Genomic DNA, 63,199 nt, shown 5'->3' with positions numbered 1-63,199 from the left:
CCAAGTCAAAACTTGTAGAGAGTGTTTAGGATATTATAATTGTAAGGAGGGGCATGTGATTAGGGGAATAAAAAAGGAGGGAGAATCTGAATTTATGGGGAGGGTGAAATAAGAGGGGTAAAAATTTCAGCCCCTATTTTTTTACCTCCTTTTTTTCCCACCAAACAATTAACTTTATTTTCAACTCAAATTTTTTCCCTCCAAACATTTCATTCTTTTTTTTTACCCCAAATTTTTTCCCTCCATTTCAAATCAGCACTCTTGGAAGAGTACTTAAAGACCCTGCCAGCAGAACAGTAACACGCTTATGAAACATCAAATTTTTCCCCCAACTTGACTTTTCCAATCAAGTTAGGGTATTTAACAAACAACCTGCCATAAATCTCAAGTACAAGTACAAAATTACAATCCAAAAGTCAGAAATCTTAATTACAGCAATTGTTTAACAAATCAGGCTACCATCCTACGCCTAATTAGTCCTAAGTTAGAAGCAGCATCTTCCTTCCTTTGAATTGATCTAGTTCAGCACAGCAAAGCCCAAAAAAAAACAGCCACCAACTTCATTACCAGTTCCAAAATCTGTGGAACTCAGGGTCATTAGTTTATCAAGCATGGCAGACAATTTCAATGATGCTTTTTTCAGCATTGACCAAATGCTCAACGATGAAGGCAACATGGAAGACCAATATTCAAGCAATGAAGGAACTCAAAACAATCAACACAGTCAACAACAAGAAGAAACAACACATAATCCCAGAGCCAAGAAAGAGCTGACTGTATCCCAGAAGAGACAGATTGTTGATGATTTTTTATTACAGCAAGAAGGTGGGGAAATACCAAGAGGATTTTTAACAAAGCAAGCAATCAAGTTTCATGTACACAGGTCAACTATTCACAGACTAATCAAAGACATTAAGTCACAAATGGCAGTGGGGAATGTGATAGATGTCAGAAGCAAGAAGTTGGGCAAAATTGGACCCAAACCAACAGAATACACACACAGATGAGTTCCTGCAATCAGCCCCATTGTACAAGAGGGTAACCACAAGATAACAAGACTGAAATGGGTGTTAAGTCATCTACTGCCAGCCGAAGATAATAGGGACCCACAATTTTTGGATATGCAGCAAGTAGTGCATATCGATGAAAAATGGTTCTACTTGAAGCCCAATGAGCCTAACCCATATATGTGCCAACGGTCCAAAAGGTTCAAGGTAAAAGCCATGTTTATGGTTGCCATTGGGAAGCCAATTTTTGACCCCCAAGGAGTTGTCTTGCATGATGGAAAATATGGAATTTTTCCATTTGTGTATGAAAGCACAACAAAGAAAAAAAGCAAAAACAGGGAGGCAGGTGTTGTGGAAACAAAGGCAATACAAAATGTCAACAAAGAGGCAATCAGGGCAATGCTGCTGGAAAAAGTGATTCCTGCATCAAACATAAATGGCCATCCCATCTGTCCAAGGACATATGGATTCAGTGGGATAATGCTTGACCCCATCAAATCCCTAGGGATGAGGAATTTAATGCAGCATGCAGTCAGATGATTTCAATATCCAATTCATTTACCAGCCAGCTCAATCCCCTGACCTTAATGTGCTAGATTTGGGGTTGTTTAATGTCATTCAATCCATACAATACCAATCATTTCCTAGGAACTTAATGGAACTCATTGAGAAAGTGAAAGAGGCTTATGACTTGTTTAATCCAATTTCAAACAAGCATTGTTGGCTAACATTGCAATGTTGCATGGAAGAAATACTCAAACATCTTGGGGGGAATCATTTTACCCCTCCACACAAAGGGAAGAAAAGGCTGGAAAGACTAGGCATGGTGCCAGAAGTACTACATGTGGACAGGACTTTGGTTCAACAAGCTGTTGATCACATCAACAGTATGTTCATAGAAATAGGTCAAGGCAATGACAATGATGAAGGAATGGAAGTTGATGCAGACTAAACACAGCAAAGACAAATGAGCAAGGTAACAATGAAGATCAAGGAAGCCACTAGGTAGTGTTTATTGGTTTTTTTTTTCCAACTTTATTTGTGTTATTGGTTATGTGTATTTTGTTTACATTGAAGGTCAATTAGGTAAGGCAGTCTTGACTAGCTTTTGTTCAACATGTGTAATCTTTTGAAAGACCATATGATATGAAATGTGATGATTTTATGTACAAAAAGCAATTACAGTAGTATTAAACTGTGAAACATAGGCAGAAACAGTATTTTAAATCCATCAGATGGGTGTTGTTTTTTCACATAAACTGCATAATTGGTTACCTCAACAACAACTTTTGTATTAAAGTTGTTGGAGCAATTCCAATGATGCAATTTTTTTTTTTCAAACTGAGTCCCTTCATCACTTGGATTTTTCCCACCTAATAACACTAGATCAAAGGACTCCTAGATCAGGTAGGACCACACATTTAGGCTACATTGTGATCTGAATGCACAAAACAGAAGGGACTCAGCATCAGGTAGGTTTCAAAGGACTCATTTATCACCATTTAAAGTAGGCTACAGTCATCATCATTCATCAGATCACAAACCCCAAAGCCATTAGTGCCAAATAGGTACACAACCTGAAGGATCCTATCTCACATACACAAGCAATTGGCTACAATTGAGGGCCTAAAATTGCCAACATCATGCAGAGATTACCAACAAGGCACAACATTAAGTATTCATCAGCCAGAAAATAGGATAATCATGCACAAATTACTAACAACCACGCCCACCATTAACAAAATCATGCCACAATTTAGTAGTAATAAGCCACAAATTACTAACAACACCAACAATTAACAAAACGCCAGAATTTAGTAATCATAAGCCAGAAAATAGGATAATCATCCACAAATTACTAACAACCACGCCCATCATTAACAACATCAAGCCACAATGTAGTAGTAATAAGCCACAAATTACTAACAACCACGCCCACAATTAACAACCCCCCAGAATTTTATCCTCATAAACCAGAAATTAACTAAATCATGCACAATCTACTTCCAATCAACACGAAATAGCAAAAAGGGGCTTTTTTTCACAACCAACAACCAATTCACAGAATCAACATCATTGAACGAAATAGTATAAACTATAAAGGGTCAGAAAAGAGTTACGCTACGTGATTAGTTAGAAGGGTTGTCATTCACAGCACCATTACCACCATCGCCAACAGGGGACCCAGATCTAGCCCTTTTCTTGCCAGAGACCACTCTAGCAGGCCCAAATCTACCAAGATCTTCTTTATTTTCCGGGATAGGGACTACCGAAAGACTTTCAGCAACTTCAATGCTAACCACATCAGCAGGACCCTTATTCTTCGAACCCTCATCTTTGTTGGCCACATCTGCACCCTTAGACCCTTCACCTTCCTCATCAGAGTAGTAAGGCTTAAGTTTCGCACCCACACCGTACATACGGCACATATCCAGGTAGGTGGCCCTTCGAGTTCCAATCAACCTCATCTTCCCAGTACGACGTTGGCATTTGTAGGTCGCAATAACGTCGTCATCCGGCTTCTTCTCATTTGGAGAACTCATTTTTTGGGTTTTTTCACAGAAAAAACTGGGTAAACCAGATCTGGAGGAATTAGGGTTTGAACGAAGAGAGAGAGTGAGGTGAACCAGACAGTCAGAGGAAAATAGAGAGTGTTTGGTAAAATAATCAAGAGAAGAGCGAGAGTGTTGCAATCTGGAATGACTTCCAGAGTTAAATCAGAGAACAACCTCATTAATGGAGGTAGGAGAGGGATCAATTGACTGAGGTGCACAAGAACCAAAGAAGACAATTGACTGAGGTGAAATCTGTAATTGATGAGGGTTTGAAGAGCCTCATTAATGGAGGTAGGTGAAAGGACGAACTCAGTGAGGAGAAGATGAAAGGAGGGTGTGATGAATGACGGGGAAGAAAGATCTAGAAGAGGGTTGGTTTGGGTGGGAATCATTAGGTTAGATCTTTAGATAATAAGGTTTTTTTATTTTAATAAAAAAAAGAGGTTAGTGTATAATCAGATTTTAATAAGGGTATGATGGTAACTTTATCAATAAAAAAGTTTCTTAAAAAGGGAAAAAAAAATTGTTGCAACTAATAGGTAGCACCTATCTATAGTATTTGTTGCAACTAACCGTTAACGGAGGGAGTATATAGTTGTACAATAGTGGGGTTTAATGGAAAAAAAAAACATTTCTATTCATGGTGTTGATTAGAAATTTTTTGAAATAATAATAATTAAGTTAGTTTTCTATTAAATATTTCTGTAATACTTTTACCAACTTATAACTTTTTTTCTACTCAAAAAATCTATTAACTATTACTAAAACAAGTCATGCTTACATCGATCATTTTTTAACCTATGTCAAGCTATCATTAAAAAATTTCCTGCCAATACAATATATATGATGTGAGCTTTAAGTTTTTTATTTATTTATTTTTTTTTTAAAAAAAAATTCTACTTAGCTTATTTTTTGGAAGTATATTGTATAGTATTTTTTGAACTAAATTAATTCATTAATAAAAATTCATACGACATCTACATTGATAGTTTTATTGGGAATAACTTGCATCATTAATGTAATATAATGTATACTATTTTTAAATTTTAACACAACTAATCAAAAAAATTTTTTTTTTTTTCTCAATTGTAGTTTTAAAATTTTTTGCCTTATTATTTCTTTTTTCTTTTATGCATTACAGTTGTTTATTCCACAAGAGTTTTCTCATTTTTATATTATATCACAAACTAATTATGAAAATAAAGATTATTATTACCGTGCATTGCACGAGCACTAATCTAGTTAGCATATATATTACTCTGCAATTCTGCATTACAAAACAAAGATAAATCGTAGACTTGTATAGTTAATTAGTTATAATCCTTTCATACCATTTTAGTTGATTTGTTTAGCGTATAAGAAAAAGTAAGGAATGTCTGTCATGGGACATAGGGGTACTAGTCGTACTACGTTCTTACGCTTAACTAATTTAAGCGATGTTAGTGTCACTACCATTACACTTTATACGTTTATATCAAAATTGAAATTTTGCAAAAAATGAAATAAAATAAAATCTACAGTTTTCTTTCTAATTACAAGTAATCACAAATACCTTTTTAACAAGTTAGCTTCATATATATATATATATATACACAAACAAATCAAATTAAATCAAATATGAAACATATTTAATATGTGCAACAATTTATCTTTGATCTTATATACATCTAACCTAATTACTGTGGTTTACAATCTAGATCAGAAATAAGGCTGGTCAACCAAACTGAATCAGCTGCTTTAGGCAGATTATCCTCATTTCTATGCCATGTCCACTGAGCATGGGTTGAGTTGACAACTTGTAATTGTCCATGCCCAAAACTTGCTTCTCTGTAAATGGAGATCTCTGGCTTTGGATCCATAAATCTGTGAATATTATGTAATTAAGATTAATTAACCATAAGCTCAACAAGGCAAACTCATATATACTCCATTTACACAAATTTACAAATAAATCAAGAGAAAAATCTTAAGTTTGTAATTGAGCTAGTTGTAAGAAGATGCACTCTTTTTTATAAATGCATTCTTTAAGGGTGGTATCGAAGATCAAGACACAAAACTTATTCACATTAAGTGTTTGCAAAAATCCACCTCATATATCAGTAGTGTTAGCACATCTACTTCTGAAATAAAAATCCAAGTATATACTACCTCCGTTTTAAATTATTTGCAACGATTAGACATTTTCTATTCACACTTTATGTTAAATCGTTGCAAATAATTTAAACGAAATTAGAGTATATACATCAAGGCATAGCTTAGTGTGCATAGGTATCAATCAATTAACACCCGAAAAATGTACTTTTTAAAGTGTATCCGAGTAATCCTTTTTTACTCGCTGTGAGTGGATTCTTAAAAACACAAACTTTCGTAAATGAATCAGTCCTTCAAACATAACAAACTCTATTTTAAAAAAGTAATAAGATATCTCATGCATGGTAATGAGAAATATATACATATTCATATAAATTGAGATAAAGGTTAAGAGAAAATTACTTTCTGGCTAGTCCTTCTCGATTGCCTCCATCCCCTATAGTCTGTTTAACAATCAAAGTGAAGATGTAAACATCATTAGAAATAAATAACTTGTCTTGTCAATTTGTCATAGACATAATTGACATAACCAATCAATTTTACAACTATGTTCGTTCATGAATCATGATACATTGATCTCTTAAAATGAGATTAATATACTCCATAACACTTAGGGATCGAATTAATCTTTTCCATCTCTTTCAAATTCAATACCATCCTAAACGTTGCAAAATTAAGTTGTGACCTTTTATCATGTAGATAGATTAATACGAAGTATATGATTTGGATGACTAATTTTAAACTTGTTCTATGTCAAACTACCCGATATTAAGGCTTTGTTCACTTCACCTTATTTTTACTGAACTGAAATCGTTTTTTGTTGAACTTAAATTATTTTTACGGAAGTGAAATTATTTTTAATGAAGTGAAATTATTTTTACTGATCTGAACTTAATTTTACTGAATTGAAAAAATTTCACTTACAAATCTTTCATAAGCATGCACATGCCCAGCAAAAACAATATCAACCCTTGCATCATAGAGTAATTGTTCCATGGCCTTTCTCATATCCACTGATTCATACTCTCCGACGTGAGCCATGTTGGAATTGTACCATGGCGTGTGCAAAACCACAATAACCCACGATGTCTTCTTTCTGTTGACTTTCTTCAAGTCACCCTCAAGCCATGTATATTGGCTCGAGCCTTGATCAAAGTCGGTATAGGACCCAAGCATGATGACATGAACCTCACTTGCCACATCAAAGGAATAATATAGGTTCGAGGGAGACTCACTCTCCTCGAAAGGCATGTGCCATCGAGCATTGTAGGAGGTAAAGGGAGTTGGATGGATTATCGGTATCTTTTCAACCTCGTGGTTGCCAATGGTCACCATCCAAGGCCTTTGGCTAGCCAAAGTTTCCACGAGGCGGCCAAATGAGTCCCAATATGGTTGCCAAAAGTCTGCATAGGATAAGTCTCCCGGTAGTAAGAGCATATCGTACTCTACTTGTGATATGTGTTGGAGTGTTGATTCTGTCCACTTTGTCTGTCCTAAATCACCTGTATTATTTATATTGATGCATACTTATTTAACCACCATGATAAGTAGTGAAATAAATCTAACAATGGTAAAAAAAAAATAATAAATAAATAAATAAATATTTGGGCTAGTCTAGCATGGCGTACAAAATTTACGAATTGGGATGAATTAAGAGTAAAGACAGTGAAAAGTGAGGTGGAAAACATAGAAAATTATCAATGTAGAGAGTTAATATGAAATTACTCGACATTAATGCGAAGTTAAGATCAGAAAAATCTAAGGGGTAAGAAAGAGAAATTAAATATTGTGCAATTTTTGCATTGTGGATGCTTTAAATGAGACTAATTGGCTTGCCAAGCTATTTGAGCTTGGCTATAGATTTAATGAATCAAGCAAAGTCATGCAAGTTCTTTATTACTCCAATACTTATAATGAAATTAATTTTATTGTTATGGCGTTTCAATTAGTTTTAGGATTGTACCATATAAGTATCTATAAATTAAAGTAGAATATTAAATTAAAACGAGTTTAACTTGAATCTAGAAGAGGCCCAATACTCGTCTCGAGCTAGAATCCAAATGTTACAAGCCTAGCAACTATAATCTCGAATTTGGCTCATCTTTTTTTAGGCCACACCCCACATTCATATTAAAGGTTATACACAAACGTAAGCATATAAAGGCGTAGAAATATACCTATAACAATAAATTTGAGGGGCAACTGAGGTGGTGTAGTCTTAAAATTGAACTCGCGAGACGAATGACCACTACAACGATAATAATAAACCGTATTAGGGTTGAGGGGGCCAATGACTACCTCGTGGATATGGCCAGACTTGTAGAGGAAATATCTATAACTTGTACAACTTCCAATGGCATAACTATCATATTCTGCAGATGACATGCCATACTCTACTTTAGATGGAGCTGGTTTTTTAGTTATCCATGATATTCTCATATGGTCTCTTCCCACCATGGAGATATGTACCTATAAATATAAAGTTACATCAATTAGCTTATACTTCGTATATTTGTTCTTCACCTTATAAAATATGTCCAGTAAATGATCATTGTTTACACCAACTCTACTAGTATGTATTTTTTGAGAAGAACATAGCTCCAATGATCCCATCCTAAGACAAGCAAAGCAAAACAAGAAAGACTACAAAAACATAAATACAGTATAAGAATCAACCGACGTGAAATCAAATGCATAGAAATATATAAACCGCCACCACCATTGATAATTAACTAGCTAATGTCTCATTATTAAGGTCCTTCAATAAAACAATACACTTCTCCTGGAGTCTTTGGCCACACTCGCCACTCCATCTCAACAAAGTATCACGCTGCCACTCGTGGTATCTTCGTCTTACCATTTATCAATATTTATTGAGATATTGGTTAAGGATTTAAATTCAAGTTAGCCAAGCCTTGCCAGAATGAAGTATATTTGATCGTTATATTATTTCTCCATTTCCACGAGAAATATACAAGTATATATGAAAATAACTATTCACGTAGAGAAATTATTTGAATTTAGCTTAAACCGACCTTTTTTAAAAATTTATTTATCTGAACATTACTCATACATTTGATTTTAAATACGTGAATTTAAGATGAGAAATTGAATACGCACATATTTAACAAGTCAATTCAACTGAATTGGATAATTATCATCCTACTACTAATAATTCACAACTATACATGAGTACATGACATGAATAACTCATTTGTTTAAATTAAAGAACAAAATACACCGTCAAAACCCACCTGGTTGTTGACTTTTACATGTATTGTGTAGGGTTGACCTGTAAGTTTCATGATCCCTTCCAAATGTACATGTGCAATAAAGAATTTAAGACTCGAAAATAATATGCCAAATGTAACGAATTAATACGATGACCACGTCTTAGATTATCCAATCGTAACCAACAGAGACAGCATGTACTTAGGCGAATTTCATGCATTCAAACATCATCTTCAATGAATATATTTGATGTTAGTTCTGTAATTAATTAATAAGGTGAGAAAATCTACAAGCAAAAAATTAATGAGAATTACTATTTAATTTCCCATGTAAGAATGGCCTTAGAAGACTTTCCAATAATGTATGTAATGCCAAATTCCCTCAAAAATTAGCATGTAAAGCCAAATTTATTTGGATTTTCCAAACTGTTACTCCGTACTTATTAATTAATAACAAAAATAGTGCTCTTTAAATTATTAGTACACACTTATATATAACGAATGGTTTAATTTTAATTGGGGTGAATTATATTCGGGCTATTTAAATTCAGTTTTTGGGAAGGATTGAATTTCTATCAATGACTTAGGGATGAGTTTAGTAAGGTTAAGGATTGTTTGCTCTAAGTTTAAGCATCATTATATTGTGAAGGAAATTTCCAAGACTCCAAGTATTAATTAGATACATTAACATGTACCATAACCAATTTAACACCCAATCACCCCAACCATCAATAAAACTAAAAATTCGAAACCAAGATGGAAAAAAATTAGGAGAAGGGAATAAAGTTAATTACCTGCTGAGGAGTGGTGGAACTATGAGAATCCGTTGTAATTGAGCGTGTTTCTTGTGGTGGTGGACGGATGTTTGACACCACATCACTGTTAAAGGCAGCCCAAATGATAGCTGAGATTGCCATTAAAAGGCTCGCATTTGCCATTGACATGGAAGATATCATCTTGTTACCACGCATATTGTATATGAAATGAAATATATTTTGTTTGATATTTGATAAGAAGGCGTATAAATAAGATCATCAAAAGGAATAAAAATGCGTAGTAAGTTAACAAAGGTTATGGTGCAAATGTCAGAAATGTGGTATATATATTTGTTACGTCCAAAATCATCTACTCGTATGAAGTAGTGCTACAACTTTAATGCAATGCTTTCACAACTTTAATTCATACGTAGCTAAACTACGTTATTTTTATAGGTGGGGTCCACTTCTTATGTTTCGTGAGAGGAAGAAAGTGTTCAATACGTAGAAATGCAAGATAAATGACTTTAGGCATTTTTAAGGAAACCTAGCATGTTTTTAATTATTTTTTAGAATATGGAATGTGTGTAATTTCACATATAAATGGTAAAGTCGGGTTGAATGAATCTATTTCTCCTATTCGATGTTTAGGAGTTTTCATTTGTTGGTGAAATACTTTTTTCTCTAAAACAATTATGTGCATTTGTATTCGTTATGTTATAAAGCATAAAAAGAAGCTATTATTGAAATTACAACGTAATTAAGATACATAGTCCGCTTAAACATCTAGTTTAATCTTATGCTAAGTGTTTATGTTGTTGAGCTTACTACTATTTCTAAGGTATGTACATTCATACACAGATACACTTGCAATGGCACGAGGGGTAGGTGTGCATACATATACATATGGACCGAGCTTGATCCCATCCTTAGTAGTACAAATTTATATTTCTACCTAATTATTTATCATTTCCATCAACATTCATCAATTTCTTTAATTATAATCCCTTTACTTGTAAAAGAGAAGAAAGAAACAAATAGAAGGAGAAGAGGAAAGAGAAGAGCTGCGAAAGGAGGAGAACAGAGAACGAAGAAGAGGAGAGAGAAAGAGAAGGAGAAGAGGAGAGAAGAAAGAGGGGCGCTTGGGTTGGAGAAGGGGAGTAACCGGGTTTTATTTAGGTAGGGTTTGGAAAATGAATTTTTTTTTTTTATTGTATTCCGACGGAAAATTCCGTTGGAAAATTCCGACGGATTAGAAATCCGCCGGAAAATGTAAATTCCGTCGGAAAGCACATATATTCCGACAAAATTTATTTCCTTCAAAAAGTTCCGACGGACTTTCGACGGATTTTTTGAATTCGTCGGAAATATCCGACGGAAAATAATTCCTTCGGAAATATCCAACGGAAAATAATTCCGTCGGAAATTATGCTTTTTCCGACGGAATTTCGTATCCGTCGGAACAAGTCCGTCGGAATCAAGCTAAGCAAGAAATACCGCACCTTTGAGCTCCAAGAATGTTCTTTTCATTATAAAATCATTAATTAGGGTGTGCATTGAGAAATTTCTCAACAAGTGGCCCAAATAGATTCCAGGTACAAGGTAGACTGCAAGATAGTACTTAAAGGGGAACTTGTCCCTGTCATAGGTAAGGCCAATACCCCAACAAAGTAGAATTGGTTACAAATATCTCCCTAACAGAGAAGTGGAAGGTGTTCATAGCATCCTAGATGCACCCTATCAAGCTCCACAGAAGACTGAATCACGAATAAGAGAAAGGACCACCAGCTTATCCACCATGAACCGATATCAAAAATTTGGTTAGCCTGATCATCAGAGCTGTGTAGATCACTTTATTTTATTATTTTAGGGTTTATAAAATTGTTACTGGCATGGCTATCTAATTACTAAACTTTGTCAAATAAGTGAACCAATCACAAGTAAGGGAATGTTAGTGCACACCATATCAAATCCATACAATCGCCCTTGAATAAAATATTGTATTTCAATCATCGCTATGGCCTTGGAGTCATTCCCTAAGAGTTCAAGGGGAAAATAATAGCTTGGATGGGTCCTTAATTGTCCCATTGGTGTCCCTAAATTATTTATTTATGGTATAATAGGCTCTTGGTGCTTCTCTATGAATCCATTTTGGTTCCCATCAACATCTCTTTAATTTCAAAACTTCATTCTCCTTAAAAACAAGCTTACCATAGCCTAATCTTATGTGGAGCTTTGGCCCATGGTAGATTGGAATGCTTATATAGACAATACTAACTTCTTTACACATTTAGGTCCAATGAAACTAACAAAAGTTAAAGTTGTTACTACCTATTCCCTATTTTCCGTTAGGCTTCTTTTCTGAAGTTAGGATGTTGTGTTTGATATGGCTAAGGCCTAAGGGTACATGAGATGAGATTCTGGTGCTCACCCATGCTGTGTTAAACAAATCTCACATAATGATGTAGAAAGTGGGAAAAAAAAATGATATAATGATTGGCTGTGTTATATGGAGAGAAAATCAGGTGTATATAAGTACATTCTCTTGTAAGAGCTTTTATGTAGCTCAGCACAGTATGGCATCATGCACAGTTTTGCAGTGAAATTACATGTTTATGTTTTAATTTTCACATATAACAGCATTGGCACAAGACATTCAAATGGGAATAGATGATGAACGTACATACCAGGTTAGATGGCTCGGATGCAGAGCTGCAGTCCAAGGATTCCACTCTAGATCATAGAAAGAGTAACAAAAGGTCTTTTAACTTGACTTTAGCATCCACCTGAAATACTATAGTGTTCAGATTCACTAAAAAAATAAGACAAGCCTGTATAAAAAAAGCATAGACTAGAAGAGGATACCTTGGAAATGGCAGAAGCTAAATTTCTCATCTGCAGTCCAATTTAAGAAGTCAGCCTCTTGTCCAATTGATCTTATGACAAGCGCCAAAACTTACAGACAATTAAGCCTCTCTAACACCAGGACATCAGAAGATTGACGAGCCTTATTTATAATATCTACCCCTTATTCGATCCAATAACCTTAATTCTTCATCCCTTTGAAGATAAGGATCAAGTTTGCGAAGGTTATTTACAAACATAGCAGCCTCATCTGGACGATTAAATTTACAGAAAAAATCGACTACAGAATTGTATGTGTTTGAGTTAGGTCTACAATTATGGTTGATCATACAGCGAATCATATCAATGGCCTCCAGAAACATATCATTTGCAGCATAATATGCAATGAAAATATTGTAAGTAATTACATCAGGAATAATCCCAGAGCACCTCATCTCAGAAAATATTCTACAAGCATCTCTCAATCGACCATTTTTGCAATAAGCATATATAACAGTATTATATGAAATGATATCAGGCTGCAGTCCATTACTAGCGATTTCTTCCAGAATTTCTTCTGCTCTAAGAAATGATCCAGACCGGCTATACATGTACATCAGAGAATTATATGTTGTCAAGCTAGGAGTAAACTGACTCTGCTTCATGAAATCCAAAATTTCATTTACTTTTTTGACCATCTGTCGGCGGCCATATATAGATACCAGGGAATTCAAAGTTGTTATATCCATAGAGTAGCCTCTCCTCCTCAACTCCTGAAAAGCACGTTCTGTTTCCACTAAAAGGCCAGTTTTGCTATTGACAAGAACTAACGTCTTCAGTAGCACAGGATGAAGTGTAATTTCCCCAGAATACACCTCTTCCGCAAGAGTGCACATACGTTCAGTTTGCTTTCCATTAGCATAAGCATGAAGCAAACAAGAGTAGCTCAGCTCATTAGGCTTACACTGACCACTTCTCATTTCAGTAAGTACCTTTTCAGATTCTTCCCAAAGACCACCTCGAGCTAATGCTGCCAAAATAGCATTGTAGGTTGAAAGATCTGGCATGACACCAGTTTCCAGCATCATCTTATAAACAGCCAACGATTTTTTAAAGGAGCCACATCGACTGTAAGCACTTATTAAGGTGTTGAAAGTATCCCGCTCTGGTACAAATCCTGCCTTCTTCATCTCACTGAACAGACTAGAGACTTCAGTATCCATTCCATTCTGTCCAAACACGGCCAAAAGAGAGTTCCAAGTGACAATATCAGGGGAACAATTGCAATGCTTCATCTCCTCAAATGTCCGCATCATTTCCGAAAATCTCTTGCGATTACCATGCATTTTAATGAGGGCATTAAAGGTGCAAATATTGGGCTTGCAACCTGCACTTCTCATCTCCTCAAAAACCTTCATTGCACATTCATCTTTACCAGCCTTCTCAAAACCAGAAAAGAGAGTAGTGTAAGTAAAAACATCAGGTTTGATCCCTTTCTTAACCATCTGAGCTTTAATCACCATAGCCTCTTCTAATAAACCACCCCTCACATAAGCAGAAATCAAGGAATTAAAAGTCACATCACTCGGTGCATATCCACGAATCTCCATCTCCCGCAAAACCCCCATTGCTTCTTCAGGACGCCGAGACTTTCCATAAACATCCAGCAAGACATTGTAAGTGACATTATCAGGCACAAAGCCAGCTAACTTCATCTCCTCAAAAACTCCGGCTGCCTCCTCATACAAAGACCCACGACGACAACAACTAATAAGTGTATTATAAGTGTACAAATCTGGAGCGATTCCATCACGCTTCATATTGTCTATAACTTTAGCAACTGTAATCCAAGGCATACCCATCTTTCCATAAACATTCAAAATCACATTATAAGTAACCAAAGTAGGTTTACACCCAACATCCTCCATTTTCTTAAAAATCGTCACTGCCTCCCTATACCGTCCATTACTAGCATACGCGCTTACCATTGCAGTATAAGCATAAACATCAATGTCAAAACCATCCTTATCTAGCTCATCAAACAAGCAAGCCGCAATCGAAACACGGCCTTCCTTACCAAGAATACTAATCATAGCAGCAACAACAGGCCCATCTAACAAATTTTGATAATCATTCCGACTACGAACCCAATTAAACACCCTGAAAGCCAAATCACACTTACCCAAAAACCCTAAACCCTTAATTATCCCCAAAATGTCAGCATTTACAGACCACAAACCAAGACTACCCACTTCCTGATTTTCACAAATTCCTTGATTTTCAAACAATCTAATCAAAATACAGCCTAAATTAGATGAATGTAAATCAGTACCAACAAGAATTTGAAAAATTTGCTGACCTTGAGGGGAGAGACTATGATGAGTCCAGGGTTTACCCTTGTTAGGATCCCGGTGTTTACCGAGGCGGCGATGCCGTCTAGGAAGACGAAGAAGAGATGGGTTCAAGGCACTGCTACTGCGATGACGGGTATTGATAAAGTTTGAGTCTTGGGGTTGTTTAATGATGGGTTTAAGGGGAAAAGAGGATGATGATTGTGGCAGAACTGATGGTGGGGGTGGCGGTGAGGAGAGAGAATGGTGGCGGTGAGTGGGTGTATTAGGAAAAGGAGCAAGTGGAAGAAGTGGAATAGCTAGTTTTTCTGCCATGGTTGGAGGAGAGAGAGAGATAGAGAGGGAGAGAAGGCGGGAAGAGAGAGTGTTGCAGGATAAGTAGAGGAATGTTAGACTGTTATACTTGTCTTGGACCGTTTATAATTTAGATAAGTTGTAAATCATCATCTTAACTTTTAGTTAGAGTGAGAAGATGATTATATAAGCCAATTTTTGAAATTAATGGTAGTTGAAATGAAAACTTTGTGTACACACAATCACTCATATTACATTAATATTAGTAGAGAGTGAGGGATAGCTCAAGTGATTAGAGTTAAAGATGGAAATATTTAGTAGATCACCCGCTCCATCCATCTTATTGGATGGGTGAAAAACTCGATTTAAACGGATGATGGGTGGGTGATGAATTAACGGATGCGGGTGACGAATCGGATTCGGGTGGAAAATTTTCACCCATCACTCGACCCGTTAACCCGATCTATCACCCGAATATTTCAAAAAAAAACAATTTTTTAAATTTTTCTGAAATTTTTCTGAAATTTTTTATATTGGGCTAGGCCCAATGAAGCTAATGTCCTAACTCCTATGGGGCGTTTGGCAAATGGAAATGGGAATTTGGGGAATATAGGGTGGGAGTGGGAATGGGAATTAATAGGTGGGAATAAAAGTGTGCATCGTATCATGTCGTGCCGCCGCGGGTCGTGCCGTGCCGTGCCACCATGCCGGAGTAGACGTGCTGTGCCGCCTAAAGTCACAGGCCAGCCCACGGCACAGCCCACGTGCCATTCCGGCTCGTGTCGTGCTGGCCTGGTGGGTTGGCCTACTGGGCTGGCACGCTGCTGGCTTGGCGGGCTGGGCTGCTTGGCTGCTGCCTTCCTCCCTTTATTTATTTATTTATTTATTTATTAATAATTTATAACTTATAATCTTATATTATTATATTTCTAAAATAAATTAAGTTTAATATTTATGTTTTATTATTTTTTATATTTAATATTTAAATTTATATATTTAGTTTATACTATTACTTTATAGTTTAATGTTTATAATTTATTACATTTATTTTTGTATTATTAATTATTATAATTTTATTTTTGTTATATTAATTTACGAATTATAACTTAACGGAAAAAAGGCAAATTGGACTTTGGATGTGAATAATGCATACTTCATATTATTATTATTACTTGAAAAAATTGTACAATGATAATAATGATAAAAATCGTACAAGGATATTAAACAAAAATTGGATAATGATAAAAATCATAAAATGATAATATTGATAATGATAAAAATTGTACAATATACAAAAATTATCTATTCTTCTTCTTCTTCTTGTGCGTCTTCGTCTTCGTCTTCGGCTTCAAGGTCATCGGCTAGTTGCATAGATTGGGAACTAAGCCGAACCCGAACGGTCGGAAGCGGAGGTTCCTTCATCGTTGTCGTTGTCGTCGTAAGAACGGTCTTGTGACCGATTTTCCGCATCCAACCAATCTTTGAAACACACACACATTTCAAGTGTTTCGGGTTTTAGACTTGTTCTTCTATCGTCTAAAACCCTCCCGGATGCGCTGAAAGCTCGTTCGGAGGCAACAGAGGAGACTTGGATACCAAGAATGTCTCGTGCCATTGCCGCCAAAGTTGGATGCTTCGTGCTTTGTTGTTTCCACCATGCAAGGAGGTCGAGGCTGGTTATCTCATCGTCATCTATGCTCTTGGTGAAGTCGTAACTCAGGTACATTTGCAACTTCGAGACATCGCTTTGCGTTCTCCTTATTGATGAATCACCTGAAAACCTTGAAATCAAGTTAGTAGCTTGTGAAAATAAATGTTTGGCCTTCTTACTTACGTTTTTGGATGGTTGGGAAGGCCCTGAGCGATGAACGGTGCCATATTTGGCTTCATAGACTCTATATAAAGCAAAAAACTGATCCTTCACATTAGTCTTATAGGTATCTACATCATCGTCCAGAAGCATGCATTGAAAGTAAATGTCAAGTAACATAGATGTATTTTCATACTTTTGCCTAGGATCTAATATGGAAGCAAAAATATAAATCAAAGGAATTTCACTATAATATTTACGCCCCTTTGTTTCCATTGCCGGAAGATACTGATTATAATCACTTTGGTTCGATGATCAACGAAAAGTTGGGCGAGTAAACATGCATTTGAAAGAAAGTTTTGAGCACAAGGATTATAAACAGAAGAAAAACAATACGTTATGTTATATAATAATTGTAAAAATTGCATATATCGTTCACATTTAGCCCAATCATCCTCATATAGAGCATTGTTTGGAAATTTTTGGTTGTAAAAAATTGTCAACGGATTCTTGTACTCAATTGCGTTGGTTAACATGTCATAGGTGGAATTCCACCTAGTTGGGCAATCGGTTTTGATTTTTATTGCCCTTATCTTTTGTTGTCTTAGAAAACTCTTCCATTCTTGGTATCTCATGTTTGAACTATTAATAGACATAATAGCTTCTCTAATTTTGTTATAGTATGGACCCATTGCTCTAAGTCCATCCTATACACACAAGTTAAGAACATGGCAAACACATCTAGTATGGAGTGCATCACCATCTAATATTACATCGGTCAAGTTTTGTTTAACATAATTAGCAGTATATGTCATTGCGGTTGCATTGTCAAATGTCATAGACATCATTTTATCTCGAAGGTTGTATTCATTTATTGCTTCCATTAAATGGTGAGCAATGTTAATACCGGTGTGGGGGTATTCCAGCATTTTGAAATGGATTATTCGTTTTTGTAACAACCATTGATTATCTACCCAATGGCAAGTCACACATAAATAGTGATATTTATAACCACTATCCCAAGAATCGGCAGTCAAAGACACTCTACAGTTAAGGTTACTCAATTCGTCTTGTAACTGCATTTGTACTCTAGGATGTTTTTCATGGCTGCGGAACGAAAGGTTTTCCTAGACATTCTTTTATGTTGGGGTTGTAATGCTTTGTTAATGTAAGTGTTAAATGGGTCACTTTCGACGAAGAGAAAAGGTTGTTCGGCGTGTACTATCATTTTCCCTAGTTTATCCCTATCCCTCTCATAGTTGTAGGTAAAGCCGTGTGGATGGGATTGAGAAATTTTTGGCTGGGTTGGATCACTAGCTGGTTTTGCACAACTTCTCATGTGTCTACTTAAGTGTCCCGTCCCCGATGTGGATTTTCCCGAGAATGGATGACCACATGTTTTACATTTTGCTCTTTGGTGGTCTCTACTTAGGAGGAAATAACGTCATACCTCACTTTTGCGACTTTTGATAAGTACCATCTCACTCTCGGTTAACCATTCCTCATGTGTGTTTGGGAATTAGGTGTCCGTAGAATCGGGGGTTTGTTGGTTAGTAGTAGAACCGAAGGCATTTACGGTTTGTTGGCTACCTTGGCTAGAATAAAAATTTTGTGGGTCAAAGTAATTTAGTGGGAATTGACCGAATTGTGGAAATTGGTTTGGTGGTGGAAATTGGTTTGGTGGTGGAAATCCGGGCATATTGTAGAATTGAAAACCGGAAGTACCATCGTGCCTAAATTGTTCAAAGCCTAGGGGGACGTTATCGGGGTCATTAGTTGGAATGGCCGAACTCGAAATTTGGGGGCTTGTTGGATTAGGTGATTCCCTAGAACTACTACCACGAACAAGTCAACCTTTCCCCTTCCCCCTAGATGATGGGCTGTTCGATGCCATAATTAACAATAATAATTTTAATAATAATATAATTAATAACAAAAATTTTAACAATAATAATAATTAATAACAACAATTATAACAATAACAATAACAGCAGTAATAATTAATGACAATAATTGTAATAATAACAATAACAACAATAATAATTAATAATAACAATAACAACAATAATAATTAATAACAACAATTTTAACAATAATAATAATTAATAACAACAAATATAACAATAACAATAACAACAATAATAAATTGAAGATTAGTTTAGATCTTACAACCGTACTTCAACGCTTTCCACTAATTACGATTACAAACTTTTAATTTTTTTCGATATTAAGAAATAATATTTAGAGAATTTAAGAGAATTAATAGAGAATATAAGAGATTAAGGATTATTAGAGAATATAAGAGATTAAGAGAGGAAGATTGTGAATTTGTGATTTGGGAAGTGAATGAAATTGGGTATTTATAGGGAATTTGGGAAAGAAATGGGAAAAAAGAGTCGTTTATGGTCGTTGCTCCAACGGAAAAAAATGGCAAAAATAGTCGTTTATGGCCGTTGGCACGATGGGCCAGCAGCGGGCTCGTACCGGGCCGTGCTTCAAAATTCAAAACGCTGTCCGTGGCACGGCCCACGGCACGCCCGTCGACCACCGTGCTAGGCCGGGTGTTAGAATCCGCCTCTTTCTCTATGTATCCCCCTTCCTTTTTCCTTGTATTTTCCTTATGTAGTGTCTTCTAAGTCTTTCTTTTTGCTTTCTAGGCTCTAGGGAAAATTATTGTGTTACTGTAGTTTCAGCGTTCATTAGTATTTCTCCATGTAATCAATATAAAGCTTTTGATGGGGCGAATGGTTGAATGAATGAAAGCTCCTATCCGGGTTGCCTTTGCTTTAAGACTTGTGTGTTGATTTAAGCCTTTATAGATATTGTGCTTGCCTTGTTTTAAAGCCTCCCCACCAAACCAAGAGAACCTCAAAAGACGCCTTCCTTATCGTCGGTCCCGCTTGTGCCCGCTTCGAAATATCGGCCGTCACAAGCCCCGACTCAGCACTCGTTGTTGACAAGTGCTTCGTTGAGATACCTTTGGTCCGTGCTGCTGTGTGCCACGAACCCCCCCCTTTCGCTCTAGGCTTGCGTCCTTGTCGTCAATAGACAAGTGCGCGTCGCACGATCCAGTGTCAAAACTCTCGGACCGTGACACCGGGCCGGGCCGCTCGCGGGCCACACGGCCCGTGCCCACCTTTAGGTGGGAATTCATGAAATAATCTCAATCCCTTGTTTGGCATATTTTGGAAATAAGATTGAGAAATTTTAAATCCTATGTTTGGTATGTGGGAGTAATAGAGGGATTAAAAGCATAATTTACAAGATTACCCTTTGCATATTAAAAAAGTGTAAATATATGTCACAAAAGAGGGGGTAGTATTGTCTTTTTAACAATTCAGTGAATTCCCCCCAAAATATTACCTGTCCCCCCCACCCCCCAAATAATAAAATGTAGGGAATACAAGCTAATTATTCCCAAGCCTATTCCCATTTTATATCATAATTCCCACCAATAAAACATGGGTTTATAAAGATTAGGGATTATTATTCCCATTCCCAACCCATAATCCCACTTACCAAACAGCTTGCTAATTCAATACTCTATTGTAATTCCTAAACCCTAACATTCCAAAAAAAAAAAAAAACACCGCTCTCTGCCTCTCTCTCTCTCCGCTCTCTACGACTCTGCCTCAAGGTGGCAGCACTACTACAACGACAAGTCGACGGTAGCAGCAACTTTAGCAAGGAACACGACGCCTCCATTCTAAATTCTAAACTCACTCCATTTTTAAGTAATTTGTTCATACGAATTTTGTAAGTAATTTGTTCATACGAAAATGAAATTAATTTAGTCATATGAATTTTGTTTGTTACTTGTTTAATTCAATTATATATGTTGTTGAGTTAATGTAATTGTTGTTGCTAATTTCTGCATTTTTCATTCGAAATTAATTCGAATATTGCTGCTTGTTGTTTCGGGGTTTTCTGATGTCCTGCGGGAGAGTTACAATTTCGAGACTGGAACCGGACGCCTGTACCTGCAAAACAAACGGATGCTCCGGATGATTGGAGATCCGCCTCCAACGGTCAAGTTAGTACTTGATTAAAGAGTAATTAATGCGGAAATGTAATTTAGTCTCTCTAGGTGAGAGTGTTAAATGTGCGTAATCCCCCTTAATGAGGATTAATGGGCATATTTATATTCCTTGGGATGCGTGCCAATACTAGGTTTAGGTTAAACCTAAGGCTGACTGGGCTTCCCAAAGATTGGGCCTTGTTGGCTGATTTATCCTTTTGGCATGAATGGACACGTGTCGTGTCGCAATTGGTCCACGGAGGACGAATATATGGTTGACACGTGGCAGGCTCCTATTGGCCCATGTGGCGGACACATGGCGGTACCTGACTGTTCCACTTGTCAGATGGTGATTGGTGGATAAAAATCCCTTAATCATTTGCCCCTCACAGGTGGCACGTGATTGGTCACGTGTGACCTGTGACAGGTGTCACACCGTAACAGGCAACGGCCTGCTACAGGTGTCACTCGGTGAAAGGCAAAGAGGTTCTCCCGCCCAAATTTTGAATTTGGGAGTGACCCTTCGCCTTCTCATTTTCGCCTATATAAGGGTGTGTTGACTTCAGTTATTTTCACACTTGAGAACTTTTGAAGAGAGCATTCGGACCCCTGAACTTGCTCTGACATTCCGGACTCTTTCTGCCTACCGCCTGCTCTGACAAGCCGGCTGCTCAGAATTTTTCAGAACTTCGTCAATTTCACTCGTTCAGGTAACCGTCGGTTCTCTCACTCTTTTAACTTTTCTTTATTTGTTTTTCTTTTTGAAATGGCACCACGGAAGCACACGACACGACCTAGGTTAGTGATCAGCCGGTCACCGGGGACGGCTGAATCTAAGACTAGGAGTGCCGCCTGCCCTTTTTCGAACCAATCTTTGCCTTTTATACAAAGTCCGACTGTCTCTGTGTCTATGTAGAACATAATGGCCAGAACAAAAAGAACTGCTAGGATCACAAACTCAGACGGCTCCTCCTACCAGGTGCCGATTAGTGAGACATCTGACCAGGCGCCAGATGCTGAAGTAAACCAAGGCGGCTTGACCGCCGACAGCTCTGAGGGAGGGGTCAAGGTAGGGGTGTACAAAAATTGGCCCGGACCTGAAACCGGACCTGAACCGACCTGAACCGGACCGGACCTGACCCGGACCTGTTGATTCAGGTTCGGTCCCGGTTCTTAAAAATCCAGGTTCCCGGTCCCGGTCCGGTCCCGGTCCAAACCCGGGGTTTTCAGGTCCGGACCTGAAACCCGGGAAATCGTAATTAAAAAAAAAAAAAAAAAAAAAAAAAAACAAGAAAATATCTGATTCTCTGCCTCCCTCAATCTCTTTCAATTTCATATTTTGAAGTTCTAACCCTAACTCCCTAAGCCCAAACTCTCAGCCTCCCTCAATCTCAACTTCTCAACGCGGCTGTCCGGCTGTCCCAACTCGCTCCGGCCACCGCCCACTGCCGACACCTCCCTCATTCTCTCAGGTGATGCACACCGATAATATCTGGTAAGTATTTGCTTATAATTTTGGTATTTTTAATTCGAAATAATAAATTAAGTGTGAGAATTTATATGTTTATTCTTGTTTCAAATTTTCAATTGCTTTTAATGATTGTTTGATATTTGCATGTTGAATTTGTTGGGTCAATAAATGTTGGTGTGTTCGTCTGGAATTGTATCAACTGCAAGTTTCCAATAGTAAAATTACTTTGTTATCCTAGCTAACATACATGAATTTATGTGTGAATTTGTGAAGAAAATTGTATGTCATCATCAAACCTTTTATTTATTTATTTATTTATTTATTTTTATGTTTTGGTAATGGGATTGTAGCAGAGGACAATTAGTTTTTCATCATGATTGCATTGTTTATTTTTGTCAAGTACCTGAATTTCTTAGACTCCTTTTGGTTGGACTTTGAAATTAGAGAAAATGCAATTATTTTGATTTCAAAATTAGAAATTGAGAGAAAGGTAGAAATTAGCTTGGTTGATATATGATAAGTTGGAATGTGCCTCTGAAATTGAGTGTCTTTGGTTATAACTTTAGTCTTTGGGTTCGTATTTGTACCCCCTGTTCCGATTTCTATCCTATATTACTCGATTCCTTTTATCTTTTTTGTTTATTTACTTTACGCTTCAGACTACGATGTTGAATGAGGAGTTCTATGCTGAATTGGATGGCATACTCAAACGTGATGACAAAGATAGTTTTGTGGAGCTCCTTGATATTAACATAGCAGCCTTAAATGAGGAAAATAGGGGGGCTGCTACTGCCTTTACTATACACTCAAGGGCTGCTATTCCTCTAGGAGATCCTTATGCCCCCTTTACTGCAATTCGAACACAATCTCAAGTAGGGGGTGGATTCAGAATGTCTGTTGCGCTCGAGGACAACCTTTTCTCAGACTCTTCAAGTTCTAGTGCCTCCCTGCATCGTGCAAGTAGCTCTACTGCCGACTCCTCAAATTCAGAAAATCAGCAGCTCGTGTCTCCAACTGTCCAGCTACCTATTGTGGGGTGGATTCCATGGTTGGAGTGTCAGGGAAGGCGGCTAGGGGTGGGGCTGCCAATGAAGCTGGTTGTGTTGTCTTGTGTGGGCAGTGGTGGATCTGGGTATTGACATAAATTTCAGAAAGTTGGTTGTGTTGTGTTGTGTTGTGTTGTGTGGGCAATGCCTCTCTCATTTTTTTCTTAACATAAATTTCAGAAAGTTGAAAGTATTTCTAATGTGTATTGATATTTCTAATGTGTATATATGGACACTTTTTAAGCTAACTTATACTTTAAAATTTGTGTTTATTCCTGCTAGGCTGCTAAAAGTATGGACTCAGATTATTAAGATTAAATAAGTTGGCTAACCTGTGTGTAGTTCAGGGGTTCTTATTTTTGTTTTTATTCTTGCAGGGAGTGAAGGAAGTCAAGGAACCACGGATTCTTATTCTTGCAATGTAAGTTGCTCTTAAATTTTTTTATAAAATGGTATGTGTATATAATTGTTACTTTAAAATTACTTATATTGTATATAATTATATTGTAGATGGAGAGCTCTCAATCCAAACGGTCTGCTTCTTTTTCTGAACAAACGTCACAGCCACTTTCTGAAAAGGATATGGAAGAATTGCAATCTACTTTGCCTCCTGATAAGAAGCTAAAAGCGGGGCGGGAATATATATGGAACAGAAAAAGTAAGAGGAAAGCTGAGTATTGGAAATATTACTTAGAGTACGTCGAGAATGGAAAACTACGAGCTGAATGTAAGTTCTGTCCTAAAACTTTTGTTGCTGATGGTAATCTTAATGGTTCAAAAAATGTTAAAAACCATGCAGAATCATGTCTCGGTAATCCTATTAATATAGAAAAAGAAAAGGGCAAAGAAAAGCAAACTAAATTGTATTTTGATCAAGAACATGAGAGTAGTGAATTAAAGTGTGGGAGTAGGATTATTAACTTGAATGATGTTAGAGAGGCATTGATTCACATGATTATTGTTGATGAGTTACCATTTAAGCATGTGGAAAAACCCGGTTTTAGGCACTTTGTGCAAGTTGCATGTCCACAATTTCACATTCCATCTCGTGTTACCATTGCTCGTGATTGTTTAAAGTTGTATTATAGTGAAAAAGAGAAATTGAGAGAAATGTTTAAGACATGTCAAAGAATTTCTGTGACCACTGATACTTGGACTTCAATACAAAGAATTAATTATATGTGTCTTACAGCTCATTTCATTGATAATGACTGGAAATTGAATAAAAAGATCATAAATTTTTGTCCAATTTCTAGTCATAAAGGAGAGGCTATTGGAAAAGCAGTTGAGGCATGTTTAGAGTATTGGGGTATTGATGATAAACTTTTTACTGTCACTGTTGATAATGCTTCTTCAAATGATGTTGCTTGTGCACACTTGAGTAGAATGGTTAGAAGAACAGGATGTATAAATGATGGAAAAAATCTTCATGTTAGATGCATTGCTCATATCATTAATTTAATTGTGTGGGATGGTATTAGAGAACATTGTGTGTGCATTGATAGAGTTAGAAATGCTGTGAAATATGTTAAGAATTCCCCTGCAAGAATACTTAGATTCAAAGATCTTGTGCAAAAAGCAAACATAGATTCAAAATCTTCTTTATCCTTTGATGTCCCCACTCGTTGGAACTCCACATACATAATGTTGGAAACGGCTTTGAAGTTTCGACGTGTTTTTAGTGGGTTATCTCTTCCTGATGGAGAGGATTTGAATGACAATGAAAGGCCTCCCGAACCCGAAGATTGGGAAAAAGTGGAGAGGTTGGTTTTGTTTCTAGGGGGGTTTTATCTGTTAACTAAACGAATTTCTGGTTCCCATTATGTGACAGCTAATAAAGGTTTAGGAGAAATTGCTTCTATGTATGATATGTTGAATAATTGGGAACAAAGTGAGGACTTGAATTTTCAAGCCATGGCCATTGCAATGAAAAAAAAGTTTGATAAGTATTGGGGGGATGTGGATAAGATGAATAAGTTCATTTATGTTGCTCTTCTTCTCGACCCTCACTCTAAGATGGTCATTGTTGAATTGACACTAACGGATATGCATGGACCGGAAAAGGGTACAAAACTTGCTAATGATGTGAAGGAGTTCGCTTACTCTTTATTTGAGGAATATAGAAAAATGTATGCTACTTCTAATATTCCAGATTGTGGAGATAATATGTCAATGGATATTGATAATAGTAAAGGAGTGGGTTCCGATTATGTGAGGAAACTAAAAGAAAGAGCAAAACGATTGAAGGGGACAAGTGGGTATGCGATAAGTGAGTTGGATAGGTACTTAAATGATCAATTAGGGCCGGAGGAGGAAGAACAAGATGCATTGACATGGTGGGGTAAGAATGGTCAGCGTTATGTGATTCTTAATCGCATGGCACGTGACATACTAGTCATCCCATTGTCGACCGTTGCATCGGAATCTGCTTTTAGTACGGGAGGTCGTACTCTAGATCCATTTCGGAGTTCTTTAACTCCTAAGGTAATGCATCGTTATCTTTTTATTTTATAAAATCAAGTTTGTTTATATCTTAATATGACTTTGTTTATACATATTTGTGTAATATTTTTGTATTGAAGATGGTTCAAGCGTTACTTTGCACACAAGATTGGCTTAGAGCTAAGGAAGTGCCAATTGTTGATGTGGAAGAAAATTTGAAAGAGTTAGAGGAAATAGAGAAAGGTAGTAATAATTTTATGTATTTTAAATTTTGTTACACCAAATTTATTATTTCATTGTTATCAATCATTAATATATTCTATATTGTATTTTATTTAGAGGTGCAACGTGGTGAATCTAACGATGTAGACGATGAAGTTGTTTTCGTGGACTCATTAGTGTGAATCACGCGATCAAAGGGAAAACAACTCGTTGGAGAATTTATGTATTCCTAGTACTTGAGAGTTGAGAGTTGAGACTTAAGAGAATTTATGTAATTTTATGAGTTTTCGTGGACTTATTTGTATTTTCGGTGGACTCATTTGTATTTTTGGTGTTTGAGAATCGGGACTTTATAGACTTTATGTAGTTTTGTAATTGATAATTTTGGTTTGTATGTAATTATTAAATTATGCAACAGGTCTAAAAATCACAAAACAAGTCCATATGCAGGTCCATATGCAGGTCCAACAGGTTTTGTATTAAAAAAAAAAAACGAAAAAGACACAAAACAGGTCCATTCAGGTCCAAACCCGGACCGGACCTGATTTTTTTAGGTCTGGCCCGGAACCGGACCTGTTAATTCAGGTCCGGTCCCCGGTCCTCATAATTACCCAATTCAGGTCCCCGGTCCAAACAGGTCCGGTCCAGGTCCGGTCCGGTTTTGGACCGGTGTACACCCCTAGGTCAAGGTGGTCCCTTCCCATTTTACAGTTGACATGTCTAACTTTTCTCCCGCTCCTATCAAAGGAGAGGAGGCGGGCCCCTCTAGGAGAGGAGAGGAGTCGTCCTCTTCGGATTCGTCAGAGGACGAGTCCGAGTCTAGTTCTTCTGGTCATACTTCTCTAGACACAGAAGAGAAAAACAACCACCTACAAGAGGCGAGGCTTTCTCACGCAGTTGAGAAGGGAGACAATTGGACGGAGCCGTCCGCCTCTTACAAAGAGCAAAATACCCCTTACTACTGCACTGTCCCCAAAGGCCGGATCAAGGCCATGCAAGAGAAAGTGGGGAGCTTTATTGCGAACCACACAATGGGCCCCGACTTTTTAGTTTTTGTGCCGGATCCAGAAGACACAGTCGTCTGGCCGGCTGGTACTAGTTATGATAGCGCCTGCTTTGGCTGCTACAAGGCGGCCATCAGAGCTGGTCTGTGCTTCCCATTACATCCGGTTGTTCAGCGGATCTTGGATGGGTATGAGTTGGGGTTATGGCAGTTAGCCCCAAACTCCTGGTTCAACGTTCTCGGCTATGTGGCCGGGTGCGAACTGCACGGGGTGGAGCCAAACTTCGAGGCTTTCGCCCACATGAATTACCTCAGCCGGACCCCTAAGGCAGGCGGTACCGGCTGGTATCAATTGACGAGCCACAGAGGCTACCTCATGACAAGAGGTAAAGAAAATAAGTGGAAGGATTGGCGAAGCACTTTCCTTATCATTGAAAGTTCAGACACAGAGCTGAACAAGCGCTTTAACAGGTGGAACAGGGATCCGCCTCTTCTTGCAGGCGGCCGTAGCATGCCGCCTGTTCCTCCAAAGGCTAAGAGAGAGATTCTGGACAAAGGAATCTTCAAAGTAGAGTCGAGGGTCGACTCTACTACAGGGGTGCGAGAGCAGGTACCCCTGCACTGCGTCCCGAGCTTCAAATGGCTCTATGACGAGTACTTTTTGGCTGCCTGTGGCCTCAGCAGTCGGTGTTCAAGAGGTAGCCGGCCTGTCGAATACTCTCTTTTCCATGCATTACTTGTTATAACTTTTATTAACTTTGGTTTTTGTCCTTGCAGTGGACGCCATGAGCAAGATCACCGCTTCCAAGACTGCGGCGGCTATGTTGCGAGCCTCTATCTTGCAACAATCTTCAACCGACTCTCCCAACAAGGAGGCGCCTTTGGTAAGTTCCAAGCCTTTCACACACTCCTTTTTGAAGTTGGGTTTACGCAGAGACTGACCGCGTGTTTTGTTGTTTTTTTTTTTAGACGGGCACTCCTAGAACTTCTTCTTCCCAACAGCCGGACTCCAAGGCCCGGAGAACGACTGTTGCGAGCTCTCCTAGCACGGCCAGGAAAAATGCGGCGACTGAGAAACAGTCGGCCACCCCCTCTCAAACTCCAATCAGGCCGCCTCTGAGTATGGACATGTCCTTGTGAATTCAGACTTGCTTACCTTTTACTAGGTCTAACATGCTTGTTTATGCTTGATCCAGCCGGCCCTCAGGAACCGAACCTGATCGAGGTGGCCAAGTCTATGATCAAATTCGTCCCTCCGGCTGAGGTATACTTAGCATACTCTTGTCGTTTAAACTCCAGGACGCCTGTTTTTTGTTTGAAAACTGACGCCTGTTTCCTTTTGATCAGGCTCTGCTCCGAGTGAACGGCCTTCGCAAGCCGCTTGATAGGAAGACCAAAGAGGTAAAGGCTGCTAAAGCTATGGCCGCCTCTAACTGTGATAAGGCAATGTTTCAAATTGCCCAAAATGAGATTTTGACAACTGATATTCTTTATTATCAGGCGCAGGCTACCTCTGCTATCCGGACTCATTTGGAGGCGGCCCAGAAGAGAAATAATGAGCTGGAGGCGACCATTAACAATCTCAAGGCCGAGCTGAGACCTCTTCGCCAAAAAATCCTTGGAGCGCGTTAAAGAGCGCTTGGTGACTCAGCAGAAGAGTCTCACTGCGGAGCTCTCGGCAAAGGCCGAGCAGGAAAAGAAAGACTTGGTCCGAGAGATGATGGAAGACTCGGCTCAAATTCAGCGCCTGACCTGGGGCCGCCTCTTCCCCAATGCCGACTTTGCCTCATGGGAAAAAACGTACCGCCAGTGTTCTGACATATACAATCAAGAGATCCTGGTGGCTGCTGAGGACGAGGCAATGGAGGATGAGGATCCGATAGTGGCCATAGTGCCGATTGGGGTGGATGCGTCGAAAAAAGATGCAGCTGAGGCCGAGTCAAGCAAGAAGAATGCTGACCAGGCGGCAGCTGCTATTATTGAAGAGCTGCCCCCATCTTAAGCTTTATGTCTTCTTCGGCCTGCGTGCCGTTTGCTTTCTTTTACCCGGCCACGGGGTCGGGGCTCTGAATATTTTTCCGGTATTAATGGCCGGCTTCTTTTGTATCTTTTACCCGGCCAAGGGGCCGGGGTTTTGAATATTTATGCCGGTCTTTGTGGCCGGCTGTTAAAATATCTTAGGCGACCATTATTTTATGTCGCCTTTTTTGCCAAAATGCTTCGAATTTGTGCTTTAATTTTGCTAAGTATCAAAACTCTGATATCCAGTTGCATACTATACCGACTGTTTTTTGCATGGCCGATAGTTGCAGACAGGTAAGAGGTAGTCACGCTTCCTATGCCCCTGGACGACTGGTTGTCTGTTTCCAGGCTAAGCGATCAGTCGTCCATTTATCCAACTGGTATCTGACTCATTTTGAAGACCGGATCCCCTTCGGGCAGGCGGTCCTGTCATTTGTAAAATTTACCAATTAGGGAGGTGTTTTCCTACCTGCCATGGTTTTAAGCGAGAGAAACTAGGCGGTCTAAGCCGGCTAGTCCTGCTGTGTTTACTTAGTAAGAACAGGCGATATATGGACACCTTTTTAGTTTCACACCAAGTTTTAAGGAGTGACTAAGTAAACATGATTGTTACTTAGTCGCCGAATGACTGAGTAGTAGAGGTTTCAAACGGAGAGTACCGATTGTTCCCCTTTATTCGCCAATGTTTGTTGGCTATTAACTCATACGGTATCGACTGTTCTTATCCCAAGTAGTTCAGTCGGTTGGTTGACACGGATGGTTATTGCAAATACTTGTTTGACCTGATTAGTCGGTTAAGTGAGAAGTATCCTTGTCTGAGAAACGGCTATGGGGCTGTCTTAGTTAGACAGTCATATAGGTGCCGTGTAATGATTTTATAGAACAATGTTCCACCCAAAAGGGAGCTGCTCTCTGCGATGAATTTCATCCGGATGGATGCCGTCGGACGCCTGCTATGATTTTGGGATAGGTCGAATTAGTTTAATATTTGGATCAGTTGGCCTGGCGCCTGGTCTGATCATTTTGGCCATGAGCCTTTGATAGTTCTTGGTGAACTGTTTTATAGGAGAGTAGCCGGTTGTATGGAACAAGCGGCATGCCCCTCTTAAGTAAGAATAAAATATAAAATGGAGAGTAGCCGACTGTTTGCCAGTAGGCATGCCCCTCTTAGTACAAAATTGAATGAAACAGCAAACTTTTATTAAGTAGCTCTCGGCTATTTGCATCATTCAAAAATAATATTTCTTAAGATTATCTACATTCCAGGTTCGAGGCAACACTTGGCCGTCTGGTGTTTCCAGACGGTAGGTACCGTCCCTGACCTCTTCATAGATTCGGTAGGGTCCTTCCTTGTTGGGAGTTAATTTGCCAAACTCATTAGCCCTACCGACTGCTTCCATTTTTCTTAGTACAAAGTCCCCCACTTTTAGTGGACGCCTGCGTACTTTTTTGTTGTATGATCTGGTCATTCTCAGGCGGTAAATTTCATGGCGCAAGACAGCATTGCCCCTCCTTTCTGGGAGTGAGTCCAATGCCAGGCGCATGGATTCCCAGTTCGCCTCTTCGTCGTATAACATTACTCGAAGAGTAGGCTCGTATTGTTCAATTGGAAGAACAGCTTCCGCACCATAGTTTAGGAGGAATGGAGTCTCTCCAGTCGCCCCTTTTTCAGTCGTCTGAATGGCCCAGAGAACATGTGGTAGTTCTTCTGCCCATAGGCCGCCTGCTCGCTCAATCTTTTTCTTGAGTCCGTCTGAGATGATTTTATTAAAGGCTTCTACTTGGCCGTTTGCTTGTGGACGGCCGACTGATGCAAAGTAATGTGAGATACCTTGGTCACCCAACCAGCTTTTGAGAACAGGCGTCTCAAATTGGGGACCATTATCAAAAACCATAGACATGGGAACCCCGAACCGAGTGATGATATTTTTCCAGACAAATGAAATCACATCCTTCGACTTGATTCCCTTGACAGCCTCCACCTCTACCCATTTAGTGAAGTAGTCGACTGCCACAAGTATGTACTTCCTACCGCCTGTACCACGCGTATAAGGAACCAGAATATCCATGCCCCACTTAGCAAACGGTAGTGGGCTATGAATGGTAGTGAGGTCGGTAGCCGGACGGTGAATTAGCTTGCCAAACTTTTGGCACTTGTCACATTTTTTTCACCATCTCCATTGCATCTGCTTCCAGAGTAGGCCAAAAGTAACCCTGCCGCCTTACCCGTTGAGCAAGCGACCTGCCGCCTACATGGGAAGAGCAGTAGCCAGAGTGGAGATCTTCTAAGATCTCTCGTCCTTTTTCTGGAGTAACACACTTCAAGAAGGGTTGAAGATACCCTCTTTTGTGTAGTTCTCCCTTTATCATTTCAAAACTGGCTGCTCGCTTTTTCAGTACTGCCGCCCGGTGATGATCATCCGGCAAGGTGTCGTCTGTCAGATACGCCCTGATTGGATCCATCCAGGTTGAACTTTTGTCTAAGATTCCAATAGGGTCTTCTCAACGCTTCTTTTCTCCATCACCTCCCAGAAAACAGTTCATGGAGTATCATAGGAGGCCGAGGATGCTAATTTTGAAAGAGCATCCGCCTGGTTGTTTTCTGATCTCGGCACTTGAGTCAAATGAAAATCTTCAAGGGATCCGACTGCTTGTTGTACCGCCTGTAAATACTTGATCATTATCGGATGGGTCGCTTCGTATTCACCATTGTACTGACTCACTATCAATTGTGAATCAGAACAGGCGTTTATCTTTCTTGCCCCTGCCGCCTTGCACATGCGGATTCCGGCTAGTAAAGCTTCATATTCTGCCTCATTGTTTGAGGCCTGAAAACTGAAACGTAGAGCATACTCATACCTATCGCCCTCCGGCGACTAACATATGACGCCTGCTCCACAACCATTTGAAGTAGAGCTTCCGTCCACATATACCTTCCAGACTTGGTCTGGAGCTTGAGAATCAGGGGGACGAGTCATCTCAACAATAAAATCAGCAAAGGCTTGCCCCTTCACTGCTTTTCTAGGCTCGAATGTAACTTCGAGGCTCTGAATTTATATGGCCCATTTGATCATCCGGCCTGACGACTCCATGGTGGTCAGTGGCCGCTTGATAGGTTGATCTGTATACACGACGACTGCATGTGCCAAAAAGTAGGGCTTCAATTTTTTAACAGCCATGAAGAGTGCGAGACCAAATTTCTCCACTAAGGGATACCTCAACTCAGCATTTTTCAGTACATGACTGACAAAGTAAACCGGGAGCTGGCAGCCGTCTCTTTCAGCAAGAAGAACCGCGCTTACAGCATGATCAGAGACGGCCAGGTACATGTAAAGTACTTCTTTGGGCAAAGGACTGACCAGGCTCGGCAAGGAATGCAAATGAACCTTCAATTTTTGGAAGGCCGCCTCAGCATCCGGCCCCCATTCAAACCTTGCCTTTTTCTTAATGGCCTGGAAGAAGTATAAGCATTTGTCGCCTGATCGGTTTAAAAATCTTCCCAAGGCCGCCAGACAACCTGTTAGTTTCTGAACCTCTCGGACGGTGCGAGGCGACTGCATGTCGATGACCGCTTGCACCTTCTCAGGGTTCGCCTCTATTCCTCTCTGATTGATAAGGAATCCGAGAAATTTCCCAGACTCAACTCCAAATACACATTTCTTGGGATTGAGCATGACATGGTGCCGCCTGAGTGTGGCGAAAGTTTCTCGGAGGTCCGACAGATGATCTATCTGAAGCTTAGACTTAACAATCATATCATCAATGTATGCCTCGACGTTCTTCCCAATTTGGTCAAAGAACACAGTGTTTATCATTCCCTGGAAGGTGGCCGGTGCATTCTTCAGACCAAACGGCATGACCGTGTAACAGTATAACCCTTGATCAGTGACAAAGGTCGTCTTCTCCTGATCTTTCTTCCATAAATGAATTTGGTGGAACCCAGAGTAGGCGTCCATAAAACTCATCATAGCATGGCCGGCTGTTGAGTCGACCAGATTATCAATTTTAGGCAGAGGGTAACTGTCTTTGGGGCACGCCTTGTTTAGGTCCGTGTAGTCCACACGCATTCGCCAAGTACCATTCGGCTTTTTAACAAGCACTACATTTGCAACCCAGTATGGGAAGTAACATTGCCGAATGAACCCTGCATCCAGTAATTTCTTAACTTCGACGGCTGCCGCCTGACTTCTTTCTTCGCCATGGTTCCGCTTTTTCTGCCTTATCGGCTTCTTTTTTGGATCCACGGCCAGTTTATGTACCGCCAGATCAAAACTGATGCCTGGAATTTCATGGACTTCGAATGCAAAGATGTCTTTGTATTCTTTCAAAAGTTGGTGAAAGTCATCACCCAGAATTCTCAGAGCAGTCGTCCCAACCCTGACTGTTCGGTCAGGGCGCGAGTCGTCTAGGATCAGGTCCGTATGCTCACCAGCCGGCTGAGGGCGGAATTCATCTGACCGCTCCTCTGCCAATGACTGCTATTTTTTCTCTTTTCTTGCGGCCCCCATCTGGGCAGCCTTTCTCTTCTTGCCGCCTGCTTCTTGAACAGGCGCACTCTCCTTGACATTGTCAAGGTCTGTTTTTCCACCACCTGACCCAGCGGCCATGACAGTGGGCTTGATATCCGAGAGATAGCACTCTCGGGCCATCTTCTGATCTCCCCGCAGGGAGCCGACTGTTCCATCATCCCTCTCAAACTTGAGCAACATAAGAGACGGGATTATAATAGCCTTGGAATTATTCAGGGTTGGTCGTCCAAGAATCATGTTGTAGGCCGAGAGTTCCTCAACTACCAAGAACCGGACCACCATGTGTCGACCTTCCCCTTTTTCACCCAGGCGGATGGGTAAATCCACTCGTCCCACTGAGTGGACGACTCCTCCTCCAAACCCTACTAGAGGGTGGGATACCGGATGTATGTAATCAGTCTGATATTTGAGCTTTGACAGACATTTTCTAGTGATAAGATCTGAGGAGCTGCCGGTATCTATGAGGATTCGGCCAACCCTCTGGTTGGCCACTTTACATTCAATAACAATAGGGTCGTCATGCGGCCCTCTTACCCCTCCTAAATCTTCTTCAGTGATTACAATTTCAGGATTTGGAGGATCGTTCTTGGTGAAGGGTATTGACGTCTAGCCGCCTGATATTGTCTTTGTTGCCCCTAATAGTGGGGCCGCCTCGTGAGAAACCGCCTGCAATGGTGTAGACGACTGCATCATCTGTATCAGAGCTGTCGGCCTGTTGATTCTTTTTGACCGACTGCTTTTTCGAGGAAGAGTTCCCCTTGGATTTCTTGACATAAGAGTCAAGATCGCCTTGCTCAGCCAGGCGGTCCAGATATCGCATGAGACTGATGCATTCGTTGGTTTCATGACCAACATCTTCATGATAATCACATAATTTTCCTTGGTTCCGACTGCTCGCAGAACCCTTCATGGAGGTCGGCTTCTCAATTGAGATCCGTCCCTTGATTTCCTTTAGGATAGCTTGGCTATCCTTGTTAAACGCATACTTCGGGGAGTATGGTTTGAATTCTTTCCTCTTAATCTGGGCCGGCTATTTAGAGGAATCAGCCGCCCAGACCTCTTTTCTCTTTTTCTCATCTTTGTTGGACGACTGATTCTGTCGTCCTTTTTTGTCGAAGCTCTTCCCGTCCGACTGTTTTCCCGTACTACAAAGATCAGTCGCCTGTATATAGGCTTCTGCTTCAATCAAAGCTTCTTGAAGAGTCGCCACCCTCTTTCGAACCAGATCAAACTTGAAGGTCGACCCGTCTTTGAGGCCTCTGAAAAAGTCAGTATAGGCCACCTCATCCGGTAGCCCTTGAATCTGTATTCTCATCAGGTTAAACCGCCTGATGTAAGAACGAAGCCCCTCCTTCTCACCCTGCTGAATTGTCCCTAAATCAAGGGTTGTTTTCTTCGCAGGTATGTTCATGGCAAAGTTGGAGGTGAATAAGTAAGCAAGCGTCCTGAAGTTATTCACACAACCAGTCGGCAGGTTGCCGAACCATTGTTGTGCGATTCCTTTAAGAGTCGCTGGAAAACACTTGCACCAAGTGAGATCATCCAAACCTTGAAGGTACATCAGGTTGGTGAATGCCATCAAATGGTCTTCAGGGTTAGTAGTGCCGTCATAGGCGCCTACTAACACATTTTTCACTTTGGCCGGCTAAGAGGCTTCAGTAATTTACTTGGAGAAGGCCGGCGGCTGTTCCCCAAGTCTAAGCAACCGTAGCTGCCAGTCCATAGGTTGGACATTTTTTGCCGCATGTCCTCCAAACAGAGGTGGCTGCAAGAAATATTGTTGTTGTGGTACAAATGGTAAGTTTGGTACCGCCTGGTCACTATGAAAACTAAACTGACGGAAGGTACCGCCTGTCTGACTCTCATGATGTGACTGAGTATACCTCATAGAATTATTGCGTAGACTGTCTTGAAAATCCGAAGTAGAGGCCGATTCTGACAGTCGGTCATTCTTCTTCTGCTCTAGCAATAGCCGAGCGTCTGTGTATATTTTCTTCGACCCATCCGCCTGAATATGACGAACGGGTTTCCTCTTTCCTGGAGAAGGAAAGCGATACTTTGTGAAATCAAGGACAGGCGGCTCCCACTTCCTAGAGTTAGGATGAGGGGTCGCCTCTTGCCCTTGAACAGGCTTCCTCTTCCCTGAAGAGGAAGGTTTCTTAGCCGACTGCTCCTTGACCAGAGCAGGCGTCTTTTTATTGATCAGCTCCTAAATCTCTCCCTTGAAGCCCCTCATGAAGATCATGAGTTCGGTCCTTGTAATGGGAGCAGATCCGCCAGCCGGCTGCTGGTGAGCAGACGGTGCGCCGACTGGATCACTGAGTCTAGTTTGAGGATCTTCCCGTTCTCTCCTTTCGGTATGACGGGTGCGCCGGGCCCTTAGGGTCCCGTCTGAAGCTGTATGAGCTTCAACTTCAAACTCTTCTTCAGTATCATGGTCCGACTGAACTTAAGGGTCGTCCAAGGGACGCCTCTCTTCAGGAGTCGGTACAGACTTGGATGCCATCTCAAAAGTACTCTCCCCACAGACGGCGCCAAGATGTTTCGGGGTTTTCTGATGTCCTGCGGGAGAGTTACAATTTCGAGACTGGAACCGGACGCCTGTACCTGCAAAACAAACGGATGCTCCGGATGATTGGAGATCCGCCTCCAACGGTCAAGTTAGTACTTGATTAAAGAGTAATTAATGCGGAAATGTAATTTAGTCTCTCTAGGTGAGAGTGTTAAATGTGCGTAATCCCCCTTAATGAGGATTAATGGGCATATTTATATTCCTTGGGATGCGTGCCAATACTAGGTTTAGGTTAAACCTAAGGCTGACTGGGCTTCCCAAAGATTGGGCCTTGTTGGCTGATTTATCCTTTTGGCATGAATGGACACGTGTCGTGTCGCAATTGGTCCACGGAGGACGAATATATGGTTGACACATGGCAGGCTCCTATTGGCCCATGTGGCGGACACATAGCGGTACCTGACTGTTCCACTTGTCAGATGGTGATTGGTGGATAAAAATCCCCTAATCACTTGTTTTTAAGGTTAATGTTATGAATTTGCTCCATTTTTTTTTTTACGAATTTGCTGCCTTTTTTTTCACGAATTTGCTACCTTTTTCTACACGAATTTGTTGCCTTATTTTTCACGAAACTAATTCGATGTTATACATCCGATTATCACCCGAAACATCCATTTTACCCGTGGGTGATGGATGGATGGATTTAGGTGGATGTTATGCGGGTGGAGGATAGATCGGGTGGGGTGGATGGAGGCGGGTGATGGTCCACCCACCCCGAACCCGATCCATTTCCATCCCTACTTAGAGCTCCCCTCCCGGTTACAGGTGATCCTAGAGTCAATTTTCATCACTCGTCCTTGTGGCTCTCTAAACACCAAAAAAAATAAAATAATTAATACTAGTAAACATCGAATATTATCAGGGTTACTTTTAGCTAAATTCAAGATAAATTTTATAAGGGTAATATAATTACTTTCAATTAATGAAGATTTAATTTTTAGTCATTAAAGAACATAACTTTATTAATAAAGCATAAGTAATTTTTATTTGTATTGGAGTACTGTATTCTTTTATATACTATGGTAACTTTTATTAAGTTTAATTATACTTTTAATCATTTCAGAATAACTTTATAATAGATGTACAATATTTAGGAAATTTTGTAAAAAAAACTAACCCAAAAACACCACTTTCTAATTAACCACCTTTTTTTAAAAAAAATTTATAAAATAACATCTCCAAAACGCAAAACCAATGGGTATCACCACCCTTCCTTTATTCCGGCTTGTTTACCGACTAAAGGGTCCACGTACCTTCACTTTATTGGCCAAAATTAACAAAGTTAAAAAAAAAAATAATTAAAATCAAATCAATTTTTTTTTTCTTTAAAAAAAGAAAAATCTCCCTAACCCCAGCCTTAGCAGCCACCCCCTCCCCCTTCTCCTGCCACCCCACCTAAACCACTCACCTGGCGGACCACCCTCCCCAACCAGCCACCTCTAACCACTACTCCTGCTAACAAACCCCACCAATCCCCCACCCCTGCTCGCGAAACCCCACCAAGCCCCACCCCTGCTTGCGAAATCTCACCAAGCCCCCACCCATGCCCACAAAACCCCACCTAGCCCCCCTCCCACCTCCTCCTTCCCAAAAAGGAAATTGATGTTGTTGTTGCCTGTTAGGTGTCGAATTACCAATTGGGCAGCGAATTGGTGGCTAATTTTGGTTGTTTGGAGGTCGAACTGAGGTTGTTGGAATTGATTGATGTTGTAGCCGTGCTGCAAGGGCTAAATTAGGTGGCGCTAGCGGCAGTTTGGGGGACGCAGAGGAGAAAGAAAGGAACACGAGAGGGAGAAAGAAAGGGGCAGAGAAGAGAGGGAGGTTGTAGGGTGGTCATCTGGCAGCGCATGGCCGCGTGTGGTTGGGTTAGGTGGTTAGAGGGGCTGGGAAGGTGTGGAGGCGGTGGTAGCAACGTGATTGAAGAAACAAGGGGAAGGGGGTGGCTGTCGTGGGTTAGTTAGGGATTTTTTTTTTTTTTTTTTTTTTCAATTTTGCCTAATAAGGTGTTAACACGTGGACCCTTTAGTTAAAAAACTGGCCGTACTAGAGAAGGGGTGGTAATACCTACTGGTTTTGCGTTTTGGAGGTGGTATTTTATAATTTCGTAAAAAAAGGATGGTAAATTAGAAAAGTGGTGTATTTGGGGTGGTTTTTTTTACAAATTATACATCCCATTTTTTTTTAACTGTTTACTAGTTTATCCTTGAGATAATTTATCATATGGCATTTTGGTAAATAAATCAACAACTTTATCCAGTCATCATCCTCTGTCAATAAAAAAATTGTTGATCTACTTACAAAAATGTGATGTGATAAACAATTTTTTATTTATCATAGAGATAAACCTAGGCATCCTCATATAAAAATGTATAACAATCGTCAATCATAATAATAGTAAAAAAGTTTGCAGGCAAACTAATGATTCTAAAAACAGGGTTTAGGAGAGAAAATTACCCCTAAAAAACAAAAACTCTACCTTAGTGTTGGATATATAGATTCTAAGAGCATATTGCTTCAAAACAAATATAAATAATTTAATGGTCAGTAAAAGTATTTTTAAGAATTACATTGTATATTAGTATTTTTTAACTTACCAATATATAAGTACATAATATCATTAGACTATTCGAGCAACTTTTAACGGATATAGCTAGGAACAAAAGGATGTGTAAAAAATTTCTTAAAAAAATTAATTTTCTTATAAACCTAATGTGACATCTGGAGATGCACTTTGACATCCGGAAGTGCCTTGTGTATAGCTACAAATATAGTCACCTTTTGTGCATCGCACGTTTGCACTTTAGCGCTTCAGCATGCTCTTAATTAGAGCTATTAATTCGGGTAAACAGGTCGGGTTTGGATTGGGTAAGTGTGAGTCAGGTCAACTTGGGTCAAGTCATTTCGGGTTAATGTCGTAATTTATACGGGTCGGGTTCGGGTTGGGCCATGCTCGAGACGGGTAACATCGGGTCATACATCTTATCGGGTTTGGGTCGGGTTTAGGTCGGGTTACATTCGGGTCGGGTGAATAATATGTCAGGTTTAATTCGGGTTAAAACGGGTAGGGTCATTCTCGGGTTCGAGTCAGGTTCGGTTCAAGTCAATAATTTGAGGGTTATAATCAGGTCGGGTCATTCTCGGGTTTGAGCCGGGTTCGGTTCAAGTCAATAATTTGCGGGTTATAATCAGGTCGGGTCATTTCCAAGTCGGGTCATTCTCGGGTTCAAGTCGGGTTCGGTTCAAGTCAATTATTTGCGGGTTTCAATTAGGTTGGGTCATTTACAAGTCGGGTTTGGTTCAAGTCAAAAAATTGCAGGTCATAATCAGGTCGGATTATTTCCAAGTCAGGTCATGTTCGGGTTCGTGTCTCAAATATTGGGTTAATATAGGTATCGGGTTGATTTCAGGTCGGGTCATATCAGGTTCGGGTACATTTTTTGGGTCGGTTTGTTAATAGTTCATGTAATGACATTCACGTTTAATCATCAATTACTTCATTTATTGTAAGAGAAATAATTTCAGATAAGTTTAAATTCGAGGTAATGTTATAATAAGTTTAGATAAGATCTACATAATAAGTTCATATTAATTCCAATAAGATAGGTTTAGTTTAGATTTTTAGAAGATAAGTTCAAGCCTTGTTTTAATCTATTCACATTGATTCCACTCATTTTAGGGTTAACAATTTCAGATAAGTTCATATTCGAGATGACATGTTTAGATAAAATACAATAAGTTCATATAAGTTCGGATAAAATAGATTTAGTTTAGATAAGTTAAAATACAATTTTTTTTTTTCTAAACTTATTTTATTTGAAATTATCTAAACTTGTTTATTTTTTATAAGTTCATATCCGAGTTCACGTTTTTTTTAATGACATTTTTCTTAAACATTTAAATGGCATTATTCAAAACATTTAAATAAGATTAAATAGGCAAATGAATAATAAAATTAGAAAAATAAAAGACCAATAAAAGCCTTTTAACAGCTCTAGTTCGGGTCACCACTTTCTCGAGTCCAGATAAGTCAAGTCATGATCGAGTACAGGTAAATTATTTAGGTCAGATTATCATCGGGTCATTGTCATACACTCATGCTCGCATTCAATCATTATCACATTCAATTCAATCATTATCCGAAATTATTATTTTTTTTTTTAACTTTTTTTTATTTGGATTTTTTTTCTTATAAAATATAAGATAAAAAACAAGCCTAAGGTCAAATAGTATTTGTAAACCGTAATTGACTACATTAATGCACATGCACCTACAAAGTAGTAGTATTCGTAAACCATAATTACTTAATTGAAATATAAAATGAACTTGCACCTAAAAAGTAGTAGTATTCGTAAATCGTAATTACTAAATTATAATAAAGAATGCACATGCATCCAAAAAGTTGTGGTATTCATAAATTTTTATAGGTTTTTTTGAGACACATAAATTGTAATACATTTGATAATAGAGAATTTTATTGAAAATATTTGAATAAGCTTAAATAGGAAAATAACTCATAGAATTAGGGGGGAAAAAAATATATGACGTAATCCTAGATTGCTAGTTAATTTCGGATCAATAACAAGTCGGGTTGATTTCGGGTCGGGTTAGTGACAGATCGGGTTGAATTTTGGGTCGGGTTAGTAATAGGTCGGGTTAAATTCGGGCCGGGTTAGTAATAGATCGGGTTAAATTCGGATCGGGTTAGGAATAAGTCGGGTTGAATTCAGGTCGGGTTGAATTCAGGTTTTGACGGGACAAAACGGGTTTGGGTTAATTTCGGTTCAGGTCGGGTTCGGTTCAAGTCAATATTTTACGGGTTATATTCGGGTCGGATCATCTCCAGGTCGGTTCATGTTCGGGTTCGGGTCTCAAATACTCGGGTTAACTCGGGTCTAGGGTTGGTTTCAGGTCTGGTCATATCGGGTTCAGGTCATCATTTTTCCGGGTTTAGACGGGTCGGTTAATAATCGGATTCGAGTCGGTATTTCGGGTCGGATCAGCTTTTCTACTCTTAATATACATTGCCAATGACAAGCTTATTCTCTTGTAGCAGATGTAGTAGTGTATGTTTGATCATTGCAATTGCCTTATATATAAATGAGACTTTTGCCTTACCGAAGGGGGTGAAAGCAGCACAATACCTGCAGATGTATAGAAGTCGAGAAGACGATATATCATATATTAATATATAACTTTTATAGGGACAACTCTGATTACCATTACTCAGGCACTGTGGTTGATGGTCAAAATCAGACCTCAAGTGGTATATATATATATATATATATTTATACACCCTTCATCTTTTTTGTCAATTATAGCTTGCTGTAATGCTGTGTTTATTGATGAATGATGATTAATGAACTTTATTAATGTTTTCTGCCACATCCTCTGTAATGGCCCTGGAACTTGTATACCTTTATGTGCAACTGCCTTTTTGTTTAAGGTGCGCCCTTTACTGGACTTGTATCAAATTTTTTGCTAATAAGACTTTGCAAAGTTTTTTTTTTTTTTTTTTTTTTTTTTTTTTTTTTTTTTTTTTTTTTTTAATCAGTTAGTTTATGTTCATTTAGCAGGTACTAGGAATAAGATGGTGTTGTTAAACGTCGTTCGCATTCTACTAGGTGACGTTCACATTTTTTACATGAATTTCCTAAATTGCCCTCCGTATATAAATACTCGATAAATTAATTTAGGGGTTTACGAGACATTTCCCATCTCACAAGATCACTCTTTGACACTTTCTCTCTCTAAAACCTTCCAAAAAATCAGAAATTTTGAAAAAAAAAAATCAGAAATTTTTTTTTTTTAAAAAAAAAAACCAAAACAGTTGAAGGTTACTCAAACACAAGCAAATCTAGCAATCAAACGTTGAATCCGACAATAGCAGACCGACGGAGAATTAGGTTGACGTTTGGTGGTCGTGGTGGCGGCGTTAGCAGCGGCGAGCCGGTGAGTTTTTTTTTTTAAAAATTTTGAATTTTGAAAAAAAAATCTGGACAAGGGCACTTCCGCCCAGAAATTCCGGAAGTCAAGAGGAACTTCCGGAAATTTCAGGCAGAAGTGGGGTTTCCGCCTGAAATTTTCGGAAGTTCCCCTGGACTTCCGGAATTTCTGGGCGGAAGTGCTGTTTCCAGGTTTTTTTTTTCTTCTGTTATTCCCTTTTTTTTTTTTTTTTCTGTTTTTCCCATTTTTTTTTTGTTTTTCCTTTGTTTTTTAATTTATGTTTTTCTTAAATTTTTTTTCCTCGATTTTGTTGATTTGGTGCATGTTTTAATTTGAAAATATTTGTGTCCTTCATTTGTGGCATTAAAATAATTTTTTTCTTGATTTAGTTTTGTAATAGTTATTGATATGTAATTTTTGTTGATTTAGTTTTACAATAATTATAGTTTAGCAATAATTCTTGATTTTATTTTAATAAGTTTGTTGTTGCTATGTATTGTTATTGTTATGTAAATTTGGTTTGGTTTGTATTGGTTTTTGCTGCTGTTGTTGTTATGTATTATGGTTGTTTACTTAAATTGTTGTTATTGTTATTGTAATTGTTTTTTTTATTGGGTTGTCGTTGTTGCGTTTAAATTTTGGCAATTTTGTGGTTAATTATAGTTTTGATTTGGTCTGTTATTGTGTTGAAATTATTTGTAGTGTGTTAGTGTGTTGTTATTGTTAGTAGTGTATTAGTATTGTAAGAATAATATTATTGTTATTATTAGTAATGTTGTTATTATAGTTTATTTGATTTGATTTATTATAGTTTTGATTTGATTTTTTTGACTATGAATTATTATTGAAATATGATTCTGTACTTATTTATTTAATGCAGATTGAGGGTTCTGGTCCTCGTCATGCAAGATCAAGACGTTTGAATGCGTCTGTTAGGAGGGAGTTAGGTGGTGCAGGACCTTCACATGCACCGTTTCTCAACCTCTGCAAAACCCATCGATAGCCTGTCGTGCTCTCGTTGCGCATGAACACGTAAGCGACAAGAAAATTCTAATTTGTTGGTGTCACGCTAACTATCTCAAAGAACGGCATCCCGTATCGGTTAGTCTTGTAAGTGGAATCCATACCGATCACATAGGGGTACGTCCGTAGGATGTCTACCATGACTGGGTGCGCCATAAAGGCGTGCTGTAAAACGCCTTCATCATCGGACATGACCCAGTAAACATACTGACTCTGTCTCGCCAAATGTAGAAATTGCTGAACAACTCCTCTCCCATCAGACATCTCCTCTCTGAAGTCATTCCGGCAGTTGTAGATGTGTCTGATGTTTGGATGATCATCAGGATATTGCTCCGCAATAGTCGCCATGATGTTACGCGGTGCAACCTTAGACTTCGTCATGTCACGCACAACCTGCTTCACATTCGGGCTCAACCCACTAATTTTACAATGACCCTCTGGATACGCAATCATTGGATGGTTGTGGGTCCCAGTTACATCATCTTTCGCCCGGATAAACCAAGTATTGGTGACGAACTCGTAACATATCTTGATGTAGAAAGGACAACCAATGCCCTTGGTTTTGGTGTCCTTCCGAATTGCGTTCTCAAGATCTCTCGGCTTACTCCTGCGTCCCCGATCACATCTTAAATATCGAACTGATCGACCATCCCTCTGTTTGTTGAAAGACGATTTCACCAAAATAAATCCCAGATTTATTGCAACAGCATCCGCCCATGTAACTGCATCGTCAAACGTTAGAAAAACCGTGTCTGTAACAAAATGTGCACTGTAATTCACAATATCACCGTCGTCTTCAACCTCCGAATCCTATCAAAATAACTACACAAACAAATAAAACATGCAAGGATTAGTATTTTAAATTTAACAATAATAATAACAATAATCATAATAATAATAAAAATAACAATAATAACAATAATAATATTAATAGTATTAATAGTAATAATAATAATAACAATAAAAATAACAATAACAAGGCTTCAAAAAAAAAAAAAACAATAACAATAACAATAATAATACTAATGATAATAATAATAACAATAATAATACTAATGATAATAATAATAACAATAACAATAATAATACTAATAATAATAACACCAAAAACTACGTAACATTAACAAATAATAACTAATATAATAATAATAACAACAATAGTAATAATAATAGTAGTAATAATATTAATAATAATCATAATCATAACAAAAATTTACAAAATTAACAAAACTAATATTAATAACCATAATAATAATGATAATAATGATAACAATAACAATTACGTAAAAAAAAAAAAAAAAGACATCCGCCCTTTTTTTCCGGAAGTCTGGGTGGGGATCCGCCCAAAATTTCCGGATGTCCCCAATTACATCCGGAAATTTCAGGCGGATGTACACATCCGGATGAAATTTCCGGATGTACTAGTGGACATCCGGAAATTTTGGGCGGATCTCCCCCAGATTTCCGGAAAAAAAGGGCGGATGTCCTATTTACAAAAAAAAAAACAATTCGAAATACTTACAGATTCTTCCGTCGAACCCTCCGGCGTGTGAACGTTGTCGTCGTCCATCGTAAAACACCATTCCGTACACTTTCCTTTTCTGCCCCGGGATTTTTAAATTCCTCGGGATTACCGTACAATGGTGGAACCGGGATTTTTTAATGCTCGGGATTTTTTTAATACAAGTGGTGGGCTCGATAATGTTTTTAATGTTGTCGGTAACTAAATTTACCCATGGTGAACCCTTAAATAGATAAAATACCCACAAGGGCAAAAATGTCATTTCAATTAAAAATGTGAACGTCACCCAGTAATTTGCGAACGACGAATAGCAGTTCAGATATTCTATGTGGAGCGTATTGCAAGAATAAAAATACTCTCTTTGAGTGGCTTGCTGCTCTACAATACATACTATACATCAACAATGAAAGACTTTCTCTTTCTCTCTCCACACACACACTCACTCTCTCTCTCTCTCTCTCTCTCTCTCTCTCTCTCTCACACACACACACACACACACTCACTCTCACACACACGCACACACTTAATTATTAGTTAAGCTATAGTATGCACGCGCACGCCACACACACTCATTCAAGCTATATTATGCACGTTTGAAGTGGCTCACAATAAGTTTCATGGTCCAAGTAAATGCACTCAGGCCTATGACACATGATGATCGGTGCATTCTCACATTCTACTGTAGTGGGGAAGTTGTAAACATACTTGCATGGTGGTACCGTATAATGCTCTTATTGATTTCCCTCGGTACACCCTAAATGAAGTTGTAGCTATTTGCCATTATTATCTTAGGTATGCCTTCAGATTATTGCTCTATAATGTAACTTTGTTGTTCATATTATTGTCTCCAAAAATCAAAATATGTATTTAAAGGTGTATGGTTTTATTAATGTAGCTGTCCTTGGGTAACTTTGCATCTTTTCAGGGATCGTCCTTGGTAATTTGCATCTTTTTAGGGATTGTAGTCAAATTTGCTTCGAGTTTTGATGTGGTTTTGGAAAAATTACTTATTTTGATGATGCAAGATTGCTTAATTTGCTACGGGTTTTGATGCAAAATTAATTAATTTGCTCAGAGGTTGTCCTTGGTAATTTTACATCTTTTTAGGGATTGTAGTCCAATTTTGCCTTGGATTTTGATGTGGTGGCTTTGTTTGAGTACAACTAATTTTATAATTTTTTATGAGTACTCTTTAGTTTGCCTTAATTCTGTTCTCTTAAATATAGAATGGTTTCAGGTTTGGCTAATCAAAATAATTGGATTCTATTCTCTTATATAACCATGCTATCTTAAATTCTCTTTATGTATTTATAATTGGATTATATTCTCTTAAGTATTTAAATTCTCTTATAATTGGATTCTCTTAAATATTTATTTTGACATGGATTTTAAATGTTGCATTCAGACGAAGCTATCAGATGCTTGCATGACATATCTTAGTTAAGGTAATCTTTGAATATGGTGTTAGGTACATCAGGATACATTTCTCTCTCTCTCTCTGTGTGTGTGTGTGTGTGTGTGTGTGTGTGTGTGTGAGAGAGAGAGAGAGAGAGAGAGAGAGAGAGAGAGAGAGACTCTCGATGGAAACTACTTGGTAGAGGAAAATTGCAAGTTGTCATGTTAACTTTAGATTTGGAAAGGGGCTATGAAACTGTAATATGCAGAGGTTCACGCAAAGAGTTCTTGTTTTTAAAAACATTTTCCGTGAAGAGTTTTGACATGGGTTGTTTGAATTTTGGGAAATTTTGATACTTAATTTGTCCTTTAAATTGGAGACCTAGAAAACCCCATTTGATTCCCCTCTATTTTATTAGTTAGTAGTATTTCTTGATTAAGGAAATCCTTGAAATTTATCGTATATTGGATATTATACAACTATGGTGATAATTTGTTAGCTAGGAATACTGCTTTTAGATTCAGGCATATGTAAATTTTATAGGGCCTGGATATTTCAGAGATTTCATTAGAGGGCTACATTACCGAATTTAGTGGTGTTGACAGTACATTCAACCAAACGAATTAAAATTTGTGCACTTTGCTTTGCTTCCCTCTTAAAATACAAGGGTCCCTTCTTGCTCGATCTCCAATATCCTATCTTTGCTTATGGGGTTTTTTCTAACTTCAATTTTTCATTAGAAATGATATATAATTTTTTTTTATCCTTTTGCTTTCATGAGAAATTCTCTTTATGTTGTGTTTGTGCTTACAAATATTTTCTTCTTAATTCATTTAATTGCAGAGTATTGCCAACCAATACCTATATTAGGGAATGGTCCGAAGAAAGGTTGGAGTGGAACGAAATCTGCAGAGCTTGAGCTTTCAATGTGCAGCATATCCTTAAGGGCACCATGAAGTTGGCCAAGGCTAGCCAGAGTTAGATCTAATTGAGTTGATGCAAGTCACCTCTATGGAATATTACCTTAAAATATCACGTCAAAGAGTTTGAGATGACCTATATTGATAAGTTTCCACTTTGTTCGATCAATTGAAGCAAAGAGACACATTAATCAGAGCACAATTTTTATTTATCAGACACATTGATCGAAGCAAAGAGACTCATTCTTTTATTTGGATGTAAGAGTTTGTTTTTTTTTAAGTATGATGTATTGATGTTTATTGTAAGATTTTGGAAGCTTTGAGCTTCAAATGACGGTATATGAATGTATACAGGATGGAAATGATGCCCGGATATTATAGTGACATATATGTCTGTATCTAAAGAAGTTGAGGAATGCATATTTATTTTGTTAGCTGTTGTAGGTTGTAACTTGTAATTAATTAAAATATTATATATACATCAGATATTTTTGAAAATAGTGAGACATAATACATTGTTTTTTTTGGTGTTATTCAAAAGCCCGTTTCATTGTGAAATTAGTGACATGCCTTTTTTTTTTTTAAAAAAAAAAGACAAACAGAACAAGGACTTTAATAATAAACAGAAGAGCAATTACATCAGATCTACATCCACCAAGGCCAGTAGACCTTGTGGAAAGTCAGACAAAAACAAATGTTCTATCCCGGGGTGTTAAAAAATCGACCCCGTCTGAAAAAATGGTCGGACCAGATTGGATCGACCTCGGATCGGACCGAATTAACCGACCTTTGGGTGTAGAAATTACATCAGATCTACCATCTTTGGGTGTAGAAATTTATTTTTCCGGTCCGGTCCAAAACCCTATAAAAATCGTTCTTGGATTAGACTGCTTTTTTGCTTTAGATTATACGTAAAACCTTAAATAATGGTTAAGATTATCCTTAATATGCTTAGAAAACTTTAGTTGTATTAGTTTTTTTGTACTAAACATACAAAAAAAAATGATAAAATATAGTTTTTCCTTTACTAATTTTCAAATTTTCCATAAAATTATTAAAAATTTAGAATTTTTTTAAAAAAAATCTTAAATCGATCCAAAGCGGTTCGATCCGAGTTTTGGACTGATTCTTTCGGTCCGGTTCGAGTTCGATCCCAGCTTAATTGGACAGGTCTTCGGTTCTTAAAATTCAAATTTTCGGTCATCGGTCCGATCATGTTTTGGACCGATGAACAACCCTTATTCCCATCCCCTAGCAACACTCTAGCTACAAAGTTAGGTTAGTGCCCGTGCAATGCACAGATTTAACCAAAAAAAGTTGCGTATTTTAAAGTTGTATATGTTTGAAGAGAATGTATTAGGTGCGGACTGTCGTACGCAAATTATGTGTACGGCAAGCTTGGCTGATATGTTTCACTTGTTGGCTGATACTCTCTTCGTTTCGTATTAATCGCAACACTTTCCTTTTACACCCGTTTCATGTTAATTGCAACACTTCTATATTTGGAAAAGATCCACCGTTATTTTATAATTTATCTCTCCCACCAACTCTATTTTTACAAATATTTTATTATTTCTCGAACCCACTTACACTATTTTTTTTATTTTTATTATTATTTCTCTCTCCTGTTAACAATACTTTATATTATAAGAAATCCTCTTTTGGGACCACCATATAAATTTTCTTAAATTTTGTGAACACCCTAGTGTTGCGATTAATACGAAACTGGGGGAGTATGTTTTTTGTGTTAGCTGATATGTTTTTTGTAATGTTTAATATGTTTCTTTTGTTGGCTGCTATCAGACATTAATTGACTGATATGTTTCTTTAGTTGGTTGATATGTATATTTTAATTGTTGGCTTATATGTTTCATTTTGTTGGCTTACATGTTGCTTTTGTTTGCTGATTTCATCCTTTTTTTTGCTGATATGCTTCATTTGTTGGTTAATATGTTCCTTCTGTTGGCTGATATGTATCTTTTGTTGGATGATATGTTCCTTTTGTTGGTTGATTTGTTCCTTTTGTTGGCTGATATGATTTTATTCATATCTGATATGTTCCTAATATTGACTGAAATCAGACATCAGTTGACCGATTTGTTTCTTTTGTTGGCTGATATACATGATATCACATCCAGTTATAAAGAATATCATCCAACTTAGGTTTTCGATCTAGTTTCCACAAATTTTTAATTTCTACTAGTTATAATTAATCCATGTATTAATTATTCATTTTGATTTCTTGTTTTCCTCACCGAATTCATGCACTGCCATTAGTGCTCTAGTTCTTCTTTTTGACTTAGCAATTGCATTTACCTCACTAAGTTGCGTGTTAGAGATCTCATAAGTCCGACCACCAGTCAGCCATGGCCAAGGACTTCGACACTCCACCACCGCCTCCTCCACCATCGACAGAAATGGAATTTTTTTTTATTAAAATACTAAAAATAAAAATAAGATAGAAATGAAAAGGAACTTGGAAATTGAGAAAATGAAAAAAGTGCAAGTTTCGATGAATTGGCGGAAGAAAGCGGAACCATTGCTTTCACCAGATCCATTTTCCAATCAACCTCTGCCCGCAGGCCGCAGCGCAGCCGATAAGTTCGTTTTTGGCACGAGCTCGCTCTGCCTTTCCCTCTGTAATTGTCATCGTCGTTGTTGTCATCGTCATCTTCTTCGCCGCACGAAACTATTGGTGCGGACTGCCGCACCCAATAGTTTGTGATTTCTGAAATAGTTTTAAAATCAATACTTTACTTACTACGATACTATTAATAATGTTTTATACTCCAATTCTTAATACTGCACTTATATTTCACCTTTTTAAAAAAAAAAATCCGCTTGCGTTTTATTTTCAGACCCATGTCGTTTTAGAGTGTATGCACGATGCGGACGTGGATACGCCTCCATGAACCACGCATTGGTGAAAACCCGAAGACATAACACTCCAGCTCAACATTCTTGTAGCCTAGTCTCTTAGCCACCAAAACACCCAACCGAGCAGCCTGCGCTTCAGCCCCCTTCACACAACACAACCATCACCCAAACGAGCAAACCATTCTTCATTTCTCTCTCATTTTGAATCATCAATCTTGAAGAAGAAGAAGAAGAAGAAGAATGGCGATGTGTCAACGAATGAAATCGAGCCTTCCTTTGATTCACAAATTTGTGGCATCTCATTCTCTTTCTTCTGGAAAATCCACTCTTCAGAAGACTCTTCTTAACCCTAATGTCGTCAACGATCAGGTGTTTTCTTAGATTTATTTCAATTAGGGTTTTTTGATTTTGGGGATGGAAATTTAATTGAATTCATTTGATGTTTGGCTTAGATTGATTTGGGGACTAATTCCATTTTTTTGATTTTTTCGGTTACAGAGAAATTATGCTACATCAGCTCCCGCTAAGAAGGAAGAAATAAGGGTAACCATTTAAGCTTCAACTCTTTGCTATGAAATTTAATTTCAATTATTTTCTTATTGTTCCTCTTTAATTTGGATATTATCGAGTTTTAGAGATTAGGTTATCAAGCCGAGTGATTTTTAGTTGCTTGGATTTGTGTTAGGTTAGAATCATTGCTTCATTGCTTGTGAATTGTTGTTGAGATCTTTGCTGCTTCTAAGTTAGCTGGGAAATCTTGTTAATTAGATTGGTAATACTAATTGCTTGGACCTCTTCTGCTCACTTCTAAGAAGACGACTTGTCACCCATTGCTATAGGATAACTTATGCCCGTCCTTCGATTATCCATATGCAGCATCATCAATGTTGATGTCTCTATAGTCATGATATACCACATTCCAAAAATATAAGCTAGGAAATTTGTTCATAAATTTTAAATTTTTGTGTTTTTGGAATCTCATCAGCCCTGGCATTCTCGTCGGTTTGACAAATTATTGCTTTTGACTCTCCTGTTCTTAGTTCTTCATTACATCCAAAATAAAAATGTGCATTATTTGTAATACTTTGTAGTGTTTTTTTTGCTTATAAAAGTTGGTTTTACAAGAAGTGCTTTACCTTTCTTTTTTGCGGCAGAACCCAAACCACAAGCTCTCTATATTCCAAGGACTCATCATTAGTAATGACCCTTGCTCGCTTGTGGCTTTCAGGAATAATCAAGCATTAGATCACACACAGCAATAACGATGACCAATATCAGTTCCAGCATATCAAGACCCAGTAGTTACACCCTCTAGGAAGGTGGTAAATGCAACTGCTATTAAGTTATACATCATAGCTGACCTTCCAAATTTTGTTCGATTTTTCAAAGACTTGGACATTATATCTTCAGATAGTGTATGATAACTAATTTACTAGTGTCCATGTCCCTTTATGGTTTGGTGCTTCAGCAATCATAAACATTTATTTAAACAGGACTTAATTAGCATTGTGAAGCAAGCAATCTAAGACCATAATAAAGTAACTTATCTATGTTGCTTTTATTTTACTTTTTCGGTAGGTCTAGACGGATTGTATAAAGCAAGATAATGTCAAATCACATACAAATTAAATTGTATGTAATATTGGCTTCTTTTTTTTTTTTTATTAAGTTTATTGTATACTATGCACTTGTATACACAATATATAAATTCTCTTTTGAAATAAACTTTGATAAAATTCAATGAAATTTATAATATTTAGGACCTTTTGTTCACCTTTAACTCTGCTCTTAATTCTCTGGAGGTAATATCTGTTATAAAATTACAGTAAAGAAAGAACAATAAAATTTTATTTAAGTAAATGGGCCTTTTATTTACCACTTTCATGTTCCAAGCTGAGAGGGTTGCAGAAGGATGAACAATCAAGGTGCACGAATACAGAATGAGCTTTGTGTTTGCTTGGACTAGTCATTTGCAAGGAATAATATGCTAAAGATTTGTTACAGAAGGGATTTAATTAATGGAACAGCCTGGTTTAAGTTCCATACTTGGCAGACTTGTAATTTTCCTCATTGAATCTGATGGTTTTCACCGTGCATTAAAGTACCAAGGCTCCCTTTGATAGTGTAAGAGGCTAAGAGCATTTTTTTTGTGACTTAATAGTAAGCTGCAAAATAAATGTCTTAATATGGCTTCATAGTTTATGCAATTTTTTTTTTTTCCTGTAAATGTCTGACTTAGCAGAAAATATCCTTGTGGAAGGAGAAATCTAATGAATGGATGCTATTGTAGAAACTTTGCTTGCTAAATGTTGGCATATAATTTTTTTACTAACATCTAAGTCCATGCTTCTCATATTTTATGTTTTTTTTGATGTTCTTTAATGATATATCAGGTTCCTTTTGCTATGTTTGGAGGTTCTGGGAATTATGCATCTGCTTTATATCTTTCTGCTGCTAAAGCCAATGCTTTGGACAAGGTTGAGTCTGAGCTTTTTGACCTTATTGAGGCTACTAAGAAATCTCCAAGGTTTTCTCAGTTTACAAAGGATATCTCTGTATCTTCAGATGTAAGAATTAAGGCTATGAGTGACATATGCGCTCAAGCGAAATTCACAGATATTACAAGGAACTTTTTGGGTACATCTCTTTGACTTAGTTTGTGATTTGAGCTGTAAGGTTTTCTCTTTGCATGTAATATGAGATGCTTCTCCTCTTTGGCTAAGTCAATATGTGAAATAAAATTCTGGCTTCATCTCTAATTATTAGGCTGTATCAAATTGAGAATCACCTATAAGACCTCCAGTAAAAATGTCTTATATGTCCTATATGAATAGCAACAGCCTAAATAGAACTTTGGCCTACCTTAGCGGCAGAGGGAACATCTTTGTGTAACAAATAAACACTATTTGCTAGTTTCGTTTTGGTCTTGGAGATGCTTGTTCAAAACTTTGTCACTAACCCACTGAATCTTTAGCCAAACTTGTTACTTCTTGTTCATCTGGGTTGGGCGGATGGATTTTATTGTTGGCATATGTCACTGTGGTTGCTACCTTATCTCCATCTCTATGAGGCGAAAGTCAGTTCTGCGAGGTTGCTTATCAGTTATGAGATGAGAGTCATTCATTGTGGAGCAGGCTCTATACAAGGTCTGATGTAAATGTGCTCTAAGCCTTTGGCTGGTGGGATTCATAATCCTTGCACGTTAGGCAAATCATAATTGCGTACTTTTTATGAGTTCTATATCATATGTGATACTTAAATGTTATTGTGTGAGATAATAATTTTTTGAAATCCTTTTTTGTTGGATCCCTTTTTCAATCATGTTTTATCTTTTGTTGTGAAAAAATTAATGTTTCTCTTCACTTCAATTAGTTATTATGGCCGAGTATGGAAGGCTAAAGCACATAGAGTCCATTGCAAAGAGATTCTCAGAATTGACTATGGCACACAGGGGAGAGCTGAAAGCAATTGTAACAACTGTCATTGTATGTATCTTTATCCTTGTTTTCTCTTTTTAACTTAAAAGTACAAGAACACTAACTTGTATAGTATATCTATGATAATACTCTCTTGTTCTTTGTCTTGGTTTCTTTGTCCAGCCTCTTCCTCCTGCTGAGGAGAAAGAACTGAAGGAAACTCTACAGGAAATACTTGGGCAGGGAAAGAAAGTTCAGCTTGAACAGAAGGTAAGTTTATATGTCTATACCTCCTCATGTCTTTTTTCATTTTTCTTTATGTTTTTGACTATTTGCCAAACTGAACCATTGAGTTTGCTTTATTATAGTTGAGTATTAATTTACTGCAGTCTCTTGAAAAATGTTAGTGTACTTGTTGATCTGATTTTTGAACTCCCATCGCTGTTACAGATTGACCCTAGCATTCTTGGTGGTCTAGTTGTTGAATTTGGGCAAAAAGTTTTTGATATGTCCATCAAGACCAGGGCAAAACAGATGGAGAGGTTTTTACGAGAACCAGTCAATCATTAAGTGCCCCTTGAAGTCTTATTCTTACAGAGCAACTTTTAGATTTCCCTTTGTGATAATGGCTATGGTGCAGCATAAGATGAAAAGGCTTGACTTTGTCTCTTTTGGCTCAAAATTGTTCAGGCCAACTTTTTTATATTTTTCACTTGACGTGATCTGATGCACAAAATAAAAATCAAAGGTCTTGTGGTTGGCATTTTCAACCAGCCAAAGTAAACTGACTTGTTAAACTATATATTCTTGTAATTTTGTTCAATTCCATGCAATTATAATGTTAATCAGTTAATCACTGTGAGTCAGTCATTTTCTTGGAATGAAATTTTGTGATGCTTTGTGCTTAGATATATGGTTGAGCTGTCTATAGCTGAATTCGCCCCTGAATCCCTGATGTAGATTGGAGGGTTCCTAGTTTAACTGTGATGATGGACAGTGCAAGTGATTTATCCGGATATACTATGCACAATGCTTTGTAGATTGGCAGGGACTAGGAATGTGATTAGCAGACAGCGTAACATAGCAAAAGTGCTCAAGCTATAAATGAAGTTTTGACACAATTATACATTAGCCTTGCTCACAAACACTACTACTATGTAGTAATAATTTTCAATGCATAATATATGAGCAATATTCAACGTGAATCCTTATAAAGTACGAGTAGCAATTTCATAGGTATAAATGAAGTTTTGACACAATTATACATTAGCCTTGCTCACAAACACTACTACTATGTAGTAATAATCTTCAATGCATAATATATGAGTAATATTCAACGTGAATCTTTATTAAGTACGAGTAGCAATTTCATAGTATGTGCTGTTCTCAGGGAAGGTGGAAATGAGGAAAATTTAATAAGGTTATAGAAGTATAGAACCATTTAATTTTAGAAAAATTGATACTAATAATTTCAATTTTGCTCCATTTTCTTGTAATAATCCTACTTTTGGATTATTTTGGAATAATTCCAACTTTAGAGGTAGTTTTCTTTCTTCAATCCGAATGATCGGTGATTGATAAATGGAATTTTATTTTAAATAACACGTGTCGCAAGTTAATTAGTTTAATTTTTTTTTGAAAAACTAAAACAAAATTAAAATGATTATCTATAACTAAAATTTAAATTTTAAAATCAAATTTAATTAAAAAACACTTTTTTTTTAGAAATAGGGGATATGTGACTCGGTGACTGGGCTCCCAGTCACGTCACTGCTGTTGCAGCAACCAGACACGTAGCCCAATCACTACAGTAGCCTGGCGCTATTACCACGTCAGCCAGCACTACAGGCCAGCGACCTTAACCATGCACCTCTTGCATGCTCTAGTCACCACCCCTTCTTCTCGAAACTCTTGCACCCCTCTAGCCACCACTTGAAACTCCCTTTAAGCCACCTCCTCCACTCCCGAAAACCCCCAAACACTCCTCCCCCACCATCAAAAACCCTAGCCGCCAGGGTTTTGGGGTGGGGGGAGGGGCAATTTGGGGTTTTTGGGTGTGGGGGAGGGATTTCCCTGGTGGTTGCGTGGGGGAATGGGAGGGGGTTTCGGGTAGGGGGGAAACGGCGACGCTGCTGCGTGGCGGGTCGGCGAGTGAGGGCGGCGGGCTAGGAAATGGGGGTGGAGGTTATGGTGGACTTGTGGGGAAAGGGAGGGGGCTGGTGTTTTCTTTTTTTTCAATTTTTTTTTTTTTGGACCAATCAGGACTTAACACGTGTCAAGTAACCTGATATAATAAGTCATTGACTTTTGTTTACCGGTTTGGGATTGAAGAATGAAATCAGTCCCCAAAATTGGGATTATTCCAGAATAATTCAAAGTTGAATCCAAAATTGGGATTATTAAAAGAAAATGGAGCAAAATTGGGATTATTAATATCTATTTTTCCTTTAATTTTCAATTTTAATTATGTGATTCTTAAAGTTGTATGAACTTAGTACTAATTAATTTATACTAAATTACTAATCAATTTAATTTGAAGTTAACAATAGAAAAAAAAAATACTTTATGCCTCAATAGTATCTAATACGATAGTATATAGCTGATATATTGTTTACTACAAGAGAGAAGCGATGCATTTTAATTGAACTTTTCATTTATAGAGAGTAATGCATCTAATAAAAAACGATGGGCCGTAATCACTTTATAATTTCTAAGTACCCGGTTTTATTAATAAAGCATCTTAATTATTAAGTCTAAGTAAAAAAGGACAGTGATTGTTGCTATGCAAGACAATTTGTATTTTGTTATGAAGTAACTTCATTAACTTTATGGTTTCGAATATCTAACGTTATAAGTAGTTATTAAACATCTTTGAATCATGATATACAAGACATTGGATATAAATAATTCCTTGTATACAAACAATGCAACCCCAACAAAGATTTCATAATAAACTAGTTTTTAGGTCCAGGCGATACCCTGAGGTAATATTTAAAATGAATGTTTAGTTATTTATATCTTACATTAATAAGATAACATCAATTATTAAATGATTTAGTGCGTGGTTATGTATGACATGGAATATAACACCTGAAGGGAGAGTGCCACGTGACATATAGACTTGTTTAGTAATACTTTTAATAGATTAGTATAGATATATATAATTTCGATCAATATTTAGAAACTAATATAAAAGAAACGGACTCTCTTATACAACATGTTTAAACATTACTCGTATAATATTTAAAACAAGGCAGAAGTCAGCTTGATTGCTAAAACCACCTTAGCGCAATACACTTGTGTTGAGCCCATGAGTAAACCCACATGTGAGTAAAAGTGGTGTCCCACATTGAAAGAGTGTAAAAGTGAAGAGGGGAATTGAGATGTGTATCCCACATTGAAGAAAAGAGAAAGTTGTGTCCACATTATACGGCTAAGGGGCTACTCCCCTCATTGCCATATGGTTTTGAGGTGGAACCTCCTTGAACTTGTATAGTGGTCACTCGTGACGGGTGTGGCCCAGACCCGCTTGTCGTGGTATCAGAGCTCAGGTTGGGTTGTGTTGTGATCTGGGCCAGCATTATGGACAACTCACATGTAAGGGGGAGTGTTGAGCCCATGAGTAAACCCATGTGTGAGTGAAAATGTTGTCCCACATTGAAAGAGTGTAAACGTGAAGAGGAGGATTGGGATGTGTATCCCACATTGGAAAAAAGAGAAAGTTGTGTCTACATTGTAAGGCTAAGGGGCTATTTTCCTCGTAGCCATATGGTTTTGAGGTGAAACCTCCTTGAACTTATATAGTGGACACTCATGACGGGTGGCCCAGGCCTGTTTGTCAACTACTGTTTGAAGGACGAAGCAAAAGTGTCACCCCCAGGAAGCTCATATGTTAGTACAGGTATGTAACCTTGTATATCAATGTTGTAGTTGAGTCCTAACGCCCATGAACTGACATGTACTGTTAGTAGCTTTGGGTCTGCAGTCTCTATCTAATCTTGTTATAATCGTTGCAAAAAAAAAAAATGTGTGCTCCCTTCCTCATATATGTTTATTTTTTCTTGCACAGTAGTTGTATCGTATTATTTGCCCTTTTTTGAAAAAAATAAAAAAATTCTTGGAGTATTAGTTTTACACATTTTTTTTTTATTTTTTTCGTTCTTTTTAATTTGACTTGATTTGACTTTTACATTATTCACACTATCTCCTTTGATCATCTTTTTTGAACTATGAGAGTGAGGGATAGCTCAAGTGGTTAGAGCTCTCTTCTCGGTTTCAGGTAATTTTGGGATCGATTCTCATCACTTGCCCTTGTGGCTCTCTGAACACCAAAAAAAAAAAAATCTTTCTTGAACTATATGTAAAGAAAAACATATTCGTGTGCGAAAAAAGGGTTGTGGTATATATAAGAACCCTCCTCTATATAAGAACCCAATCTTATATAAGAACCAATCTCAGCCGTTTATTAGTTTTGATCTAACCGTCCTAAATACAGCCATAATAATGGCATTTTTGTAATTTCATGCATTATACATACACCTCCTCTCATCTTCCTCTTTCACGTATCTTTCACTCTAATTTGTTTTCTCTCTTCTCAAACACATTTCACACTTCCCACCACTTTCTCTCTCCTAAAACCCCCAATTTTTCTCAGAAATCCACCGTAATCGCTCCTAATTGAAGAAAATTATAACGATTTTCTTCTACTTTTTGCTCAAATTCAGCTAAATTTGTTCATTAAGTTGCATAAACTAGTTGAATGGAGAAATTTAAGTAGAAATTTTGTAAATTCGAACCCTAGTTTGACGGAAATCGAAGAAAAATTGAATGGACGGAGGCAAAGAACAATAAATTCGTACACCAATTTGTTCTGAAGTGCAAAGGTAAGTTATACTCCAAGAATTTCGAAGAATTTAATTTGTTTTATGCGATGTTGATGCGATTTTTTGCTGCGATTTATGTTCGATTTTTACTGATTTTGTTCGATTTTTGTGATTTACTATTTTCATTTTCTATTTTGTTCGATTATGTGAAATTCATATGAATATTCAGGCGATTTTTTTAGCGAATTTGATGATTTTTTTGGCGAAATTATAGATTATTTTTTTTGTGTATTTTTTGCGATTATTTTTTTCAGATTTTTTGGCTGAGATTTCAGATTTTTTTTTTCGATTTTTTTGGATATATGATGTTTAAACTATGATTCGTTTGATTTTCAAATTTCGATTATATTTATTGAATATTTGAATTTAATCATGCTGAATTGGCGATGATGTATGTACTTTTTTATGCTTTATTTAGCTAAAGTTGTATTTGATTGCTCTATTCGTTCGAGTTTTCATCTTATGATTATGAATTTAGTCTCGGACTTGAGAGCTTCTGGGGACTGTTTCTTATAGCAGGACTAGCTGCACTTTTCGCTCTTGTTCTATTCCTAGTGCAGTTCATGTACAAACATTGGCATATATGGAAACAGAATAATGGTTCAATCTGGAATAGAGTTAAAGAACTTGGAAAGACATATGATGAGATAGACCGGTCATCCCCTAGCATCAAGAAAATTTAGCAGCAGCTAGAAAAGAGTTGTCATAGTTGTGAGAATCATCACAGTGATGATGCAGCTGAAAGGCTCTAGAGATGATCACTGTAACATTACTCTGTGGATACATATATACTTACAGCTAGCATAGAACATTTGAAAAATATAGAAATAACTTATAACTCTTGCAACATAGGACAGATACCTGATACTCCAACATTGCAGCTTGGCAAGCATCTTATGCACCAAGACATCATAATCAGCACCTTTCAATCTCTTAACATCCATCCCAAGATACCTAAAAGGAGTAGTCCCAGCAACAAACCCAGTTATATTCAGGATCTCTTACTACACCCTTTCCTTGACACTCCCAAAGTATATTGTTGTTTTGTCAGAATTAGCTTGAAGCCAATTTCTTTTCTCTAAAGCTTTCAAAACCCTAATCAGCAAAGCTACAGATTTCTTGTCACCATGAGCAAAGAGCATCAAGTCATCTGCAAATGTGAGATAATTAAGGGAGAGCATGCTGCATCTTTGGTGAAACTTAAACTCTCTCTTCCTTCCAATCTTTTTCAACATTCAAGTCAAATACTCCATGACAATGACAAACAGCAAAGGAGACATAGGATCACCTTGTCTGATTCCTTTCTTTCCTTGAAAAAACCCATGTAACCCACCATTTATCATAAGAGATAAAATAAGAGTAGTCACACACAGCATCACCCACTTTACAAACTTAGCAGGAAAACCTAAGGGTTCAAGCATAGCTCTGATAAACCCCCAATCTACATAATCATATGCTTACCTCAAATCTACTTTAATGGTGCATCTGGGGGGCCTTACTTTTGTCATTGTATCCTTTAAGCATATCCTGACAAACTAAGATATTGTCCACGATAGATCTCCATGCAACAAAGGTACCTTGACAAGGATCCACAAGACCAAGCAACACTTCCTTCAATCTTTCACATATCATCTTAGAAATCACTTTATAGATGACATTACAACAAGCTAATAGTCTAAATTGAGAAACTTTGCAAGCATTCTCAATCTTGGGAACCAAAGTTAAGGTTGTAACATTGATTTGCTTAAGGATTTACCTTACTAGTAGCACCATCAGCAGTACCGAGCAAACTTTTATAATAATTAAAGAAATCATCACAAATTCTGTCAGGGTCAGTAATCAAGCTATCATCATCAGCAACAGCTGAAAACACATAATTTTTAATTCTTCTCTTCCTAATTACAGCATGAAAGAAAGTAGAATCTAAATCACCTCCCTTGAGCCAATGAGCTTTAGCTTTCTGTTTTAGAAACCAATATCTTGCTTTATGAGTGTTAGCATACAACAATCTTTCCTCATTCTCCTGGGTAATAAGAAACTCATTCACAGGATCAGCTTGTAAGGCACTTTGAGCATCTCTCAACTTTACTTCAGCAGCAGCATCAGCACTCTCATTACAAGAGTAGTTCATTAAATTCAAGGATTTCATCTTCTTTTTCACCTCTCTCAGCTTACAAACTACTTTATACATAAAAGTGTCATGTACCATTGTCTGCCAAGCTTCCTGTACCCCATTTTTGTACTCAGGTGCTTCTACCCACATATTAAAGAACCTGAAAGGTTTCTTTGTCTTAAAGTCAGTGTTGACCAGCTTTACAACACATGGATAGTGATCCATTAAACCATCAGGGAAAAAAGTAGCCTGTAGGTTAGGATGTTCATCAACCCAAACCTCATTCACAAGCATTCTATCAATCTTAAAGCACACTTTATCCTTCCCTTCTTGTTTGTTGTTCCAGGTATAGTACATACCTCCTACCTTCTAATCCATCAAATTGTTATACCTCAAACAAAGCCTGAAAGATTCCACTTCTTGTAGAGTTACAAGAGTGCCAATTCTTTCATCAGTATTCAGAACATTATTGAAATCTCCCACAACAATCCAAGGGCCATTCAAATTACTACCAATGCTCTTAATTTGATCCCATAGTTTTGTTCTCTAAGCAGCCTCATTTAACCCATACCCAAGTACTAAATAAAGTATAACCAGAAGCTTTATGACATATTTTATGTATCAGTTGCACCTCCACCCTTATCACTGTCACATCAAGGACTCGAAGGAGCCAAAGCACCCAAATCCTCCCTCCATTATGTTTAACATCATTGGCCACAACCGACCAACCAGTCCCAAATCTAGCAAACACCTTCCCAAAATTCTTTGCTCTTATTTTGGTTTCAAGGATTCTAAACAAACTTATGCCTTGATCTCTCATAAACTAGAGAACATCACAAGCTCTACTAGGCATGTTTAGTCCTCTAGCATTCCAAAATCCCCAATTATCCATCAACAAATTGAGAGCACTCCCCCTCATCCAAAATACTAAACCTGTTACGAGATTTATCAGCAAACTTCATTCCCAACACACTGACCTACACTCTTTCCTCCTCATCTGCCAATTCCTTCTGCATCACTTCATTCTCATATCTCTTTTCCTATTGCTGCTCAGCATTGTGTGTTTTCTGTTGACTGGGTTTTGAACTGGTCTTCATTCCTTTCTAACGGCTTTTTTCTTCTGGTTTCTAGCTTTCACCACATGATTAGGACATTTCTTATCAGCATGGCCCATGCCACCATATTCCTTGCACACAATAGGTTTCCACTCATGCACAACCTGTTATACAACATTTTTACCTCCTTCATCCAAAAACTCAATGGTGTCAGGAAATTCACCATTCACATTTACCTGAACCATTAACCTGGCATAATAAAGTCTCTCTTTAGTTGCAGTAGCTCTATCAATTTTCATAGGCTTACCTACAAGAAAAGCAATCTTCATGAGTGCAGATTGTTCCCAAAATTCCAGATCCAAGTCAGGCATTCTGATCTATATTGGCACTTTAGTTATAGAATCATCTGCTAAATTCAAACCAGGGAACCATTTCTTCACAATGACAGGCTTCTTATCAAACTGAACGGGACCCATATCCATAGCTTTATCCCTTCCTTCAATAGTTTTGAATCAGATCAGGAACACCCCATTAGGTCTCATTGAAACCCTATCCACCCCTAATTTTCCCCAAATCCTTCGAGCAAACCCATTCATAGTATTATGGGGTGGTTTAAAGCTTAACACATAGCATACTAATGAAGAACTCCAAGAATCAATCTCTGGTTGCACATCATCAAAGGTAATGTGCAGTTTCCCAATCCCACTATCACCATTACTATACCCAACATTTTCCTTGTTTCTAACATCCCCTGATAGATTCAACCCTTCATCTACTACATTCTTGAACAAGTCATCTCTCCAAGTGGTTCTACATTCACCATTAGATGATGCAAATTGAAAAATGGGGTTTCGCAAAATAGGGGTTCATAAAACACAACCTCTTGGATCTGGGTTTTCGCAAATTGGGGAAAAACTATGTGTGACATTCCTAGAGCTCAAGGAAGCATCAACAATCATTAATGAAGTAGGATTAATGATGCTATTCCCAGAAAAATCACTATTATCAGTTCAATTAAGATCAACATCAATGGAGTTCGAGGAGTTATGGATAACCTGTAACCATTGATTAAGCTGCTCTCGGTGTTGCTCTCGAACTTCTTTGTTCACATCCTCAATCGGGATCTCTTCCACCATTGAAGAATCCGACCAGCTGTCCACTGAGATATCTTCCGAACCTACACTCTGTTCTCGCCCCTTTGTTCTTCTTACCCTTGGCCATGGCCCAACAGAGGTTTGAAGGGAAGAAAAATGGCGGGTTTCAAGCTTTCTCTCTCTAGGATTTTCTATCTCTAATAATAATAAGCTTTTTTTTTTTTTTTTTTTTTTTAGTCTTTTTCTTAGTGATTTTCACCATATCTAGCTGCTAGCTTAGTATAACTTGTTATTTTGGAAAAATAGAATAATTATATATACTTCCTTTTTTTTATAGTTGCAACACTTCTCTTTTCACGCTTGTCAATGTATGGTTTCAATCGTTAATATCTTTAACTACGAATATGTTAAATTATAAATATTTCATATTAAAATAGTACAAAACAAGACGAATTTAATAATATTCCACATAACTATATTTTCGGTATAAATCATCAAATCTAGTCAAAGTGAGCCATATGAATAGGGTAAAAGTCAAACTGTTACAACTATAAAGAAACGGGAGAAGTAGTTTGTAGATTATTGCAGATGTGAAGCAATTAAGCTTAGATGATCTCCCTTTTATAACTCACGTACAACTCTCAATAATGCAATACCTACTACGTACCAATTATCAATAAATTTTTAAAAGATAG

General features: G+C 37.9%; 4 protein-coding genes and 1 long non-coding RNA gene across 5 annotated transcripts in view; 2 read left to right on the top strand and 3 right to left on the bottom strand.

Moving 5' to 3' along the window:
- Positions 1-5,101: 5,101 nt before the first annotated feature.
- LOC110716804 (probable purple acid phosphatase 20) lies at positions 5,102-10,782 on the bottom strand. The gene is made up of 5 exons (XM_021895444.1): positions 9,678-10,782; positions 7,831-8,122; positions 6,578-7,155; positions 6,056-6,096; positions 5,102-5,425 (listed from the first exon to the last, which is right to left on the bottom strand). The coding sequence occupies exons 1-5, from the start codon at positions 9,852-9,854 to the stop codon at positions 5,239-5,241; spliced, it is 1,275 nt and encodes a 424-aa protein (XP_021751136.1). The 5' UTR covers positions 9,855-10,782; the 3' UTR covers positions 5,102-5,238.
- Positions 10,783-10,836: 54 nt separating this feature from the next.
- On the bottom strand, positions 10,837-15,404 carry LOC110716803 (pentatricopeptide repeat-containing protein At5g02860-like). The gene is made up of 2 exons (XM_021895443.1): positions 12,504-15,404; positions 10,837-12,424 (listed from the first exon to the last, which is right to left on the bottom strand). Exon 1 carries the CDS (start codon positions 15,146-15,148, stop codon positions 12,647-12,649), a length of 2,502 nt encoding a protein of 833 aa, XP_021751135.1. The 5' UTR covers positions 15,149-15,404; the 3' UTR covers positions 10,837-12,424; positions 12,504-12,646.
- Positions 15,405-43,255: 27,851 nt separating this feature from the next.
- On the bottom strand, positions 43,256-44,798 carry LOC110716892 (protein FAR1-RELATED SEQUENCE 5-like). Its single transcript, XM_021895546.1, has 2 exons — positions 44,751-44,798; positions 43,256-44,038 (listed from the first exon to the last, which is right to left on the bottom strand). The coding sequence occupies exons 1-2, from the start codon at positions 44,796-44,798 to the stop codon at positions 43,256-43,258; spliced, it is 831 nt and encodes a 276-aa protein (XP_021751238.1).
- A 5,208-nt stretch (positions 44,799-50,006) lies between these two features.
- LOC110716817 (ATP synthase subunit O, mitochondrial-like) lies at positions 50,007-54,221 on the top strand. Its single transcript, XM_021895458.1, has 6 exons — positions 50,007-50,312; positions 50,442-50,486; positions 52,337-52,580; positions 53,316-53,428; positions 53,543-53,629; positions 53,810-54,221. Exons 1-6 carry the CDS (start codon positions 50,184-50,186, stop codon positions 53,927-53,929), a joined length of 738 nt encoding a protein of 245 aa, XP_021751150.1. The 5' UTR covers positions 50,007-50,183; the 3' UTR covers positions 53,930-54,221.
- A 2,770-nt stretch (positions 54,222-56,991) lies between these two features.
- LOC110717049 overlaps positions 56,992-63,199 on the top strand; it is a 10,867-nt gene continuing 4,659 nt past the window's right edge. The window contains exon 1 of the long non-coding RNA XR_002510663.1: positions 56,992-58,242. This is a non-coding gene — a long non-coding RNA (uncharacterized LOC110717049). The remainder of the gene's footprint in view (positions 58,243-63,199) is intronic.

This window comes from Chenopodium quinoa, unplaced genomic scaffold (genome assembly GCF_001683475.1).
Source record: "Chenopodium quinoa cultivar QQ74 unplaced genomic scaffold, ASM168347v1, whole genome shotgun sequence".
Classification (NCBI taxonomy): Eukaryota; Viridiplantae; Streptophyta; class Magnoliopsida; order Caryophyllales; family Amaranthaceae; genus Chenopodium; species Chenopodium quinoa.
The sequence above is the reverse complement of the archived record's forward strand: the minus strand, read 5'-3'. Positions and strand labels throughout refer to the sequence as shown.

Bases quoted from the DNA above. Each gene is read 5' to 3' on its own strand.
- LOC110716892 (XM_021895546.1), bottom strand. From the start codon at position 44,798: ATGGACGACGACAACGTTCACACGCCGGAGGGTTCGACGGAAGAATCT. The intron at 44,039-44,750 runs GTAAGTATTTCG...TTATTTTGATAG, and splicing joins AGGGTTCGACGGAAGAATCT to GATTCGGAGGTTGAAGACGA.
- LOC110716803 (XM_021895443.1), bottom strand. From the start codon at position 15,148: ATGGCAGAAAAACTAGCTATTCCACTTCTTCCACTTGCTCCTTTTCCT.
- LOC110716817 (XM_021895458.1), top strand. From the start codon at position 50,184: ATGGCGATGTGTCAACGAATGAAATCGAGCCTTCCTTTGATTCACAAA. The intron at 50,487-52,336 runs GTAACCATTTAA...ATGATATATCAG, and splicing joins CTAAGAAGGAAGAAATAAGG to GTTCCTTTTGCTATGTTTGG. The intron at 53,429-53,542 runs GTATGTATCTTT...TTCTTTGTCCAG, and splicing joins CAATTGTAACAACTGTCATT to CCTCTTCCTCCTGCTGAGGA.
- LOC110716804 (XM_021895444.1), bottom strand. From the start codon at position 9,854: ATGCGTGGTAACAAGATGATATCTTCCATGTCAATGGCAAATGCGAGC. The intron at 7,156-7,830 runs GTATATTTCTAC...TAAATAATACAG, and splicing joins CCTCAAATTTATTGTTATAG to GTGATTTAGGACAGACAAAG. The intron at 5,426-6,055 runs GTAATTTTCTCT...TAATATTCACAG, and splicing joins CGAGAAGGACTAGCCAGAAA to ATTTATGGATCCAAAGCCAG.